General features: G+C 39.8%; 3 protein-coding genes across 7 annotated transcripts; 2 read left to right on the top strand and 1 right to left on the bottom strand.

The window, feature by feature from the left end:
- Positions 1 to 7,236: 7,236 nt before the first annotated feature.
- Positions 7,237 to 41,128, top strand: LOC133556345 (uncharacterized). 2 transcript variants are annotated; one of them, XM_061906173.1, is made up of 3 exons: positions 7,237 to 7,454; positions 7,686 to 11,330; positions 40,224 to 41,128. In XM_061906173.1, exon 2 carries the CDS (start codon positions 9,674 to 9,676, stop codon positions 10,991 to 10,993), a length of 1,320 nt encoding a protein of 439 aa, XP_061762157.1. In that variant the 5' UTR covers positions 7,237 to 7,454; positions 7,686 to 9,673; the 3' UTR covers positions 10,994 to 11,330; positions 40,224 to 41,128. The 2 variants fall into 2 exon arrangements, with proteins under 2 accessions (XP_061762157.1, XP_061762158.1); XM_061906174.1 differs by lacking the exon at positions 40,224 to 41,128 and adding an exon at positions 11,568 to 11,623.
- Positions 28,096 to 52,100, bottom strand: LOC133556346 (leukocyte surface antigen CD53-like). Of its 3 annotated transcripts, none has more exons than XM_061906176.1 (8): positions 51,947 to 52,099; positions 51,279 to 51,346; positions 45,862 to 46,050; positions 44,487 to 44,561; positions 42,457 to 42,567; positions 37,286 to 37,393; positions 36,840 to 36,923; positions 28,096 to 28,290 (listed from the first exon to the last, which is right to left on the bottom strand). In XM_061906176.1, the coding sequence occupies exons 2-8, from the start codon at positions 51,339 to 51,341 to the stop codon at positions 28,222 to 28,224; spliced, it is 699 nt and encodes a 232-aa protein (XP_061762160.1). In that variant the 5' UTR covers positions 51,342 to 51,346; positions 51,947 to 52,099; the 3' UTR covers positions 28,096 to 28,221. The 3 variants fall into 3 exon arrangements, with proteins under 3 accessions (XP_061762160.1, XP_061762159.1, XP_061762162.1); XM_061906175.1 differs by lacking the exon at positions 28,096 to 28,290 and adding an exon at positions 29,306 to 29,451 and having other exon boundaries at positions 51,947 to 52,100; XM_061906178.1 differs by lacking the exons at positions 28,096 to 28,290; positions 44,487 to 44,561 and adding an exon at positions 29,306 to 29,451 and having other exon boundaries at positions 51,947 to 52,100.
- A 13,936-nt stretch (positions 52,101 to 66,036) lies between these two features.
- On the top strand, positions 66,037 to 72,038 carry tm2d2 (TM2 domain containing 2). Of its 2 annotated transcripts, none has more exons than XM_061906180.1 (4): positions 66,037 to 66,445; positions 67,379 to 67,466; positions 67,538 to 67,653; positions 67,883 to 70,106. In XM_061906180.1, exons 1-4 carry the CDS (start codon positions 66,186 to 66,188, stop codon positions 67,902 to 67,904), a joined length of 486 nt encoding a protein of 161 aa, XP_061762164.1. In that variant the 5' UTR covers positions 66,037 to 66,185; the 3' UTR covers positions 67,905 to 70,106. The 2 variants fall into 2 exon arrangements, with proteins under 2 accessions (XP_061762164.1, XP_061762163.1); XM_061906179.1 differs by lacking the exon at positions 67,883 to 70,106 and adding an exon at positions 71,519 to 72,038 and having other exon boundaries at positions 66,040 to 66,445.
- The last annotated feature ends 51 nt before the right edge of the window (positions 72,039 to 72,089 follow it).

A 72,089-nucleotide genomic window follows, 5' to 3' on the forward strand; every position in this document is an offset into this window, starting at 1 on the left:
ACGGCGTTGGCAGAAAGTTAAAGAGGCCGATGAAACAGGAGTTACAGGGGTTGTTAATTTGGTACCCACTAGGGTGAGTGGGGTCACCAGTCTAACCATAGCACAAAGCCCAACGGCTGACGTCGGGATTCAAATGTACAATCGGCAGAGGTGGGACCAAGTCATTGTTTTGCAAGTCACAAGTAAGTCTCAAGTCTTTGCCCTCAAGTCTCGAGTCAAGTCCAAGTCAAAACTGAAAAGTCTCAAGTCAAGTCCCAAGTCCTGCATTTTGAGTTTCGAGTCATTTCAAGTCCTTTTAACCACAGACTAATATATTTACACAGATTGTGTATGCTTTTAAAACGCTGTATGTATTTATTATAAAAGAAAATAGTGCTGACATTCTACTTCATAATAGCATTATTAACCAGTTATTTTAAACATGTAACTCTTTCCTTTGAAGAATAAAAACATTTGAAAAAACAAGTGCAACTGTAATTATTTGCACTAAAGTGTTAACATTGTATTTCCATGGCATATTGCATTGGAACTAGTTCCACAGCAGTTTCCATCTTGTTTGTACCTTATCTCATTGATCTCATCTCATACTGTATGTGTTTTAAAGTGTGCGTACACATGAAAACCATAAATACATGAACATAACAATGAACAGAGTTGTACTTTTTAGATGTCAGGGCCCTATGGAATTTGTACACATATTCTTAATATAGTATACATTTTAACTGACCTTTATTTGACTATGTTTGTCTTTTTGTAGATGGCTAAAATACACGGTGCTGCTGACCGCCGTCTAACGTTACGTTACTGTGTGTGATATATTCACGAACGTAACATTATGTGTAGGTACCTCAGGCAGCCCTGCTTAAAAAAATCACTTGACAAAAAGTATGAATAAGGTAGCGAGCTGCAGTGGACGCAACAGATTGTAGTGTTTGCAATGACGTTATAACCATAGACATATTATAAGTAGACCCAGCGTTGGCTCCTGTGACGCGAGCAATTTGGCCATTATCTTGAAGATTTCCAAGATGGCGGCGCTTCAACGGGCTGCAACATCGCGGAGCTCTTGCTAAAGATGGAACATTTGGCAGAAATACCGGACAATTCTGCAAACTTCATGGCTGGCTCACATCGTGGTCACTCCGTGATCACGTACGACCGCCAGACACTTCTGGATGTGGACATATCGGATAGACGCGTGCTTGCTAGATGTGCTAACTAGCATGAGAATACTTCGGCGGCTACATCCAGCGGCCTGTGAAGCAGCGGAGTATAGTAACAGCGGGGGCCGTCTACGGCGCAGACGCCAGCGGTGTGATCGGAAACGCGGATGTCGAGCGGGGCTAAAAACAAAGCAGAAGGCTAATCCCCACAGAACACCACTTCCCTCCATCCTGAAGCCGGATTTAAATGGAAGATGCGAGACTACTGGTCTGGGTAAGGAGTCAGTTAAATTAGAACAAGTTTTTTCTGCTTTGATTGTTTCAGACTTGGACATGTGTTCTACCGAGGTGGCAAACTATGATGCGTGCAGTTTATCAAAGCAACAAACAAACAATCGGAACATGCGTTCTACTGAGTTGGCTAACCATGATGCGTGCAATTTATCAAAGCAACAATCAAACGATCGGAAAATTCCCGTCGTATCAATTCCTAGATATGGTCGTAATTATACTAAATGCACTGGGCATAATAAACACAACATTATTAATATTGCTACTATGGATAATTTGATAAAAAATTCCCTAAAACAGCCCACTACCTATAATATAGGTTTTTTAAACATAAGATCATTGTCTCCCAAAACGTTGTTAGTTAATGATATCATCAGAGACAACAATCTTAACGTCATCGGTCTCAGCGAAACCTGGCTTAAACCAAACAAATTTTTTGCGCTAAATGAGGCATGTCCTCCTAACTTTACACATGCGCATATAGCCCGTCCTCTTAAAAGGGGTGGGGGGGTCGCACTAATATACAACGAAAACTTTAACCTTAGTCCTAACATAAATAATAAATATAAATCGTTTGAGGTGCTTACTATGAGGTCTGTCACACCGCTCCCTCTACACCTGGCTGTTATCTACCGCCCCCAGGGCCCTATTCGGACTTTATCAATGAATTGTCAGAGTTCGTTGCTGATCTAGTGACACACGCCGATAATATAATCATAGTGGGGGACTTTAATATCCATATGAATACCCCATCGGACCCACCGTGCGTAGCGCTCCAGACTACAATTGATAGCTGTGGTCTCACACAAATAATAAATGAACCCACGCATCGCAACGGTAATACGATAGACCTAGTGCTTGTCAGGGGTATCGCCGTTTCCAAAGTTATGATACTCCCGTATACTAAAGTATTGTCCGATCATTACCTTATAAAATTCGAGGTTCAGACGCATGTTTGTCAAACTAATAATAATAATAACTGCTATAGCAGCCGCAACATTAATACGGCCACAACGACAACTCTTGCTGACCTACTGCCCTCGGTAATGGCACCATTCCCAAAATATGTGGGCTCTATTGATAACCTCACTAACAACTTTAACGACGCCCTGCGCGAAACCATTGATAACATAGCACCGCTAAAGTTAAAAAAGGCTCCAAAAAAGCGTACCCTGTGGTTTACAGAAGAAACTATATCTCAGAAATTATTATGTAGAAAGCTGGAACGCAAATGGCGCACGACTAAACTTGAGGTGCACCATCAAGCATGGAGTGATGGTTTAATAACTTATAAACGCATGCTTACCTTAGCTAAAGCTAAATATTACTCAAATCTCATCCACCGTAATAAAAATGATCCTAAATTTTTGTTTAGTACGGTAGCATCGCTAACCCAACAAGGGACCCCTTCCAGTAGCTCCACCCACTCAGCTGATGACTTTATGCAATTCTTTAGTAAGAAAATTGAAGTCATTAGAAAGGAGATTAAAGACAATGCGTCCCAGCTACGACGGGGTTCTATTAACACTGATACGATTGTATATACGGCAGATACTGCCCTCCAAAATAGTTTCTCTCGTTTTGAGGAAATAACATTAGAGGAATTGTTACAACGTGTAAATGGAATAAAACAAACAACATGTTTACTTGACCCTCTTCCTGGGAAACTGATCAAGGAGCTCTTTGTATTATTAGGTCCATCAGTGCTAAATATTATAAACTTATCACTTTCCTCGGGCACTGTTCCCCCAGCATTCAAAAAAGCGGTTATTCATCCTCTTCTTAAAAGACCTAACCTCGATCCTGACCTCATGGTGAACTACCTTCCCTTTATTTCAAAAATCCTCGAAAAAAATTGTTGCGGAGCAGTTAAATGAACACTTAGCGTCTAACAATCTATGTGAAACCTTTCAATCCGGTTTCAGGGCAAATCACTCCACGGAGACAGCCCTCGCAAAAATGACTAATGATCTATTGCTAACGATGGATTCTGATGCGTCATCTATGTTGCTGCTCTTCGATCTTAGCGCTGCTTTCGATACTGTCGATCATAATATTTTATTAGAACGTATCAAAACACGAATTGATATGTCAGACTTAGTCCTGTCTTGGTTTAACTCTTATCTTACTGATAGGATGCAGTGTGTCTCCCATAACAATCTGACCTCGGACTACGTTAAGGTAACGTGTGGAGTTCCCCAGGGTTCGGTCCTTGGCCCTGCACTCTTCAGCATCTACATGCTGCCGCTAAGTGACATCATACGCAAATACGGTGTTAGCTTTCACTGTTATGCTGATGACACCCAACTCTACATGCCCCTAAAGCTGACCAACACGCCGGATTGTAGTCAGCTGGAGGCGTGTCTTAATGAAATTAAACAATGGATGTCCGCTAACTTTTTGCAACTCAACGCCAAAAAAACGGAAATGCTGATTATCAGTCCTGCTAGACACCGACCTCTATTTAATAATACAACTCTAACATTTGACAACCAACCAATTAAACAAGGCGACACGGTAAAGAATCTGGGTATTATCTTCGACCCAATTCTCTCCTTTGAGGCACACATTAAAAGCGTTACTAAAACGGCCTTCTTTCATCTCCGTAATATTGCTAAAAATCGCTCCATTCTGTCCACTAAAGACGCTGAGATCATTATCCATGCGTTTGTTACGTCTCACCTCGACTACTGTAACGTATTATTTTCGGGTCTCCCCATGTCTAGCATTAAAAGATTACAGTTGGTACAAAATGCGGCTGCTAGACTTTTGACAAGAACAAGAAAGTTTGATCACATTACGCCTGCACTGGCTTCCTGTGCACTTAAGATGTGACTTTAAGGTTTTACTACTTACGTATAAAATACTACACGGTCTAGCTCCATCCTATCTTGCCGATTGTATTGTACCATATGTCCCGGCAAGAAATCTGCGTTCAAAGGACTCCGGCTTATTAGTGATTCCCAAAGCCCAAAAAAAGTCTGCGGGCTATAGAGCTTTTTCATTTTGGGCTCCAGTACTCTGTAATGCGCTCCCGGTAACAGTTCGAGATGCCACCACAGTAGAAGCATTTAAGTCTCACCTTAAAACTCATTTGTATACTCTAGCCTTTAAATAGAGTCCCTTTTTAGACCAGTTGATCTGCCGTTTCTTTTCTTTTTCTCCAATGTCCCACTCTCCCTTGTGGAGGGGGTCCGGTCCGATCCGGTGGCCATGTACTGCTTGCCTGTGTATCGGCTGGGGACATCCCTGCGCTGCTGATCCGCCTCTGCTTGGGATGGTTTCCTGCTGGCTCCGCTGTGAACAGGACTCTCGCTGCTGTGTTGGATCCGCTTTGGACTGGACTCTCGCGACTGTGTTGGATCCATTATGGATTGAACTTTCACAGTATCATGTTAGACCCGCTCGACAACCATTGCTTTCCTCCTCTCCAAGGTTCTCATAGTCATCATTGTCACCGACGTCCCACTGGGTCGTTATTGTCACCTATGTCCCACTGGGTGTGAGTTTTCCTTGCCCTTATGTGGGCCTACCGAGGATGTCGTAGTGGTTTGTGCAGCCCTTTGAGACACTAGTGGTTTAGGGCTATATAAGTAAACATTGATTGATTGATTGAAGTGGTGATGAAGAGCTGGCGAGCAGCCTAAACTGACAGTTGAGAGGTAGAAAACAAAGATGCCGGGCTGGTGTTCAGCGTTTTCCTGCTTAATTGAGCGGACTGTTGAAAATAGGAATCGGGGGATTACTTTTCACAAGTAAGATTAAACATTAACATACTATTGCTAGTATTTTGTGAAAAGAATATTATCACAGAGATGTGAAAGAGCAAAGATCTTCAATATTTGTATGTGAAAATCACAAAGAAATCTTCTGGAGAAGGATGACCCCCCTACTGGTATTTGGTGTACAAACTTTCAGCCACACCTAAAACAAAATTCACCAGCCTGATTATGATGCATTCATAATTTTAGGCAAAACATAAGACAATACTCTCTTAACAGTATAATTGTAACCAGGAATAAGTCTTCAAGTAACAATATTCAAATACTAACATTGTTGGGTAAAACAGACTTTGGTTTTATTCTGAATCCAGTGAAACAGATTGGTGGCTTTAGCTGACATAATGACTTTCAGGCTTTTATATATGTTTAAGTATTTGGCAGACAGTTTTATCCAAAGCAACATACATGAAAAATACATATAAAACAATCACTTTAAACATGATTGCTTAGGGGAAGAATGTTATACAAAATATCAATACAAAGTGTCAAGACAAAATAAACTCTCAGCTGTTGCAGCAACAGAGATAAAGTCTATTGGTCCGTAAGATACATAGATATCTAATATATTCATACATTGTTAATGTAGGATATACACATGTATATATAACCTAATCATATTGTTTCTTCAATTTAAAAATAGCTGACCTTTTTTTTCCCCCTTCTCTGAGATTATTATTCCCAGTTTTGATCTTGGACGTCTGGTCACTTATAGCATATAAGAATATTATATTACTGTTAAGCAAACTATGAACACGCCAAAACATGTGTCCTTTATCGTAGTTACACGTATGACAAAAAAAAGCGCGTGAAAATCCGTGGTATTCAGTGAGATAAAATGCGCTGACAGTTCATTGCTCCTGCCAAATGAATTGCACTGAGTGGAGTTGATCACCACTCCAAGATGGCGGCCAAGCGTCTCGTCTCGTCAGCGCCAGTAGTGGTCGATGCTGCGTCTACTTATAAGATGTCTATGGTTCTAACGTTAGCAGTGAGTTCACAGCCTCACAGATTTAACTACACAGCAAATAAAAGTTACGTTACTCAGCCAATAAACGTTAGCTTACATTCAAAACTTACCCTTCATTGTGCATCTTCAAATGTCGAACGAAGTTGGAAGTTGTTGCATCTCCGTCTGTAATCTTCCAACCACATTATTTGCATACGGCAATTCGTTATTTGTTGACCAAGTTGTTGTTTTAATACCCGAACAAAAATATTTTTGTATCATTTTTCCTCACTAGCGCTTTTGTTTAAGAGCTCTTCTTCTTTGGTTTTTCTGCAATTTGATTGGATGAATGCTGTGTGACGAAGATAACATGGATGCAATTTGATTGGCTATTGTTCTGACAGGTAGCGCGCACACTGTCACACACACTTGTACACAATGGAAGATACAGAGCGCTCCTGAATAACTTTTTAATCTTTGGGTTTTGGGGAAAGTAGCAAGTCATGTCAAGTCAAAAGGTTCAAGTCCAAGTCAAGTCACAAGTCATTGATGATAAAGTCTAAGTCGAGTCGCAAGTCTTTTTACATTTTGTCAAGTCGAGTCTAAAGTCATCAAATTCATGACTCGAGTCTTACTCGAGTCCAAGTCATGTGACTCGAGTCCACACCTCTGACAATCGGTGTTCCCCACAATACCAGAATATGTCAGCCGTGCCCAAGGGCCTATTTTGGAGCCATCTATCAGTGTGGTGCACCAGGAAGGGTCAATGTCACCCAATTTGTTGGGAGACGAAGAGGGTCCTGTGAATTGAAAACACATGTAATTCATTTTTTGGGCCACAAAGGGAAGAAGTCAGATGAAATTGTCAACAGGTGGGTACACACTAGCCAACAAATTGCACCCCGGCGGCGTGGTTTCAGAAAACAAGGAGATAAGCCAGTTTGGGCCATTTGTGTCAGTCAACTTAAAAGGGGCGAGGTTGTGTTGTCCTGAAGTCAACTGTTAATATTATTTACGTAATTACATGATAATATTTTTGTATTATTTGATAATATTTTGTATTAGTAACTGCAATGCTTTAATTTGGAGTTAAAGTTGTTTATATTTATTGTACTTTATAATCGGTAAACAGCAGTTAGATGATGTCACTTCCGCTAAATTACTTCCTGTTGGTTGACTTCCGGTATTTGTTCGAAAGCTAGAGATACATTTTGTGGTCTTCCGTAGTACTTTCTGTTGCCATGCTACACAAAGCGGCGAAGAAGCAATGCCGTAAGTCGTCTTTAATAAGTTAACAACATGTCAGACACGTTAAAAAAGTGTAATAGTGCCGATATGTTAAATATAATTGTCGAACTAGATAAAATGTGTTCAAGTCATTTAGGCAGACGGGAGTCTCCCTCCGCTGGACATTTTCCGACAATTACCGTTACATTTTTATATGTCATTGTAAACGGATATGTACAGAGGCAATAAGTGTGTTGTGTCTCTTGTTCTTTTCAGTTTTTCACCATCTTGTCTATGAAGGAATTGTCAAAAGTAAATGGTCAAGCTTACAATGACGTTCTCTTCATTGACTCCGGTTTGGCTTGGTGTTGAGTTGGCGTTTTTACACGTCTCACGAGAACACTAAAGTGAAAAAGGCACGTTCCGGCTGCCCTAAGGTATCAACATGGCAACTAGTCACAGTGGAAGCAGCAAAACGTCAGTATCCACAGCAAGCGCAGCTCTTGTTAGAGCCAAAGCAGAAGCCGCGAAAGTACGAGCGTCGTACGCAAGCCAAGAAGCTAAGCTTAAACTGGAAGAAGCTAAGCTAAAACTGGAAAAGGCTCATAATCAATTAGAAACAACGAGAATAACCACAGAATTAGAAGTGCTGACATTACAACGAGAAGCAGACGCAGCTGAGGCGGAAGCTCAAGTATTGGAAGAAGCTTCGGGAGCACAATCCACTGGCGATGACAGGAAAACTGAATCAGAAAAGGCAAAAATTGAACGCACCAGTGAATATGTTCAATCACAGATCGACCTTCAACAGCAGTTGTCATCTCCAGCTGCCTTGTGTCCAGCAATAGATAAGCAACCGTATCCATTAACACAAGCTATCATCAACACCTGGCATCTGGATGAAAATACTCCATATATGCAACCCAGTCCTAATAGAACAATCTTTAAGAGCGATAAAGAATCTCACTTATCCACACCAAACTTAAATAAACCAGTTAAAGCCACGACAAACTTCGAACAAAAAAGACAATCTGGCTCAAACATACATGCTCCGCCCTATGTTCCCCGACAGGTTCCACAAGCCAGCATACCGTCTTAAGTGGAACCATTGGCCCACTATTTGGCAACATGAGATCTCATCACCTCAGGACTGTACTACTTAGCTGATAAACCAGAAGATTATCGCGCATGGGAGTCGTCATTCACTACAGCGGTCAGCGGTGCTCACCTCACAACAACCCAAGAACTAGACCTCATGACAAAGTGGCTTGGTAAGGAGTCTGGAGAACATGTGAAACGCATCCGCTCAATGTATGTAAACCATCCAGAACTGGCTCTACACAAAGCATGGGAGAGACTGTGTGACTGTTATGCTGCCCCTGAAATCATTTAAAAATCACTATTTGATCGGCTGGACAATTTCCCCAAAATTTCTAATAAAGACAACGCTAGGCTACGCGAACTGGGAGATTTGCTCATGGAAATTCAAGGTTTCAAGGAGGACGGGTATGTCACCGGCTTGTCCTATCTGGATACGTCACGTGGAATTGGGCCGATTGTGGACAAGCTTCCTTATAGCCTTCAGGAAAAATGGACATCTTCTGGGTTTTTGTACAAAGAACATAATAACGGTTGCTTCCCTCCCTTCCACTACTTCTGTGTTTTTGTGTGCTCCGAGGCAAAGAAACGAAATAACCCCAGTTTCACCTACCAGTACAATACAGCTGCTAACCTTGACAAACACATTGCAAAAGGTTTTAACTCCAACATACCCGTCACAGTGCACAAAACAGACATTTTAACAACCAATAGTGACCCCAATGAATGTTGTCCTCTACACAACAAACCACACCCCCTTAAGAGATGCAGGACATTCCGAAACAAATCCCTGGATGATAGAAAGGCCTTTTTGAAGGAAAAAGGGATATGTTTTAAATGTTGTTCCTCAGTTTCACATCTCGCCAAACAATGCCAGTCCTCTGTGAAGTGTTATGAATGTGGAAGCACTCATCATGAAGCAGCAATGCATCCTGGCCAAGGCTCCTCCATCTCTTAAAGAGGATGGCGGGGAGGGAGAAGAACAGTATAACATGCCTGATGTTAGCACGAGCTGTACAGATGTTTGCGGTCAAGGTCAGTGCTCATGCTCAAAAATATGCCTTACTAAAATGTACCATAAAGATTTCAAGGACAAGGCCATCAAAGCATACGTAATTTTGGATGACCAAAGTAATTGATCATTGGCAAGACCAGAATTGTTTAAAATGTTCAATGTGGACAGCAAACCAATCACTTATCATCTCAGAACTTGTTCTGGCCTTGTAGAGGCACACGGCAGGGAGGCTGAGGGTTTCCAGATTGAGTCCCTGGATGGTAAAGTTCTCATCTCACTTCCAACACTCCTCGAGATTCCAAATAATCGGAATGAGATCCCAACACCAACTGCAGTTTTGCATCAACCCCATCTCCATCACATTGCCAAACACATCCCCGAATTGGACCACAGAGCACAAATACTCCTTCTCCTTGGAAGAGATGTAATCAGGGCACACAAGGTCAGACAGCAAGTAAATGGGCCACACAACGCTCCTTTTGCACAACGTCTGGATTTAGGCTGGGTGGTGATGGGAGAAGTGTGTTTAGGCAATACACACAAACCAACAATTCATTCAATGAAAACAAACGTATGGGAAAATGGACGTCATTCCATCTTTCTACCCTGCACCATACGTACCAGAGGAGGACAAGCAGAGAGCAAGCCGTGGGCCATGATGTTCACTTGTCTTAGTTCGAGAGCTGTTCATATCGAGTTAATCGAGTCTATGGACACTTCAAGTTGTATCAACGCCCTCAGGCGTTTTTTCGCACTTCGAGGTCCAGCAAATCAACTTCATTCTGATTGTGGCACTAATTTTACGGGAGCATGCAAAGAGCTTGGAATGAACAAGGCAGTGCAGAACTTCCTCAGTGAAAAGCAGTGCATTTGGAAATTCAACCCACCACACGCTTCCCACATGGGAGGCTCTTGGGAGCGAATGATCGGGATTGCAAGAAGAATCCTGGATTCAATGTTACTGAAGCATGGGACTCGTATAACCCATGAAGTTCTTTGCACTCTGATGGCGGAAGTCACTGCAATTATAAATGCACGACCACTTCTGCCTGTATCCATAGATCCACAACAACCCTTCATTCTTTCACCATCAATGCTCCTAACACAGAAGGCAGGAGCTCCACCTCCACCTGGAGAATTCACAGAGAGGGACCTTTACACTAAACAATGGAAGCAAGTGCAAGCATTTGCAAACCAGTTTTGGAGCCGATGGAGAATGGAGTACCTTCCTTCTTTGCAACAGAGACAGAAATGGAATATGTCAAGGCGAAACCTTCAAGTAGGAGATCTAGTTCTCCTCAAGGACAAGCAAGCTGCACGTAACTACTGGCCTATGGCCATGGTCACCGCCACGTTCCCCGGGATCGACAATTTGGTCAGGAAGGTCGAAGTGAAGACTACAGACCAAGGAACCCCAAAAACATTTTTGAGACCAGTAACAGAAGTTGTTTTATTCCTGCCCAAAGACTAGAGTTATTTGGTGACCTTAGTGGCCTCACACAGGCCAGGCGGGGAGTGTGTTGTCCTGAAGTCAACTGTTAATATTATTTACGTAATTACATGATAATATTTTTGTATTACTTGATAATATTTTGTATTAGTAACTGCAATGTTTTAATTTGGAGTTAAAGTTGTTTATATTTATTGTACTTTATAATCGGTAAACAGCAGTTAGATGATGTCACTTCCGCTAAATTACTTCCTGTTGGTTGACTTCCGGTATTTGTTCGAAAGCTAGAGATACATTTTGTGGTCTTCTGTAGTACTTTCTGTTGCCATCCTACACAAAGTGGCGAAGAAGCAATGCCGTAAGTCGTCTTTAATAAGTTAACAACATGTCAGACACGTTAAGAAAGTGTAATAGTGCCGATATGTTAAATATAATTGTCGAACTAGATACAATGTGTTCAAGTCATTTAGGCAGACGGGAGTCTCCCTCTGCTGGACATTTTCTGACATTACCGTTACATTTTTATATGTCATTGTAAACGAATATGTACAGAGGCAATAAGTGTGTTGTGTGTTGTGTCTCTTGTTCTTTTCAGTTTTACACCATCTTGTCTATGAAGGAATTGTCAAAAGTAAATGGTCAAGCTTACAACGACGTTCTCTTCATTGACTCCGGTTTGGCTTGGTGTTGAGTTGGCGTTTTTACACGTCTCACGAGAACACTAAAGGGGTAATTGTGGGGAAAGGGACTTCCAGCGGAACAAGCAACACAATCACCCATACTTTGGCGCCATCTCGAGGAAATTAATTTTGATAATCCCTTTAGATTCTTTACCAGTCTGGTCAACTCCTAAAACAACATAAAACGGACTGGGCCAATTGGGCATGACACCCACGTTGGCATTTGTAAGGGCGAGGGGGTTCTGGGAACGATCAAAGTTCCTCTGGGAGGTCATCCCTTCCCGAATAGTTGTGATGTAATAATAGGGGCCAGTGGGATTCCAATGCCCTGTGTAGTGGGTTACCTGCTTTCACCAGGGTCACCACACCCTAGAGTATGTATTCTGCTTCCGACACCAATTGCTCAGAGTTGCGTCGTATCAAAAATAGAGGTTAGTACCACGGTAATAGCTACTATGTCCCTCGCAATCGATCACACTGCACAGATCAAAATAAATAAGTATTGCTGTCCCCCTTGATCCAGTCTATTTCAAGTCCGCCCTATGTTTTAAGACACTTGTCAGTCACTGTCGTCAGGAAGGAAGGACTGAGGCACAAGGACATTAGAACAAACCCAAGTACCAATCTGTCAGGGAATACTGCTGGGCGTAACATCCTGCCTTTCGTCTATCAAAATCAGAGTAATTCAGGTAACTAAACGGGGATAACCATCAAACTTTTCACTTATTGTAGCAACACCAATAGTTATGCTAAAAAAACAAGTAAGAGAGATTATATAACATCAAGTATATAGGTTGATCTCAAGTAATGATAGCTTTGGATATATGAAACAGCAGTTGAGCTGGTCTGGTAGTTCTACACGACGGTAGACGGCAGCTCAACGTGGGGAGATCTCTCTCGGCATCGTCTTCTGGGTTGTGAGGCTATGTGTGTAAGTTCTGCAAGGGGACCGAGTGGGGCCGGTGATGTGGCGATGGCGGCAGTGACATCTGCCAGCCGAAGGGAGTGAGGCGTCAGTTCCACGACCTCAAAGGGACCGGTCCACCTGGGCTCCGTCCGCTTGCGGTTAATGACCTTCACCCTCTCGACCGGCGGAAGGGAATTTGGTGTGGTGGGCTGTCATCCTCAAATCTGCACAGAGGAACTGGCACATAATTCTGAATTTGCTCAACTTACAAGTTTGGTTTTACGCTGATTCCTCCTTCCACGGGGCAGCTGGACCTGGGAAGGGCTGATCTGTGTGCAGTTCATAGGGTGAAAGACCAGTTTTGTCCGTGGACATTCAAGTGGTCATTAAAGCCAATGGTAACGCGTCAACCCACTTCAATTTGGTCTGTGCACAGATTTTAGCCAATTTGTTTTAATTATTGTTCATTCTCTCGACCTTACCTAAAAAGAGGATGGTACACCGAACAAAACTTGTGTTTTAGTCCGAGATCCTTTTCGACCAAGGCTAAGTGAGCATTTTTAAAATGGGTGCCGTTATCTGACCTAATCTTTTTGGGGTAACAATGTCGGGCTATTAGGTCATTAACAACCCTTTTTATTACTGATTTTGCATCCTCTTTTTAGGTTGTGGTTGTTTCCGGCCAACCGCTGTAATTGTCAACGCAAAAAAGTACCTTTTCCCTTGTACCTGATTGATCATATCAATGAAATTACAACCTTTACACAGATGTTACCTCACCTCCTCCATATTCCAGATTAATCTACTAAACCACTATCGATGTGCAACATCGTTATTTTCAAATTAAATTTCGTTACATCTTTTTACCCACTGAAAAAATGTTACAACTACTCCACTTATCCCTTACCTTGCCCTGACAGCAGTCTTGCCTACATCCAATCATGGCACCTTCTACATTCCTGTTGTGACCACCAAGAGAGTAACCATTGGGAAATTTAGCCACCCTGCTAACCTAAACAATCTCAATCCTATCTTCTCCTAATCAAAGCCAACATTGAAGCTTATCAATACTATCATCAGTATGGGTCTATTGAGTGTCAGGTCTTTGAATAACAAATCATTTTTAGTCAATGATTTTATTACCTCATTCTCAATTTGACTTCGTTTTTAACTGAAAAATGTTAAAACTATGGAAATTGTCAGAGTCGGCTGATTGTCGATTTTGTTGTAAGGAGTCTGATTCCACCCTCAACTCCCCCCCTTTCTGTTTCTGAAGAAGGGACATCAAAGGTGTTTGTAATACTTTTACTTTCAGAACCATGTAAGAAAAAATTCAGCTGATAGTCAAGTAAATTATTCAACCTGGTGAAGGCGACAAAATATGCTTATATTTATATTGACACAAATGCTAGAAAAACACCAACCTTATGGCGGATGCTTTTGCAATAGTAATTTGACATTCTACCACACCTGATGGCCGCATTAATTCGTTAAGTCAAGCTCATGTTGTAGAAAGTTGAATGATGCGGACACAATTGTTACCGAATACCTCCTATTATTTTTATTTTTTTTCATTTTATTTTTATTGACATCCAGCATCAGACATTTCCATCTACTAAATCATATTCACATACATCACATAACCGTTGTCTGTCCTAAATGTCAAAAGTATTTTTGTTTGCCACCCACGCCCCCAAAAAAAGAAAAAGAAACAGAGATAAACAAAAACAAGGTAGTATCTACACATACATCAATTAAATCAGCAAAGAATAAATAATACATTGATAATAATAATGAACAGAAATAAAATATATACAGATACTTATATGTATATATACACATATAGGGAGTAACCTTTTTTTTTTTTTTTTTTTTTAAACAGTACACTAATTCCCAAGATTTAAGTCAGGCTTATGGGGCGTGACATAATTGACCCAGTTTTCCCAGTATAAGTCAAATTTCTCCGATTTATAATTAATAAAGGCAGTTATCTTCTCCATTTTATATATGTCCATTGTGGTTTCCATCCATTGCTTCAAAGTTGGGCTCTCCTGGGATATCCATTTCCTAGTGATGGTCTTTTTACAAGCCACCAGTAGGATATTCATTAAGTATTTATCTTTCTTCAGCCAATCTTGAGGAGCAAGTCCAAAAAACAAAGTTTTACTTTCAAGGGGTATTTCTCGTTTAAAAATATCCTGTAAAGCTTGGTGTATCTCTTTCCAATAGTCCTTTATGGTAGAGCAGTCCCAGAAAACATGGTAGTGGTTTGCGTTTGAATTCCCACAATTTCTCCAGCAGGCAGGGGAGTTATCATAGTGAGACTTCTGAGAGGGTGTAATAAAAAATCTGATCAAACTTTTCCAGCCAAACTCCCTCCACTTGGGTGAGCTGGTACAAGTCCATTGATATTTCCATATTATTGTCCATTCTTCCTCCGATATAGTTATCCCTCCTTCCTTCTCCCATTTTGTTTTAATATATGAGGTTGAGTATAATTTCATATTCAACAAACACTTATACAGGCATGAAACAGTTTTATCAATAATTTCTGAATTGTAATCTTTTGTAAACAATTCAATCCAACATATATTCGTCTTTGTGACGCTTTTCATCTTCATATTAACAAAATGACGCAACTGCAGATATCGATGAAAATCTTGGTTTTCTAATATATATGTCCTTTTCATAGTTTCAAAACTAAGCATTTTTTTATTTTCCATTACACTACATAAAGCTGTTATACCCTTAGATATCCAGTCCTTAAATCTTGAGTCTAATTTATTAGGTGCAAACTCTGTTTCATAGGCACACCACTTAAGAACTGCAATATCGCTCTTGAGTTTGTGTTCCTTTATGATATTTTTCCACACTTTAAGGGTCCATTTCACCCATGGATTATCAATGTTATTTATGTGGGCTTGTAAATTCCTATCTGCCAGAATTGCTTGTATGGGGATGGAGGCCATTTCTTCTTCAATAATTTTCCATTGAGCAACATGTGACGGGTTGCACCAACATATCACTGCTCTCATCTGGGCTGCAAAATAATAATATCGGAGGCAAGGTAAACCCCATCCTCCTTTTTGTTTGATCAGTTGTAAAGTTTTGAGACGAACTCTTGGCCTTTTACTTTGCCATATAAACCTTGATAGCATTTTGTCCCATTCATTGAATTGGTTTTGGTTAATCTCTATTGGAAGGGTTTGGAACAGGTATAGCAGTCTTGGCAGTACATTCATTTTAATGGAATCAATTCTAGAACTAAGGTTAAAAAAAGGAATTAAGTTCCATCTTGCTATATCATCTTTTATTTTTTTATATATGGGTAGATAATTGTATTCTGATAATTTTGTTAGATCTTTTGACAAATTAATGCCCAGATATTTAAAAGAGTCTGTTTGCCATTTCAGAGGGTAACTACTTCTAATTTCCCCTGGTGGGTTATAATTATATGAGAGTAGATGGGTTTTACCTATATTAATTTTATATCCTGATAATTGACCATACATTTCAAATGATTGCATTAAAATAGGGAGCGAGTATGTTGGGTGTCCAAGATAGACCAAAATGTCGTCCGCATAGCAGGCCAATTTATACTCTCTTCCTTTAATCCTAATTCCCTTAATATCTTCGTTTTGTCTGATAGACTGAGCTAATGGTTCCAGATATAATGCAAAGAGTAATGGTGACCATGCACATCCCTGTCTAGAACCCCTTTCTAGTGTTTAATCCTAGCAGTAGGATTATTATATAATGCCTGTATAGTTTTAATAATTGTATCCTGAAAGCCAAATTTGTATAAAACTCTGTAAAGAAAATTCCAATTGACCGAATCGAAGGCTTTTTCAGCATCCACACTTATAACAACTGCTTCGATGTTTTTTCTTTGTATATGATCCATAATATGTAGTGTCTTTCTTATATTGTCTTGTGTTTGGCGTTGATGTATGAAACCCGTTTGATCATTATGTATTAACATAGGTAAGAAATCTTCTAATCGTTTGGCCATAATGGAAGTAAATAGTTTATAATCTACATTGAGAACCGATATTGGCCTGTAAGATCCACATTCGATTCTATCCTTGCCTTCTTTTGGTATAGCTGAAATAATAGCCTCCCTCCAACTAGGTGGCGTTTGTGCCTTTTTTAAGACCCAATTCAATGTGGGGAGTAAGACAGGTATTAATTCATTTTTAAATTCCTTATACCACTCTGCCGTGTAACCGTCTGATCCTGGCGATTTACTTAATTTAAGCCTACTAATGGCAACTTTTAATTCATTTTCGGTTATATCTGCAAACATTGTTTTTCATCTAAAATAGGTAAATTCAGGGAATTCAGGAAGCTGTCGATTTGAGTTATGCTCCTACTAGAGACCTCGGAGTATAAAATTCAATAAAAATGTTGGAAGGCTTCCTGAATTTCATTTGGTTTAGTTTTTATCCCTCTTGTTCTTGGATCCCTGATTTTATAAATTGTGTTTTCTGCTATCTTTTTTTTTAGTTTCCAGGCCAATATTTTCATAGACTTAGAGCCACTTTCATAGTGTCTCTGTTTCAGAAACATTAGATGTTTTTTTATTTCTTGTGTGGCCAAACTGTTAATTTCATTCCTAATATTTCCTATTTCCCTTAATGTATCTTGTGCCAAATCTAGTTTGTGTCTTCTTTCTAATTCTTTTAGTCTTTTTTTTTAAGTCATCTGATTTTGTATTCTCGTTTTTTTTCTTAAATGAAGATATTGCTATAATTTTCCCTCTTAAAACAGCCTTCAAGGTGTCCCATAAAATGGGAGGCGAAACCTCTCCTGTGTCATTGAACTCTAAGAAAAGACTAATTTCAGATTTAATTTGTGTTTTAAAGGGTAGGTCATTCAGCAGACTTGAGTTTAATTTCCATGTATTATTTTTTGCCCTCAAAGTCAATAGATAGGTATATAGGTGCATGGTCAATTAGATCTATCGTCCCAATTTCACAAGTACATATTTTATCTTTATCCTTCACAAATGTTAGAAAATAGTCTATTCTTGTATAAAGACTGTGCGGAGCGGAGAAATAAGTATAGTCCCTTCTTTCTGGGAAAAGGTCTCGCCATATGTTAATTAAACCTACTTCATCAAAAATTGTGTTTGTTTCTTATAAAGGGGTTTAACGTTATGTATTTTTATGCTAGATGAGTCCAATTTTGGCTTTAAATAGATATTTAAATCCCCACCACAAATCAAAAAACCTTCGGTTTCCGTTACCATAATATTGGTGATTTTTTGGAAGCAGTTAATATCACTCCCAGGTGGTGCATAAACATTCAATAAGGTAATTGGGTTCCCATCTATCTTTCCCTTTACTAAAATAAATCTACCCTCTTTATCACGAATTTCCAGTACTTTTTCAAAAATTTACCTTTTTTGAGATGAGGATAGCAACTCCTCTCCTAAGTTGTATGACGAAAAAAACAGGTGAGTGAAGCCCATTCTCTTTAATTTTACATGTTCCTTGTCAGTCAAATGGGTCTCCTGTAAATATACTATGTGGGCTTGTTCTGTCCTCACCTTCGATAAGATTTTACTGCGTTTAATTGGTTTCAATAGCCCATTAACATTGAACGACACACATTTTACTCTGTCACTAGCCATATGTGTTTAGTTGTAAGTGTACCAAAAAATATTCAAAATATAACCTAGCAAGTCTACTCCCATAACGAAAACAATTGAAATAACATAAATAAAACAAAGCAAAATAACCAAGGCAGAATAAACAAAAAAAAAACGGAGAAAAAGGAAAAATGTAGTTCCAAGGCAGGGGTCTCTAATAAATGACCCTTGGTTAGGCTAGATAAAGCATCTAGCTGTGGGGGAAATCCTCTCCCACCTATGGGCAGAGGGCCCCCATCATGGCGCTCAATAGAGAGGGGAAAAAAATCTATATTCATTACATATATGCATCCCTCATTTGTATATATCTCTCATCTAGTTGGGGTTATTATATATAGCACAAATGTCTTGGGGTGAATTTAAAGTCACCTGTTTGAGTTCTGTTCATCTTACCAGTCCTTTAAAAAGTCAGTCAAGATTAACAGGTCCTCCGGAGAAGACGATGTTTATCTTCTGAAAACTTGATGTCTCTCCTTGATGCTTTTCTCTGGCTCCTCCGAATACTTTCTATTAGACTTCTGTCTTGACTACTTTGTGCATGTAATAAGTAACTATAATTATTTTATATGCTTAAATGTCATGTGTAGTTTTAGCTCAGCTGTTGTGTAGCTGCTAGCTCCTTGTAGCCTACAGCCGCGGTGTCCAAAGTGCAGCCCATAGCTATGTGTTTAACAGACAACTGAAACAATTAATAATGTGGTATTTGTGTGGTTTCATCATTGGACCTAAGTCTTTAGTTTCCGTAGGGGGGACAGAGAGCAAGGGAACAATGTGGGACAGCATTGGTGTCCATCTTATACCATGTTAGTTTTTGCAAAGATATGTCAACGTGAGTAGCCACACCTTGAGTTCCAACATATACTATATATATATATGATTGATTGATATATAAAAAGGAGTCAAAGGCCTCCTGATATGTCGTCTACTTGTGATCATAACATATGGCGGGTCAGGTGGTGGTACACACGGAAACAGCTCAGTCAGCCAGGGTTTTCACTGATAGAACAGTTGCAGCAGGAGTTGAGGTACTCAGCAGGCGCCAGCCATGTTTGGTGCTCCATGCTGTGGTATGAGCGCTTGCTCATGGAGGTGCCTTGATAGTGGTGCCACAGCTTGGTGGCCGTACCGTCAGGTAACACCAGGAAGGTCCCTTCTGTGCGATATTGAATGTCAGGGCACAGTTTGTAAAGCAGGTCATTAACAAGCAGGCACGGTGTGTTCAGGTCGACCACGAAGGGGTGCTTCAGTGTGTGTCCAGCAATTTGAACCGGAAGCGGTTTGGTGACAGGTAACATTCTTGTGACCTCAGTGAAGCCTTCGACCTTCAAAAGAGAAGCACACAGTTTCTTTGGTACCTCTGCATTCAGAGATGAGTGGGTGGCACCAGTGTCAATCACGAACTGATAACATTGTCCATTGACACTTATGTCCAGAAGGCGTCTGTTTGTATCCCCTTCTGGGCGTCCAGCTGTGGGCACAGGCGAAACAGCACCGCATTGTCCACCATCCGAGTCCATCTGTCTGGTCTCTTATCTGTTGCGGATTCTTTTCTCCGCCTGCTGGAACTCAAAAGGAAGGTCACCCACTGCTGAATATACTTTAGCTGATTTTTGTCCTTTCGGTTCTTTTGACATTTTTTTCTACAGTGATTTGAAAATTAAGGAGTCGTTTCCTTGTTACTCTGTCATCCGTCTTATTATCGTCATCCTGCTTCGCCCAATTATGCATATCACGTTTTCAAACCACAACATTAATTGTCCCAATAAACGTTAATCAATACCCCTATGTCAACTATTTATACGCATTACTTTATGTATATTTAAGTAGCTTTTCTAAATCAACTAAAGATTATCCAAGAATCCTTTGAACTGCACAAGCTTTGGCTTATCTATAAGTTAATGAGACTATTGTTTGTGTCTATCAGTTAGTTAGTTGTGCATTCTGACTTCCTGTCGTGTGTGATATTATACAAAATAAGGGCATGTGTTTATTCTCATTCGTCTAAAACTATCAATGTGACACACAGACACACCTATGTGTGTGAGCGAACGCACATTCCAAGAGATAAGGCGGAACACGCTCAAAGATGCCCTTGTTTCTAAGACAATTCTTATCTCACGGCTCACCCAGAAGCGCAGCTGTATCATATCAACCCTTAGTAACTGCAAACAACATTTATCATTCACTCTGACCTTCACAAACTGGCCCTGTGTAAGTGAAGTCACTGGGCCTCCCTGCTTCGGTTGCTGCCCCTGCAACCCGACCTCCGATAAGCGGAGGAAGATAATTAAATAGATGGATCACTCACTCATACGATTTCTGAACTAAGTATTATAAGAACAACTATAAAACACAAATGTATTTAAGTTTTAGTAGTTAACAACCAGCCAACCGGGGAATATTTTATTGTACTTTCACAAATGGCTTCCAACCCATCCTTAATTTCCGTGCACACGTTAATGTCACTTGGATCTCACAACCGGGGAGTATTTACTATCCACACAACGGTTATCCGTCCCATTACTCTTTTAGGGGAGACCAATTCCCCAGGGCGAGCCACACCCGACTATTTGCCTACTCGTCAGTGAAGCAGCCCATCACAGTAATCTAGACACAATAACTTGAGTTGACCACTTATTTACAACTTTTATGCAATGGCGGACAAGGCAATAATGCTACCAACCTATCAAAATCAGCACCTGTCTCTGTGGTATATAACAGTGTTTGACTTACAAGACTTTTGGACAGACTCCTAATGCAGATTTTAGAAAAAGGCACTGCTTACTTTGATGTTGGCCAAGTGAGTCTGTCCGTAAGTTTGCAAGAGCAGTCCAATTTTCAGCGTGTCATCCCGGACGAGCCCCCAAATTGTTGCGTTCTGACCCGTTCTTCCTTAGGTCAACGCCCCCAGGTTCTTTTATGACACATAAGCTGGTTTTAAATCAATCAGAGACAGAGGTTGCTCATTTTGATATTTTATAACCAAAGCGCCTTGGGAGATCAATCTAGATACAACATTTCAAAGGCACGGTCCAAATTGATCTAATCCTAAAATGGCAGTTTCTCCCTCCTCACTCACTCTCACCCGCCCCTATTCTTCTCCTCCCAACTTCAGACAGTTGAAATAGGGATTGTTATGTCTTCTTCCAACATTCCGAATTCAAGGTCTATGTAAAAGGCTCACACTTTAGCTGTTCTAAAATCTGACGAGGAAATAAAAAGACAACCAAATCCAACAACACCATGCTGGCTGAAAGACATACTTGATCAACAGCCATACAGATCACACTGACGGTGGCAGTACAAACAAATTTAACACTGTTACAAATATACGCCATATTGTGAACCCACATCAAAAAATAATGACAAACACATTTCAAGAGAACATCTTCACCGTAACACAAAATAAACACAAAAGAACAAATACCCAGAATGCCAAGCAGCGCTACTCTTCCGGGCTACATCCATGCCACCAACCCACATCACCGCCCCCCTCTGTGCGTCGGTTGAGGTGGGCGGGGTTTCTTTTGTGTTTATTTTGTGTTACGGTGAAGATGTTCTTCCGAAATGTGTTTGTCATTCTTTTTTTGATGTGGGTTCACACTATGGCACATATTTGTAACAGTGTTAAATTTGTCTGTACGGCCACCGTCAGTGTGACTTGTATCGCTGTTGGCTGTGATCAACTATGTCTTGCACTCTCTGCAGTGTGTCTTGTTGCAGAGAAAAATGTCAAATTGCGAGTATGAGCATAAATCTTTGTATAACAGACTTCAAATATTTTTCAACTTGAATATAAAAATACACATAAATATTAAAAAAATAAGATTTTCCTTAAAATTACATATAAAACTGTTAGATTGTTAGTATGGACAGATACTGTTTTATAACAAGCTACATATTAAATGAAAGTTAATTACTGTAAATGTACATGAATTTGAAAGTAATTTGAGAAAACAGAAAATGATATGTATTATTAATATGGTATTTTTCTGTAAACAAAATTGAAATATACATAGTTTGTCATTACTGGCATATTACTTAAAATAACAGGCGGTTTGTTTATTTATAGATAATGTCTTCAATTCTACAGTTTTATAACCTATTTTAAAAAAATAGAAACATTACAGTAGAAATTTAGTGTAAATTAACCATAAAAATAGGATATTTTTTTTACAGTGCACGTTTATTACTTTTATGTTTATCCGTACCCGCATGCCGTTCAATTGCAGCTTTCCCCTGACTACTTACGTCGACATCACATCGACAAAGTGTGCAGAAGCCAAGGAATGAGTCTCGACTGCTTTTCGTTATAAATTTGTGCTCTTTTATCCATTCAGAATTAAACGAGGTCTTGCGTTTTGGCATGATGCTAGCTTTCTGTCAATGTCATGCCGCACCAGCACATGGACCCTTGTTTACTTTTTTAACCAATGATAAGCAGATTTGTATCCGACACAGCTCTTGGGGTGTATAACATAGTCAGGCATTGTCATGGATGCAAAGGATTCTGGGTATTTGTTGTGTTGCGTTTATGTTGTGTTACTGTGAGGATTTTCTCCCGAAATGTGTTTGTCATTCTTGTTTTGTGTGGGTTCACAATGTGGCGCATATTAGTAGTGTTCTTTGGCAGAGTTTTTTATTAACAAACAGCAGAGCACCAAGTGCACATACAAAGTGGAATGAAAATATAAACAGTACAACAGTGCCATCTATTGGGAAAAACTACTGCATTACAACACTCCCACTTAGTTTTTCAATAACATAAGGTTCTTTTAAATAATATTACAGAGCCGTGCTCTCCTTCACAATAATATGTCAAACAACAAATATAATTTTGTTTTTTACATTGTTTTCACAGGAACTCTTCTAGTTTGTTTACAATAATTTCACTGAAACTCTTTTTCACATTTCATACACTTTTTTTAACTCACTTTGATCAGGCAGCGAGCCTGCACTTGTATCTCTCCACTCTTCCATCACTATGATGCTTGACTCTAAACACCGATCTCGATCCTACTGCCTTTCTTTCTCTTGGTAAATTTACCAAGTCCCACGTCTCATTTTCCAGCAGTGACTCGTATTACAAGTCAGCCGCCTCCTGCCATTCTTTTGCATTAGGACTCACCAATGCTTCTTTCAGTGTGATTGGCTCTGTCACACGACACATATTGGCATGATGATCAACAGTCACTATATCGACAAACTCATCATATCCAAATCTCTTTGGAGCCTTTCTGATTCTGCCACTCGTTCTGACAGTGCTGTCAACCGTCTCTTCATCATGTTGTGTTTCATTCTCATCTGTTTGTATGGTTATCTCATCCTCCGAACAGGGTACTTTCATTTCCTGCTTCCAGCTGAAGTTTGATTCATCGAAGATGAATTCGCGGCGGATTAGAATCCTCCTCTTCTCTTCATCATACAGGCGATATCCCTTGGCATTGTTTGCATATCCCACAAAACGAAGCATCACAGCCTTTTTGTCCAGTTTCCTTCTTTCTTCATCTGGGACATGTGCATAAGCAATACAGCCAAACACCTTCATGAGACTCATGTCAGGTTTCTTTCCACACCATTTTTCATAGGGTGTCTCTTCCTTCAGAACAGCCTCTGCCCAGAACATTTTTGACAACTTTGCATGTGACAGCATGCTTTTAGCTGCTTCAACTAATGTCCTGTTTTTTCTTTCTGCAACACCATTTTGCTGTGGTGAGTGAGGTACAATCATTTCATGGTGGATGCCTTGAAACTTCAAATATTCTTGAAACTCCTTTGATGTGTACTCACCACCATTATCTGTCCTCAGCCTGGTGACGCTTAGACCAGACTCATTTGAGAATGTTCTCTCAAATTCCTTGAATTTGCTTAGCACCTCATTTTTCTGTTTCAAGAAGTATACCTTACAGCATCTTGTGTAATCATCAATGAAAGTCACAAAATATTTTGCTCCACCTATAGATTCAGTCTGCATGGGACCACAGTCATCACTGTGAATCAGCTGCATCTTGCGTTTGGAACGGATTCCTCCAATCGACTTGAATGGCTTCTTAGCCAACTTGCCTTCCACACATCCTTCACAGAAGGAAATATCTTTTCCTGCAGAAAAGTTCACTCCGTTCACCAGATCTTTGAGTTCTTTAAGCTTGGTGGTGTGACCAAGGCGCTGGTGCCACAGGCTTGCCGCTACAGAAGCACTGTGACATACAGTTTCACTTCCTTCAATATCCAGCTGATATAGTCCATCTGCTTTTTGTGTTCCCATTCCTTGAAGTGTTCCACTTTTTCCACATATGTAGCAACGAGACTTTCTGAACTGCACTGTATTCCCTTTCTTGGTAGCAGCTCCCACTGAGAATAAATTCCCAGACAGCTTTGTAACATACAGCACATCATACATTGTGACATTTTTTACATCACTTAATTTGAAAGTAATTTTTAGGTTGATATTTCCAATTCTTAGGGCGTCAACTACCCTGCCGTCACCCAGTTTCACAGACTGTGATTTTGTGAACTGCTGGTATTCTTGAATAATGTCTTTATCACACGTCATGTGTTTTGATGCTCCAGAATCAATTAACCACTCAGCCTGTTGTGGTCCGTCACTGTTTGCATCCCTGATCACAAAGGCACTTTCAGAAGAATCTTCTTCATCCTCACACATCATGTGCTTAGCCTTGTGGATTTTCTTTCGTGGTTTATTTTTCAAAGTTGGACATTCGCGCTTGATATGGCCTTCTCTACCACAGTTGTAACATCTCCACATACTTTTGTCTGCTGCTCCCACTGTCTTGGAGCTACTCTGCACATTTCCCGGAAATTTAGATGACATGGCGGATGCACCACCTGATGCAGCACCACTGGAATCATTGCATTCACTTGCTTTTGCTCTTCATTTATTAATGCTTGCTGAACAAACTTCAGTGTCAGGTTGTCAATCTTTGTTTCTAGTGCAGTGACAATTGTAGCATAACTTGGTGGCAAGCTACCCAACAGTGTTACAATTTGGTCTTCATCTTCAATTACGGATCCAATTGCTGATAGCTGATCAGTTAGCTCCTTCATTTGTTTTAAATGCTCAGTTAAAACCTCTCCTTCCTTCATTTCACATCTGAAATATCTTTTCTTCAGGAACAGTTTATTAGCCAAAGTATCCCTCTCAAAATGGGCTTTCAGCGTGGTCCACGCCTCTTTGGGAGTTTGACAGTTTGTTATCAGGTACAACTGGGGTGTACTTACATTTAGCACTAACATAGAGAACGCTTTCTCTCTCCGTCTTGTGAATTCCACCTGTGCTGCTGCGTTAGCATCTGCGGCTAGCGTCTCCGTCTCCATTAGCATGCCCCATAGTCCTTTAGTCTTTAGCAAGTGTTCCATCTGAAACTTCCATGTTGCCCACTTCTCTGGTCCGCTCAGTCTGTCAATAAACATCTTATCCTCCATTGTGAGTTCCCACAATACAGTTTATCTTCACACAAAGTCCGTGCACAACAGCTTTTTAGCGACGATTTGGGCCCATAACCTGTTCTTTGGCAGTGTTTTTTATTAACTAACAGCAGAGCAACAAGTGCACATACAAAGTGGAATGAAAATATAAACAGTACAACAGTGCTATGTATTGTAAAAACTTCTGCATTACAACAAGTAGGAGTGTTAAAGTTGTTTATATCACAACCGTCAGTGTCACCTAGTATGCCTTGCAGTCGTGTGCGTACATCTGTGGAAGCCACATACAACATGTTACTGGATTGGCAACCAGTTTGTACATGTTGTAGAAGGTGTCTAAGGCAATGGCTTCATAACATGCCCTTATTCTTGTCATCTGGGTGACCACCATCAGATGTTGGTGAGAATGACTGTGGCTCCCATTGTCTTCCCCATTTTGTGAACCGGGTTAAAATGGCTCTTTGAGTGGTAAAGGTTGCTGCCCTTTACTATAGTGTCTCAAAAAGGTTTGATGCTACTCCGGACGCTGGAAGGGGCATTAAAAATCTGGACTGTCCAGCCCAAATCCAGACACATGGTCACCCTAGCTTTGTACCATGTCTCATGTTTAGTACACGCATTATTTGGTAACAGAGCCAACAAAGTTATGTGCACTTCATGATATAAATCCATAAACCTGCTAAATTTCTCCTTTAGTTCATGTGAGATTGTTTCGTCATTTGACACGGCAATGACGCCCTCTTTCAGCATTGAGAGTCTTAGCAACTTTGATTTTTTTTCCCCCTGCAATCTTTCAATTTTGTGACCTAGAGTCTTGGATGTCATTTTTACTACATCTTTTTTTCCCTCTACCACTTTCCCACCATTGTCACGCTCAGCCACATTGTCCTCCTGTGGCTGTTTATGTACGTCAGCGCATGTTTGTGCTACCTTCTCCTCAATTTGGAAAAGTCAAAGTTTGTCAACCCGTCAAATACTCACCAATGCATTGGATTTGTCAATATTTGTGTGCACAATTTTTTAAAATGGCCATTTTTTATGTCGGTGCGCCGATAAATCATACCACACAGTTGGAAGACTTGCTCATCGCTGCCCTGCGTCATCCTACACGCGGTCTGGTCCGGTCCGGTTTGGCTTCTGTCCCCTATGAGCGACCCTATAGCTCTTTAGGGGGACTCGTAGCTGTCGATGAAGAGCTTGATTGCAGAAATGTCTCCGCAACTTTGCCGATCCGTTTCCTCCGACGCCGGCCGTCAAACAAACGCTGACAGCGGCCCGTGCGTTTCTCTTCTAAACGAGCTTCGAAGCTCGTTGCTTCCCAATAAAACAACTCGCGTTCCGGTGAGGCAGTTTTTGACTTAATGTAGCGGTAAAGTCCTAAACTATTACTACTACTGGTTGCCAAATATGAATGAAACTAGTGTAGACGTGTGCAGCCAGTTAATAATCGATGTCCAGAATTGTGTCCATGTTTAACAAAAATGCTTATTATCATAAAGTCACGTAAATAAAACTCACTTTGTAAAAAAACGGAAAATAAACAGGGGCAAACAAATACTAGCCTGGCACAGTAGAAAACTGTTGCGCCTGCACTCAGCAACACCTGAGCAAGATACCAGCCCCTCCCCAAGTAGACTGGCCTTGAGCCAACCCCTTAGTGACGTCATGAACTTGACAGACAGAAATAGTATATGGCTTTAACAATATGAATGGGTAAAACACCTACAATATGAAATATTCTCACTTTTATGCAGAAATTTGCTTCCGCATCCGTTTCTGATACACACGTTTCGGGCTGGCTGCTCCGAAAACAAACCCTGCCCACTCTGCTTTGTTCCTTGTCTCAGCTGCTGTGACGTGGATTACGGTAACAACTCATATAACACCCAAAAGCTAAGATTTCCACCATTGAAATACTTTCTATAGTTCAAGACGTACGGTCATTTAAACAACAGCGCTGCACATCATAATGGGGGCTACAGTTTTGATGTTAAAGGTCTAAAAAATGATATAGCACATCCGGCGGGCCGGATGGAAAAGCTTATTTTGCCGTATTTTGCACAGGTCTGGTATAAATGATGACACATCTCAAGGCACAAATGCCAGGGGAATGAAGGAAAATCTTGCCCAAGTCTTGCACGTTATGAACCACCTAGTTTGAGTTGTTATGAAAATATTGACACCGAAGCATATTTGATACTATACATCCTCAATAAGGTCACTTATGGGTGAATTTGAGCCTATCCAAGCTTACTTCGGGTGTGAGGCAGGGCACACCATCAACTGGTCGCCAGTCAATCGAAGGGCCAGAAAAACAATCATTGGCACATATGGACTATTTAGAGTCGCCATTTAGTCTAACTTGGTGTTTGGGAGGAAGTTCAAATACCTGAAGAAAATCAATGCAAGATGCAAACTCCATACAGTGATGCTCCAATTGAGATTTGAACCCAGATCTATTTATTGTGCAGCAGACACAATGTCTACTATTATGGACATGCTTGGACAATTTCAACAAACTGCGAAGTTATCTAGACGGTCATTCTTTATATTGGGTCTTCTTTTACAAGTATCCCAGTTCATTTCGACAGAAGTGGCTAAACAAAGGGACGGTGAAGCACAGACAAGTGAACTGCAAACAAAAGAAACACAAAAAATACATAATCAGATTATATTAAAACAATCCATTGAGGATATTACCACAGCTGAACACTTCTGCGTAGACTGAAATTGTTTCTTAGTAAATAAATTGAATCAATTATGAATAAATTACTGTTAATCTAATATCTCTTATTACCTACTTCAGGAGGTTATGCATTCATTGAGGTGTGTCTTCCGGTTAGTTAGTTAGTTAGTTAGTTAGTTAGTTAGTTAGTTAGTTAGTTAGTTAGCAATATAAAAAAAAAAGTTATGATAAAATGTTCAGCAAATGTCTCAAATGGGAAAAGGAACATGCAATTTACAAGACCCAAAACAAGTGAATTTGGCACGTTGTGTAATTCGTAAATAAAAACAGAATACAATGATTTGCAAATCCTTTTCAACTTATATTCAAAGTGGATCCGGCGACGATTCTGGGTGTTGTTGATTAATGGCTTTTACTTTGCATAGTAGAGTTTTAACTTACACTTACAGATGTAGTGATGAACTGTAGTTACTGACAGGTTTTTTTTTAAGTGTTCCTGAGCCCATGTGGTGATATCCTTTACATGCTGATGTCGGTTTTGGGTGCACTTTCGTCTGAGGCATTCAATGTTACGTGCAGAGATTTCTCCAGATTCTCTGAACCTTTTGATGATAATATGGACTGTAGATGGTGAAATTCTTAAATTCTTTGCAATAGCTCGTTGAGAAATATTGTTCTGAAACTGTTCGACAATTTGCTCATGCATTTGTTCACAAAGTGGTGACCCTCACCCCATCCTTGTTTGCGAATGACTGAGCGTTCCATAGAAGCTGCTTTTATACCCAATCATGGCACCCACCTGTTCGCAAATAGCCTGTTCACCTGTGAGATGTTTTAAATAAGTGTTTGATGGGCATTCCTCAACTTTCTCTGTCTTTTTTGCCACTTGTGCAGGCTTTTTTAAAACATGTTACAGGCATGATATTCCAAATGAGCTAATATTAGATTAGATTAGATTAGATTAGATTAGATAGTACTTTATTTATTCCGTCAGGAGAGTTCCTTCAGAAAAATTACAATTTTCAGCACAATCCCATTCAAGATCAGACAAACATTAAAGGGAGACAGAACAGGATCGCTGACGGGTCTGCCGGCTTCCAGCGCCCCCTTACAAAAAAGATGACATACAGGTAAACAAGAGGGGGGGGGGGGAAGAATAGAAGATTAAAATAAAATTTAAAAAATCGGTCTTAGCCCGGGCCCTGGAGTGGGGGTGCAGACTGAGGCCAAGGGAAAAAAACAACAACTCATAGCCATAGTACACATCCCTCTTACATGTGTGTAAGAGGGAAACATCAAATATTTGCACACAAAATTTTTTTTCCAGTTTGAACGTTAAGTATCTTGTCTTTGCAGTCTATTCAATTTAATATAGGTTGAAAAGGATATGCAAATCATTATGTTCTGTTTTCATTTATGATTTACACAACTTGCCAACTTCACTGGTTTTGGGGTTTGTATAAATCCTATAGACTTTTGAGAAAATGTTTTTTATGTAATCTTCCCGAGAGGGACAAGTGGTAGAAAATGAATGGATGGAAGGATGATGTTTACTTTGCTAAACTGCAGTTCTCTCTGTGTGTATGCTAGCGGCCCGCCCCCACCCACAGAGACAAGGAGAGTGGATAACTGACGAGAGGGTTCACTTTGTTTATTTGTTTCCGCTATAGAACGACAAACCCTGTTTCCATATAAGTTGGGAAATTGTGTTAGATGTAAATATCAACGGAATACAATGATTTACAAATCCTTTTCAATCCATATTCAATTGAATGTACTATAAAGAAAACATATTTGATGTTCAAACTAATAAACTTTATTTATTTTTTTTCAAATAATAATTAACTTTAGAATTTCATGGCTGCAACACGTGCCAAAGTAGTTGGGAAAGGGCATGTTCACCACTGTGTTTCATCACCCTTTCTTTTAACAACACTCAATAGACGTTTGGGAAGTGAGGAAACTAATTGTTGAAGCTTTGAAAGTGGAATTCTTTCCCATTCTTGTTTTATGTAGAGCTTCAGTCATTCAACAGTCCGGGGTCTCCGCTGTTGTAGTTTACCCTTCATAATGCGCCACACATTTTCGATGGGAGACAGGTCTGGACTGCAGGCGGGCCAGGAAAGTACCCGCACTCTTTTTTTATGAAGCCACGCTGTTGTAACAGGTGTTGAATGTGGCTTGGCATTGTCTTGCTGAAATAAGCAGGGGCGTCCATGAAAAAGACGGCGCTTAGATGGCAGCATATGTTGTTCCAAAACTTGTATGTACCTTTCAGCATTAATGGTGCCTTCACAGATGTGTAAGTTACCCATGCCTTTGGCACTAATGCACCCCCATACCATCACAGATACTGGCTTTTGAACTTTGCGCCGATAACAGTCTGGATGGTTCGCTTCCCCTTTGGTCCGGATGACATGATGTCAAATATTTCCAAAAACAATTTGAAATGTGGACTCGTCAGACCACAGCACACTTTTCCACTTTGCATCAGTCCATCTTAGATGATCTCGGGCCCAGAGAAGCCGGCGGCGTTTGTGGATGTTGTTGATAAATGGCTTTCGCTTTGCATAGTAGAGCTTTAACTTGCCCTTACAGATGTAGCGACGAACTGTATTTAGTGACAGTGTTCCTGAGCCCATGTGGTGAAATCCTCTGGAGATTGATGTTGGTTTTTGATACAGTGCCGTCTGAGGGATCGAAGGTCACGGTCATTCAATGTTGGTTTCCGGCCATACCGCTTACGTGGAGTGATTTCTGCAAATTTTCTGAACGTTTTGATGATATTATGGACCGTAGATGTTGAAATCCCTGAATCTCTTGCCATTGCACTTTGAGAAACGTTGTTCTTAAACTGTTTGACTATTTGCTCACGCAGTTGTGGACAAAGGGGTTGTTAAGTGTTGTACTGTTGTACGCCCTTACTCATTGTGTCCGTTAGAGGGCAGTGTTTACCTCTGTGTTACCTGACACCTATGTTTCCTGTTCCGGGGTCATGAGTTCAATCTGTGTGTCTTGCGTCAGCACATTTACGATGCTGCCGATACAATAAATATATCTACAAGACCAAAGACAAAGTGTGTCTCATGAGAGTTTGACTACATCTCCACCGCAACGCACGATGCTCATCAGGTTATGGGCCCAGTAACGCAAGTCTAGAGCAACAACAAGGTAACAGAAGTAAGAAGAACTGTTAGCCAGGAGAAGCTACTAGGCGAGCTCGGATAAAGATGGCGCCGAGAAACCCCGCGAAAATTGAGGACTCTACAAGCCACAGCCTGAGCAACATTTTGGAGATAGCAAACTATAAAAAGAATACAAGTGAAAATGGCCGGAGCAGGAATGCTACAACTGCAGATTGTCTTCGATGGAACAGAAAATAAGTATGATTTATGGGAAACAAGATTCCTCAGCCGTTTACACATCATGAAGCTAAAAGACACCATTTTGAGAGAGCCCACTGGCGAGGCTGCCATAGCGGCAGATCCAGCGAAGAATGCCAATTGTTATGCTCAACTAGTGAACGCACTAGATGATAAGAGCCTATCATTGATAAGACATGACGCCGCCGATGATGGAAGGAAAGCCTTGAAATTATTAAGAGTACATTATTCTGGAAAGAGCAAGCCCAGGATTCTAAACCTGTACACTTCATTGACCACCATAAAAATGGAAGGTAATGAGACTGTGACTGATGATAAGGGCTGAGAATATAATTTCAGCTCTTCATGATGCAGGAGAGAACATGAGTGACGGGCTGCTTGTGGCCACCATTTTGAATGGACTGCCAGACTCATTCAGACCACTTGCTGTCCACGTTACACAAAATGAGGACAACGTGATATTCAAAGACTTCAAGAGAAGACTGAGGGTTTATGAAGAGTCTGAGAAGATGAGGACAACCGGACCTGCAGACAGTGTGATGAAGACTAACACAAAGCAAAGCAAACAAGGCACACACTGGAAGGAAGGGGAAGCCACTCTGACATGTTACAAATGTGGAGAAAAAGGACATATCAGAAACAGGTGTACCAAGAAAGTGTGGTGCAGTCATTGCAAGAGTAACACACACGCAGAGTCTCTATGCAGGAAAAAGGGAAAAGACGGAGCCAGAAAAGTTGCAGAAGAAAAGGAGGACATCAACCAAGAGGATCAATGTTTCATGGCCAAGCATGCAACAGACGAGAGGCCATCTGTCAATGTCAAGAAGAAAGGGATAATGATGGACGCCGGCGCGACATCCCATATTGTGAACGACATCGCCAAGTTCAAGAGCTTTGACAACACATTTCAGCCCGACACCCATTCTATCGAGCTGGCGGATGGGACCAAGTGCAGTGGGATGGCGCAACGCAGAGGGACGGCGCTGATCTATCTACTAGACAATGAAGGACGCCAACAAAGAGCGCAGCTGCAAGATGCATTGTATATACCAACCTACCCACACGACATCTTCTCAGTGGCAAGGGCAACAAACGGTGGGGCGACAGTGACATTCAAGAAGGGAGATAGCCACATGATCACCAAGAAAGGGGACAGGTTTGACATCTATGAGAGTGGTAATCTATTTTATTTACCAACTGTTCAGAAAAATGTGGATAAATGCAATATGTGCCACGACATGCAAACCTGGCATGAGATATTGGGTCACTGCAATTATGAGGATGTACAAAAATTAATGGGGGTGGTAAGAGGTATGAAAATCAGAGGGAGTGCGGGCAGGCCAACACAGCTGTGTGAAATATGTGCAAAGGGTAAATTCACACAGACAAGAAATAAAGAACCAGACAGAAAGGCTACAGAGCACCTACAACTGGTACATACAGATTTAGCCGGTCCTATGAGAACCCAAAGCTTAGAAGGTCACAAATATGCACAATCCTTTACGGATGACTATTCAGGTGCTATGACTTTATATTTTCTCAAATGCAAAAGTGATGCAGTACACGCTACAGAAAGGTTCTTAGCAGACTTTGTCCCTTTTGGGGAAGTTAAATGTCTACGTTCGGATAATGGTACTGAATTTACGAGCAAGGAATTCAGAGCATTGCTAACCAAAAATAAGATTAAGCACGAGACATCTGCACCCTATTCGCCGCACCAAAATGGCACGGCAGAGAGAAGTTGGAGAACCCTCTATGAGATGGGCAGGTGTATGCTTTTTGACAGTGAACTACCAGACAAAATGTGGAATTATGCTGTACAGACAGTTGCCTATGTGCGAAATAGATGTTACAGTAAACGCACAAAGAAAACACCTTATGAGATGCTCACAGGCAAGAGGCCAGACATGTCCAAACTTCAAAAATTTGGAACGGTGTGTTTTGCATACACGCAGGAGAAAGGGAAGTTAGATCCTAGATGTGAGCAGGGTCGTTTTATCGGGTACGACAAGAACAGCCCAGCTTATCTTGTGTATTATCCAGACATAGAAACGGTCCAAAAACACAGGCTAGTGAAATTTACAAACAAGACAGTCAACGAAAAAGAAACACAAACACATGGGCCACACACTGAGTATCAGGACAGAGAGGTAAACCCCAGGTTCCTTGACAGTGAGGAAAATAATGATGAAAAAATGGGAAACGCATCGGGTCAAAGTGTTAAAGAGGATGTTTCTATTACAGAGATTGAAGGTGAACAGTCTAGCGCTGGGGGTCGGGAAAGAAAGAACCCACCTAGAGTTAGGAGAAGGCCTGTGCGCCTACAGGAATATGACATGGAAGACACAGCAGACATGCTGGTAACTAGTGTAGACTCGTGTTATAGAGCAGTTTGCGACATACCACAAAATTACCAGGATGCCATACGATCAACCAGGTCACAGCAATGGATAAATGCAATGAATGACGAAATGCAGTCACTAAAAGAGAATGATACATTCAAAATCACTCAGTTACCACCAGGCAAAAAGGCAGGGGGGGTAGATGGGTGTATACACTCAAGAGTAATACAGATGGGTCAGATAAGTGTAAAGCAAGATTTGTTGCAAAAGGTTATAGCCAGAAACAAGGCATCGATTATGAGGAAACATTCTCGCCTACTGCTGACATGACAACAGTCAGAGTAATCATGCAAAAAGCAGTGCAGGAAGATCTAGTTTTACATCAAATGGATGTGAAAACCGCATACCTACACGCACCAATTGACTGTGAGATTTATCTCGAACAAACTGAAGGTTATGAGAAAAAGTCAAAAACAGGAGAGAAGCTAGTATGCAAATTAGAGAAGTCCTTATATGGTCTCAAGCAGTCAGGTCGAAACTGGAATTCTCTGTTGCATGCATATCTCACTGAAAACGGTTTTGATCAAAATCTTGCTGATAACTGCCAATACACAAGGGAAACAGAAAATGAAAAAGTGATTTTGATTGTGTGGGTTGATGATCTGATAATTGCTGCTAACAATGAGGAGGTTGTGAAAAATGTCAAAGTGATTCTCACTGAGAGATTTAAAATGAAAGACCTGGGGAAGTTAAACAATTTTCTAGGGATTGATTTTAAACAGTCAGAGGACCAAGTCACAACACAAGTATGTAAACAAAATCCTCTCCAGATTTGGGATGCAAGATTGTAAGGCCAGAGAGACCCCATGCGAGTCAAAACTCGAGTACACAGAAAATGCTGTAAAAATGGAAGAACCAAAGATCTATCGAGAGGCAGTGGGAAGTTTGATCTATTTGGCTACTTGCACTAGACCAGATTTAAGTTATGTGGTCAGTAAACTTTCCCAGCATTTTGCTGAGCCAAGTGAGGAACATTGGAACACTGTAAAGCATGTTTTCAGGTATCTTAAAGGTACAACAGACCGTGGGTTATGTTTTAAAAGGGATGACACAGGTGAACTTGGTCTAATAGTCCACAGCGATGCTGACTGGGCATCTGAGGTCACAGACAGACGTAGCACCACAGGGTACTGTGCCAGTTTAAGTGAGAAAAGTGCACTAATTTCATGGAAAAGTCAAAAGCAACCAACTGTTGCACTGTCTACCTGCGAGGCAGAATACATGGCCTTAGCGTCAGCCATACAGGAGTGTATGTATTTACAACAGTTACTCAAGGGTATTTATAAGTGTCAGTATGCACAAACCAAGGTTTACGATGACAACCAGGGAGCTATAGCACTAGCTAGAAATCCAGTAAACCGACAAAGGTGCAAACATATTGATATAAAATATAATTTCATTCGTGAAACTGTGAACAGTGGGAGAATATGTTTGGATTATTGTTCTACTGACAACATGATGCTGACTTGATGACAAAACCAGCCACTAAGCTAAAACTGAAGAAGTTTGCTAAGTATTTTTTTGGCACTTAGAGTGCAAGAAAAGCATATTGCGTGCCAAAATGTGTTGTTGTTGTTTTATTTTCTATGAAAATTAATGTACCACAATAAGCTAAGAGCGAGTGGGGGTGTTAAGTGTTGTACTGTCGTACGCCCTTACTCATTGTGTCCGTTAGAGGACAGTGTTTACCTCTGTGTTACCTGACACCTATGTTTCCTGTTCCGGGGTCATGAGTTCAATCTGTGTGTCTAGCGGCAGCACATTTACGATGCTGCCGATACAATAAATATATCTATAAGACCAAAGGCAAAGTGTGTCTCATGAGAGTTTGACTACATCTCCACCGCAACGCACGATGCTCATCAGGGGTGTACCTCGCCCCATCCTTTCTTGTGAAAGACTGAGCATTTTTTGGGAAACTGTTTTTACACCCAATCATGGCACCCATCTGTTCCCAATTAGCCTGCACACCTGTGGGATGTTCCAAATAAGTGTTTGATGAGCATTCCTCAACTTCATCAGTATTTATTGCCACCTTTCCCAACTTCTTTGTCACGTGTTGCTGGCATCAAATTCTAAAGTTAATGATTGTTTGCAAAAAAAAATGTTTATCATTTTGAACATCAAATATGTTGTCTTGTAGCATATTCAACTGAATATGGGTTGAAAATGATTTGCAAATCATAATTTTCCGTTTATATTTACATCTAACACAATTTTTCCAACTCATATGGAAACATGGTTTGTAGGTCCTGACAACGATGCAGCCGATCAAAAATGTATGGACAGATCTGGATTACATTCAAAAGAAGTGTCAGGAATAGGATGAGGAACAAGTAATTAGATTTTGGGGTGATCCAGATTACTCTCTGGATTAAGGGATTTTTAAAAAGCATTCTTCACTATTGGGAGGTCTGCCCTCTACAAGTGCTTTGCTAGTTAATAATGAAATAATTTTATCTTTGGAACATGCTCAGGGCCAATGAAAATGTTGCTGAGAGCAGAAAATAGCCCTAGACCCTCACTATGTACGTCCATTTTCTCACATTCACTTTACCTAAATTTAAACCTACATTTGCTCTTCTGTTTACAACCTTGCTGTCTTTAATTGGTTTTAAAAATGCACACACACTAAAAATAAAGTTGACTTTCACTTTTACCTTTATATTGTAACTCTTAGTTGTGAAAAACAACCTGAAATTTGCTTTACCTGTATGATAAACACCGTTACAACGCCTGCCCCCGTGCTACGGTAGTTTCCTGCAAACCAGTCCCTGAGTTTATAGAGACAACCCTAAAAAAAGACAAAAACATGAATTCCTTGACACCAAGAGATTAATGTATTACTAAGGCCTGTTCTTGTTTACACAGTAAAGTGTGGATTGAGTCAAAGATCTGGAGCACACAAAACAACAACAACATTCTTTAACACACTAATACCTGAGTGAGAGTATTAAAAAAAACAACTTTGAGTGCAGTCAGTGTTGGCTTACAGGCGTGAAGTGTCAGTGCTTTTTTTTCTATAGGCTATGTGTCATTCGACTGACTGGCAACAAGTCCAATGGGGACGTCTGCATTTTATTCAAAGTTAGCAGGATAGTTTTACTGTGAACAAGAACGCATAAGCGGTACAAAATGAATGGAGGGATGGTTAACCTCTTGCCAGTTGCCATGAAGGGTTGAGGTGCAAGGATCCCGACTACAACAGGAAATGGGTGCGTTACCCAGCCAATCTGCCTCCCCATGAACTCCACAACACCTAAACTGAACAGAGAAAAAAAACAAAGATTTTAGGAAAGGGAACTGCTATGTTTTAACATTTTTAAGGGGAACTACTCTATTTTTTTGGAATTTTGCCTATCATTCACAATTTTTATGAGAGACAAGAACGCACATAATTTTTTTTATTACGAGTTTAAAGATTCAAAAAAAACGCTTGGAAGATGGGAGTCACCGTTGTAGCCTTCAAAGATTTCAAAGACAACTTCAAAACCCACCATCGATGTTATGTAGTAAACACACTGCGAGTCTATGTCGTAACAGACACGTTCATAACAATATATAACATGTTCAATATTTACCTTATTTTGATCCTTTTAATCTGACTTCTTCCTCGCATTGATTTCTGTTTCCAGAGCAACACACGTCCGACTTCTAGCAACAACTGTGTGTTTCTACTGCCGGATACAAAACGCTTGTGTGTGTTCTAATCTTGGCAGACTTGGTTAAAAACAAGACAACCTTTTTGGGAAAAATGAGCATTCACAACATTATTTTTTTCAAGCTGAATTAACAAAGGATTAACTACCGCTTCTAGAAGTGATCGTGAAGATGAGTGGGACGTTGGAGCAGACTGTGTCATGATCTGTTGCTGGGATCATGTTTTGTTTAGTTAAAGACTCCCTTAGTTCTGTTTCAGCACCCCTGGGTGTGTGTTTTCTTGTTTGCCATGGGTGCTGATTATATTCACCTGCCTCTGGTTAGTGTTCAGAATGCTCACCTGCTCCCAGGCACTAATCATATTTCTTTATCTATTTATTCCTGCTTTTTGCCACACTCAGTCTGGCTATCTTGTTTGCTCCATGCAACAAGTTACATGTGTTTACTGTTTGATTCCTGAATTAAGCTTTGCCATTTGTTTGCTCGTTTCCAATGCTAAGCTTTCCCCTTCGCTTTTCCATAGCTACCTGTGCTATCGGCACGGTGTCCTGTGTTTTGGATTTTGCCTGATTTATGAACAATAAATCATTGTCTTACCTGCGCACTGCCTCCAGAGTTCCATCTGCATCTTGGGGAAACGATCCGTGCTATAATATGGGACCCCGCCATAACAGGAGACAGCAAGGCTGAGTGTTGCGAAAAGCAGGAATAAATAGCTCTCTGGTGAGCGTCCCGAACACTAGTCAGAGGCAGGTGAAAATAATCAGCACCAATGGCAACCAAGAAAAAACAAACCAGGGGTGCTAACACAGAACTAAGGGGGTCTTTAACCAGTGACGTGCTGTCAGGGGAGGCAAGTGAGGCAGTGCCTCACCTGCCTCCAGGTGGCTTAACCAGGAGATGTTCCAAAACGAAGTAATAAAAAAAAAATAATAATACTATTTCTCTTTTGGTTTATGCTTTCTATGTGATTTTGGTGTGGTTCCTGTATATTTTGATCATTTTCATGGTCAAAATTGCGGAAAATCCAAGTTTCCTGATCAAAACCATGCAGCAGATGAGAAGTGAGGCAGACACAGGCGGTGCCTCCACGGCTACACACAATGGGTATTGGGCGTGCGTGCGAGGGGGTGCATGCTTGTTGCCACGTGGAAAAGGCAGGTCTTGAGGCACCAAGTACCTCTGCCTCAAGGTAGGGGGCGATATATGGTCAACTTCCAGTTCAATGCCTCAGCAGTACGCTGACTCACCACACTGGGAGAAGTGGGGGCGCTCAAGCTAGCAGACACAGGTCTCTCCAGCGGAAGCCAGTATTTTTTTATTTTCTTTTTTTTTTAACTGTATAGCAAACGTGGCATTTTTATTAGTGTAAGCCAGCGTTTATGGGCGTTTTTTGTGACATGCAAAAATATTGTTTAATTTCTTGGAATGAATTTGAATTAAATGAATGTTTCTGCCAATATGGAGGATTATATACTGTATCCAAGATTAAATACTTCTCTAAACTGGACTTTAAGACAAAATTAATGCGATCATACAAAGTACGTTTTCATGGAGGATAGCAATTGCTGCTTCAGATAAAAATACAGAAAGGTAATATACACTCACAATACTTGATTCATTTTGTTAAAAGCAAATGGGACCAAAAAGTATTTAATAACAACTTTATCAAATAGTTTTTGGACCCATTTATCATATCATAATATCATTAAGATAATGTTTTTATGAAAGCGAATTACTCCCTTTTTTTTTTCCTGTAACTCTAATGTGCAACCTAAATCAACAATGACTAGAGCTGCACATATGAATTTATGTAGAACAAAAAGTATGTATGCCTCACCTAGTGTTTAGTTCACCGCACGTCACTGTCCTTAACTAAACAAAATATGATCCGGGCAACATCCACGGCCAGCTGGAACAAACACACAACTGTCCATCGAGTGAATCACACTTAATATTGGTCATGATACACACAGCACATCATGCATGTATCTAGCTGTGTACAAACAAACATTAAATGTGTCAGGCTTGTCACTGACAGTTTGGTTAATTTTTGTTTTTTTCTCTGTGTTTTTTTTATTTCCTATCAGCACTCTTATTATAGTTCCTTTTCCTGCAATTCTCCCTGAGTGCTTGTTTCCCTCACCTGTACCTGATTGCCAGTTTGGCACACCTGTTTTCAATTGCCAATCAGGATCCAATTTATACCTGCCTCTCCCTTCAGTCAGTGCTGGAGTATTACTAGCTGTATGCTGCGGACTGTGAGCTGTTCCTGTATGCTGAGTGCTTTAGACTGTTTGCTGTCTCCTGTTCTCCTTGGTTCCTGGTTTCCTGTTTTCTTGTTCCTGTTTGCTGGTTTCTGGTTCGCGTTTTCCCTGCATTTTTTAGACATTAAAATGTTTCCTGCACCGAGCCTGCCATTTCTGCATCTTAGGGTTCATCACCACCACTTCTTGACAGAATACTCCAGCCAAATACGAACCCCGCAGACATTTTTATGGCGGAGAGGCTTAACAGGATACTGGCGCTGATGGCCGAATGGAGGAGAACTTTTGCCTACTTTAAAGCTCCCTCCCACCCATCCCTGTCGTCTGTGGGCTTCTTTGGGGACGTCTTGGATCCGTCCTTTGAGGGAGGGCTATGAGTAGCTGTGTAGCTGGGGAGGCACAGCTACTTCTAACTCCAGTGGATCTGCCGCAGTTGCCGCCATCCACCCCGGTGGGCCTACAGATGGCATCATCAACCCCAGTGAGCCCTCCCACGCCCGCTGACGTGCTGCCTGCTCCTCAGGCTCCGCCCACGCCGGCAGACATCCTGCCTGCTCCTCAGGCTCCGCCCATGCGGGCAGACGTGTTGCCTGATCCTCAGGCTCCGCCCACGCCGGCAGACGTGCTGCCTGCTCCTTAGGCTCCGCCCATGCCGTCAGACGAGTCGCCTGATCCTCTGGCTCCGCCCATGACCCAGACGACATCGTCTTCCTCGTCGCTGGCTCCACCCACGCAGAGGACATTGTCTTCCTCGTCGTTGGTTCCGCCCACGCCAACGACATCAGCTTCCTCGTCTCTGGCGAACTGTCCTACGGCGTCGCCAGCTTCCTCGTCTCTGGCTTCGACCACGCCAACGACATCAGCTTCCTCATTTCTGGCGGACCGTCCGACCGCATCGCCAGCTTCCTCGTCTCTGGCGGGCCGCCCCACGGCACTGCCAGCTTCTTCGTCTCTGACGGGCCGTCCCACGGCTTTGCCAGCGTCTCCAGCTGGCCTGACGCACAGGCGGCCATCAGTCTTCCTGTTTCCTGGTTCCTGGGTGCTGTCTGAAGTTTGCCTGTTTCCTGGTTTCTGGTTTGTATTTTCCCTGAATTTTTTGGACATTAAAATCATGGTTTCCTGCCATTTCTGCATCGTGGCAAAATGTGGGCTAATACTCTACAAATACTGCAACATGATTGTTTATGTTTTTCAGTTAGTACAGATTAGTGTCTTATCGCATTGTGTTGTGCATTACAAACTCCAACTTGTTTCGTGCTGATGTAGAGGCTAGATTATGTCCTACCTTAATTAGGTTTTACGGCTAATACCGAAGCACGTCAATGTGTTAGTACACTAGAATAAGAGTTCCTCAGTGTTTGCTCTTACAATAACAATGTGGCTGCAGTTTGGTTATCATACAGGTTATTGTAGTTAATGTAGCATTGGGGATGTTTTTTTTCATTAATTTTAAAAGTGATTTAGAGGTAGAATTGATTGCTCCCATTATCTGCATTCTCTTCTTGTCTCTCATGATTGCAAACAATAGTGAAGTGAATTAATTAATTAATATTATGTTTTGCATATGGTGAATGTTTATATTCATTTTGGAGAAATCAAACCACCAGTAGGTAGGCAATGGTAGACATTTCAGTTAGGGCACATGATAACATAGGGTCCTTTAGTGTTGACATTAGTGTGCGGATTTGATTAGTTCTCGCGGAAAAAAAGGCAATAAGATTGGACCTCGGTATGCAAAGGTGATGGCCAAATCCGTCAAAAGAGACTACGTGTTTAGCTTAATGTCAACATCTAAGTTACGACCAGCATCTGTTGTTTTTCCGTCACTTACACACAAACATCCACTTTATGATCAGGATGCGCTATCCTGACCCAGCACCCACACACAGACAGGAGGTAGAAATATAAAAGCTTTTGGTTTGGATTCTCCAAGTTAGGAGTGCCTCATTTTTGACCTGACCTCTTCCAGGAACTGCAGTCCTGTATAATGACGCTCACTTGTAATAAAGCAACTTTTGGTTCAGTAAAGCATCTCTGACGTCTCTTTTGATCCAGCCACACTGCCATGTCACCCTTCTGTCTGGACAAGGGTGACAAGCCCAGAAATACACATCAGTAGCAAAAATTCTAAATAAGTGCAGTTCCCCTTGAACATCAGAATGGTCGCATGGGATATTTGTTTTGTACATGGCTAACAAGTTACATTAAGGAGCATCAGAAGATTGCATTTGCACAGTATGACAATTCACAATATGAGTAATAATAAAGTTTAAACAATAGGAGTTATGATAAGAGTATATGAAATACGGATAAAGACAATAATGACGAACGTGTACAGAATACAGGACAAACACTGCAGTAATAAATTTGTATCTAAGTGAGAGGATGAACAGTATTTACCAGGTGCTGGACAGAATCAAAATCATCTTTAATGATCTGGTTTTCCTCTGGACCGGATTGTTTGTAGACCTGCAAACTTTGCATTAGGTCGCTCTCAAAGTATGTGTCAATCTGCAATGTAGACAGGAAACTATTGTCAACAATAACACAGTATAGACACATTGCTACTTAATACTTTTCAAATGTTTTTGTAGTGAGACAACATTTTCGGTATATTAGATGGCATTTTCATCCCGGCATGTTTTGACTGTCATCTGCAGTCTTCAGAAGGGTCACCTGACCACTGTGAGATGTTGCCTGTTTCTATATGTGTGGCCAACCAAGCAACCTTTGCCTATAAGAACAGCTGATAGGCAACACGTCACAATGATCAGGTGACCCTTCTGAAGAAGACTGCTGATGACAGTCGAAACATGTCAGGTAAAAATTCCATCTAATTTACCGAAAATATTGTCTGACTACAAGAAGATTTCAAATGTACCATATTTTACGGACCATAGGACGCACCGGATTATAAGGCGTAATGCAGATGAGCGGATTGAGTCAGGTCTATTTTCGTACAAAAACCGCACCAGATTATGGGGCGCATTAAAGGGGTCATATACTGCATATATATATATATATATATATATATATATATATGTATATATATATATATATATATATATATATATATATATATATATGTATATATATATATATATATATCTATATATACATGTATATATATATATATATATATATATATATATATATATACATGTCTATATATGTATATATATATATATATATACATGTCTATATATGTATATATATATATATATATATATATATAGACATGTATATATATATATATATATATATATATATATATGTATATATATATATATATATATATATCCATCCAGTATATATATATATACAGTATATATATATATACAGTATATATATATGTATATATATATATATATATATATATATACATACATACATACATACATACATACATACATTTACTACCACTTAATCCCTTTGCGGTCATGGGGGGCGCTGGTGCCTATCTCAGCTACAATCGGGCGGAAAGCGTTGTACACCCTGGACAAGTCGCCACCTCAGCGCAGGGCCATATATATATTATATATATATATATATCTTCTACATTCAAAACACTTTCTTGTGGTCTCCATAACATGTAACAGTGGTTATTTGGTCAAAATGTTGCACAGATTATATTTTACAGATCATTTTCAAGCCGCTTTTTGAAAAATTGTTCGACTGGAACTCTCTAATTACTAAAATTCCTTGGGTGAATAATGTAAACTCACTACATCAGTATGTTTTAGCGCTTTCATGGCAGATATAAGTAAGAACTTTACACTACTTTATATTAGAAATGACAACAGCAGAGGATGAATGTCCCATATCAAGAAAATACGGCACAGTCTACAAAGGCGGACGCGACCAATTTTTCAGGATTTATGCAGATCCCAAATACAGAGCAGCAGGAACCAGAAGGTAAGAAAAGTGGCTTTTGCATAGTATTGCGAAACAAAAACGACAGATAGTATGTCTTACCTTATACAATTATCATTTGTTAAAGCACAGTACAATCCATCAAGCGGTGCAGCTTCATAACTTACCAAAGTTGTACTGAAACATTTTGATAGATTTTGAGCGCCGTGTGTAATGTTCTATATTTTCAATGGAACATATAACATTTTGTTTTTGTTTACTTGAGTCATATTGCGGTCTACACGAATCTCTTATGTGTGACTGCCATCTACTGGTCACACTGAACAGTAAGCACAACCAAAAGAATTCCGTTCAATAGGCGAAAAGGGTTTTAAATGAAAATGAAAATGAAAGGATTTTAAGTGCGTCTTATGATCTGAAAAATACGGTATATGAATGATGACATAATGATCTATTGCCACAAAAGAAAAATAGTAAATGCGCTGTGATCTGTAAACGGGTATACTGTGCCGACAATCAGGCTGTTTGCACAGGCATAATTTCAAAAACTATAGTACCACTCTGCTGTAGACCAGGAACACACAGGCCATGGCCAGCTCCACCAACATCAGAATGAAGAGCAGGATAAAAAACTGCAATTGGGGAACAATCACATTTAAATGTTTTAAAATGTTTATGAATTATTTCCTAAAGGGGCCCTATCCTTCTCATTTCAAGAGCTTTTCAAATGGTAATGGATCCAGTGAGACACTTACATAGGTTTATTTTAATAAGTTGTATACTGAGCAAATACAGAGAAACGCTGCGTTCTTCTCTTCTTGGACTAAACACTTAAATTCAGCAGCCTTTTGTACTCTGCTAGAATTGGTCAGGGGTTTAAGGTTTGCCCCAACTCCCAAACTCTGCCACCACTGCATAGAAACGCGCCCTCTCAATATTTTTGATGAATAATTTCAGAATCTCTCATCGGACTGTACTTTCTTTCTTTCTTTTCCCACTCCACATGTGGAGTGGGAAGAGCAAATAGCAACGACCTACTGTGGTTCTTTCTTGCTTCTTCAAAAAACATTGCTGCTTTAAGGGTGCGACAGCACAGTCGATAAAAACAATGAAATGTATGATTTATTGATTCTTGTTTTGTTTTTTTTGTTTTTTGCTGGAATATCCGAGAGCGCTCCCAGCATGCCTTGCAGTACTTGCTTTACGACATTTTGACATGAAGCTATACCTAATAAATCATACTTTGGATATAGCATTATTTAGTGTAATTTGTGTACTCAGTTGAAAGAGTCCTTCGATGCCCATTTACATGTTGGCACTGCTTGGACTCATACGCATGCGGAGGTGCCGATCGGGCATGACTTCCAGCGCTGTACGCTATAGCATAATGAAGCTTTTACATAGTTTTCCTTCGGAAGCCCATGACATGTAATACAATTCTTACATCCGAAAAAAAAAATTCTGACTATAAGAAAAAGTGATAAACGGTAACCTACTGAGTACCGGTTACTGCTTCCTACAGTTGTGACATCAGAAATTCACAGGATGTCATGGAAATTTTGTGAAGTGTTTGTACCCGATTGACGCCATTTAGAAATGGTATGTGTAAGAATTTACCCTGGGATAACTTATTATGAAAATACATTAACTTCATGATATGAAAGCTTCATGTTATGCACTGTACATTGAACACGTTAAACAGTCTGAAAAGTTAGAAATGTTGTATAGGGCCCCACTAAAGTAATTTTAGCATGTCTACAAAGACATTGGGAGACAATTAATTATTTTTTTTACTGGCATAACTGTTTTTACAAACATCTTCAGCTGAATGCTGATTGTTCATCCCCACAAAGCACGGACATGGACATTTTAGTTACAAATATTTAGCACTTCAAGTGATTTCAAAAATGTATTACTGTAATTTATACTCACGCTGATAAGCATGCAGCGGTTCTCTTTAATGGCTCCCAGCACACCCAAATAACACACACAGGTGACAATGGTACCAGTGACCACCAGGGTGTTAGCCGGGTAGATAGACCAGAAGGTTGTGATGAGAGAGGCGAACCTGGAATGCATTCCTTGGAAAATGCCAAAGGCGACCACAAACGCGCCACAGAGCTCCAGTACAGACACAAAACGGCATGTTATTTGGTCACAGCATGGCTTTGAATTTAACTCATGGATTGGACAAAATTGTGGATATAAATTAGTGCTGTCAAAGGATTAATCACACTTTTACGTTTTGATTAATCGTTCGCAGTAAAAGTACTTGAGTGCAAAATTTTAAATTAACATTAAGAAAAGCCCCGGTATTTTGACACAGACACAATATTTTTGGAAGAATGACATGTAGAATTTTTTGTTTTATGTTTTAATTGAATGCATGCCATTTTGTTGTTCAAAACTTGCTAACAGTTTTAAATGACATCTTATGTACTTTACAGTAAATTTGTGTGTATTTTGGAGTGTAATTTGTCACCAGTCGGAGTCTGGTCACTCATCTTTGCACTGACGTATGCATTGACCAGAGGCCTCATGTATTAAGCCTGCCTACGCATATAAACCTGGCGTACACACTTTTTCACGGCAGAGTTTGAGCGGTATCAAGAGTGAAATGAGCGTGGAAATGTGCGGTGCCTGCGAGGCCACCTTGATGCATGGGTTTTCCTGAGCTGAAGCCCAGAAGCCCCACCCAGTTTAGGAGAGTCCCATATTGATGTCGGAACACAATGATTGGGGTTCATAGCTGTCAACCACATCTGCATACACCAGTTGACAGGAGATATTTTCATGAAAAACATAATTTTAAAAATTGATGATATTGTTGCCATTTTGCTGTCAAAGTGTTAAATAAAAGCAGGATTTTTATTTTTATTTTTTTTTTTATTAAATCAATCCAACAAAATTATACACAATAATACCTTGACAATACAACCGCAATTCCAATACTAAACAGCAACATTCAGAATAGCAGTCACAGAACAAATGGGTCACATTTTTGTGTTAATTTATTTATTTTATTTTGTGGTTTGAATTAGTTTTTGGAGCTGTCATTCCACATTTTTCAATATTCACCTTAGTCAGTAAGGGGCAGTAGAGCGTTTCTTCCTAATTGAATGTTATCACCTGCAGACCGGAAGTGTCTTGTCAATGTCCCACTGGGTGTGAGTTTTCCTACCGAGGATGTCGTGGTGGTTTGTGCAGCCCTTTGAGACACTAGTGATTTAGGGCTATATAAGTAAACATTGATTGATTGATTGATTGATTCTAATGAGAGCGGCCAGTCTGTGAACACCTGAAACGCTCTATGTGCTTTTTTCTCCTGTTTAACAGGTTAGTTCTGGTGAATCAACTCACTGAATGATATCTATATGGTCATTATAATTTTAAGTACACGTTCTGATGGTGGAGCCTAATTCTAAAGTGTTTGCAAGGTGTAGTTAGTGTTTGTGAATGAATCCAGTGCTGTGCACAGTAATCCATACAAAATGGCGACATGATTGCGCAATGTTTGTATAGGAACTTCTGATACTAATTCAGACTCCTAAATTAGAGCTCCAGTTTTCTTATTGATTTTGTAATATATTTTGTATAATTTGTGTGTTCTGAAAAAGGTTTTACATGCTACTTTATTGTGTTTGGACATGGTTACATTAGTTAAGCTCTCAGGAATGGTCAATGAACATTTCAAGTACAGTAACTTAAAGCTGCTATTATAAGAAGAATAAAATGAAGAAAAGTAAAGTGCTTAAATGAATGTTGCTAAAAAGTGCATTAAGTTAAAGGTGAATATTCCTGAGAAAGACAAGACAGTGAAATAAGGTCTGATTGGGCACTATATTATATGTTTTGGAGTGATGATGTGGATATGTGAAAATATATGGGAAAAAGACATACAGTATTGTTATGGTAATTATAACTCCAGTGATACAGTAACAGTTTAATGATAGTTTGAGTGTTCTGATGAAATTAGAGGTGAAGATAAAGTAAAATACATTGACATGATAATACAAAGTGACAAAAGATATGGGAAATGAAGCGATTTGTGGATCTGTAATTTCTGTTAATAATTTCTGATGAGAGCGGCCAGTCTGTGAACAACTGAAACGTTCTATGTGCTTTGTCCTCCTGTTTAACAGGACGTTATTATCTGACTGCTTGTCCTGGCTACCTGGGACCTGCAACATATATATATATATATATATATATATATATATATATATATATATATATATATATATATATATATATATATATATATATATATATATATATATATATATATATATATATATTCATCCATCCATTTTCCACCGATTTTCCCGTTCGGGGTCGCGGGGGTGCTGGAGCCTATCTCAGCTGCATTCGGGCGAAAGGCGGGGTAAACCCCGGCCAAGTCGCAGACACAATTCCCTTTTTCATTAATGCATTTAATGCTTCATATTCATAACATTGATTATTCATCTTGGCGATCATTTTGCCACCTATAGCTATCACAATGTGTTCCTGTGACTCCAGCACAGCTTCGTGGCCAGTCAGGGTTTGCGGCACATGGTGGAGAAATAGTCTGACTTCGTTACAAGGTGCTTTTTGTAGTGGAGGTTGTGACCCCAAAAATCAGGAGGCGGCAGGCCGCATGCAAGTAAAAAAATAGTTCAATGGCCAAATGTTCAAAGCAGAGTGCGGAAAAGTCAGGCACATAAAAAAAAAAGACACAAGGAAAACTTTGCATCACAAAAGGGGCAAGCTGGATTGGCAAGCAAAAAAAAACAAAGCACAATCCAAATTGAAAAAAAGTATAAAAGCCAATACACCATGTGCAGTCCTCCAACATACCATAAAACACCAAATTTATGTAATGATCCCACAATCAACTACTGAGGGAGATTGGGTTAAATAGCATACTGTTCATTGACTTTGGGTGAGAAAAATTAACACCAACAACCCACAGGTGAGGAGTGAAGTGCTCAGAAGCAGAGTAAAGCTACTGTAAAATAATATAGCCAACATTAGGAAGTGGAACAAAAATAAGACCGCAAAACAGGAAGTTAACGCAAAAAACACTAGAAAGACACCCATAAATTAAAAGAACTTGATAAAACAGATCGTAATAGATTTTGTGTCATGTGGCTGCTACCTAAAGTAGCCCTCTTGTGTCGCAATAATAAATTCAGTAATCAAACAAGAGTCAATTTTTTTTATTTATTTAAATGGTAACACCCGAATAACTATCCTTTGACATCTGAGCATGTTTGAATTTTAAAGATTGCAAAAAATATTACATAATTTTTACATTGAACTGTACTCTGTCTGTGAGCAGGCTAATATGAACACATTTTATAGTGAGTTATAAATAAATGATTAATGGGTTGTACTTGTATAGCGCTTTTTTACCTTCAAGGTACTCAAAGCGCTTTGACACTACTTCCACATTTACCCATTCAAACACACATTCACACACTGATGGAGGGAGCTGCCATGCAAGGCGCTAACCAGCACCCATCAGGAGCAAGGGTGAATTAGAGTCTTGCTCAGGACACAACGAATGTGACGAGGTTGGTACTAGGTGGGGCTTGAACCAGGGACCCTCGGGTTGCGCACGGCCACTCTTCCACTGCTCCACGCCGTCAGTTAAACAAATTATTTTTATATTTTAGATAGTCAGAAACACCCACCGCTTCTAAAGTTTTACAAATCATTGCAGCGACTATCTTTTTACACTGGGTGCAGGACTACTTTACCTCCGGTCCCATTGCCTGCATAGGCCATGCACATAGATTTTTTCTTGCGTATGCCATTTCCTGAATTTGAAAGTACACCCATTTTTAGTGTGAAATCCACACAAAACTTGATTGATTGAAACTTTTATTAGTAGATTGCACAGTTCAGTACATATTCCGTACAATTGACCGCTAAATGGCGCAGTGGAAGAGTGGCCGTGCGCAACCCAAGGGTCCCTGGTTCAATCCCCACCTAGTACCAACCTCGTCACGTTCGTTGTGTCCTGACCAAGACACTTCACCCTTGCTCCTGATGGGTGCGGGTTAGCGCCTTGCATGGCAGCTCCCTCCATCAGTGTGTGAATGGGTAAATGTGGAAGTAGTGTCAAAGCGCTTTGAGTACCTTGAAGGTAGAAAAGCGCTATACAAGTACAACCCATTTATTAATTTATTTAAATGGTAACACCCGAATAAGTTTTTCAACTTGTTTGTCTGTCCACGTTAATCAATTCATGGTACAAATATGTACTATCAGCATAATACAGTCATCACACAAGTTAATCATCATAATATATACAGTGATTTATTTACATCATTTACAATCCGGGGGGTGGGATGAGGAGCTTTGGTTGACACCAGTACTTCAGTCATCAACAATTGCATCAAGTAGGTCTTACTTAGTAGGATATGTACAGCAAGCAGAGAACATAGTGAGTTCAGATAGCATAAGAACAAGTATATACATTAGAAATACATTTGATTGTTTACATTAGGTTATTTACAATCCGGGGAGATGGGATGTGAATGGAGGAGGGTATTAGTAAAGGGTTGAAGTAGCCTGCATGAGGCCTCTGATCACAAACCGTAAAGCAACATGCTCTGCTTTTCATGAGAACATTGTGGTTAAGGGAACTTGCACAGACAAAATAAATTAAATCATGAATCTACGTTTATACATGATTAATTGGATAATGTTTTATGATTAATCGCATAAGTTAATGCAGAGGTGTCAAAGTTGTTTTCACTGAGGGCCACATCGCAGTTATGTTTGGCCCCAGAGGGCCGCTTCTAACAGTGAATACTATTATTACACATTTTTTAAATACATTTTAATAGTAGATTTTCAAAAAACTAAAATGTGAAAAAATATCGTAATTTGCAATCATTTCACCTCAAAATTTAGTGTATATTACTGTAAATGGAAAAACAGTGCTGTAAAAACCACAGTAAATTTCACAATTTTACCCATGAAATCTATTGCTACTTTTACATTACACAAGTTGATGGATAATTTGCTTTCAAATCATTACTATTTAAAAAAAAATGTGAATGTTTGATAATATATTTTTACATAGACAATATTTAAGTTAACATAATTTGTGATTACATGGAGTACATATATTTTTTTTTCTCCCAAAATAAAAATAAATAATACATTTAGTGCGAAAAGTTACAGTCCTTTATTGATACATTTTATTAACAGGCTTTCGTGGGCCAAATAAAATGAAGTGGCTGGCCACACCTGGCCCGTGGGCCTTGAGTTTGACATCAGTGAGTTAAAGCGTTACCTTTGACAGCCCTAATAAAAAATATTACCAGGATCAATTTATAAACTTAAGCACTTACCCAACACAGTAAGTTGAGAACTATCATCAGAGTTTTTAGGCAGTTTACACAGGAGCGATCCATGCTTCCTGAAGAACAAAGGCGTTGCTTTTTGGCGCTTTAATGTTTACATTACAATAGTGTTTGATATGGTGACACTGAGGTGTTTTCACTATGGGCACTTGTGACCTATCAAGGCTCCAAGTAAACATTTCAAACCAAGTTTTTTGAACATGTTTTTTTCAGCTTACTAGATGAGGTTTGATCATTTATTTTTGTAAATTAGCTTGTTTTTAGCCACTATTTATTATTGTTAAATATTGATTTACCTATTTATGTATTTATTTTAATGCCCCAAGTCCCACCCTCATTTTTGCATCGCCAATCTATCTTTTGTTACGAACTCTCTATTCTTTTCTCTCCCTGTGAGAAAATGGTAATTTCTAAACAAAGTGATCAAACTATCTGCATGCATGCCAAAGCCATTGGAATAAGTGTACTTACAAATTGACGTATTAAACCGCTTCACATTCAAATATTAATTACAACTTTGAATTTCAAGAAAGCTTCAAAAGTTGAATGCTGTTACCTTAACCTGTATTTTATTTATGTGTTCTACGGTATGCTCTTACCTAAACAGATTCATAAAATACAGTCAAATCTGGGTAATAACTCTCCATCAAACTTACCTTAACCTTCCTGCTTCCAGCAGTGTCAAATATCAGATATAGGATAGTGAGCAGTATTTTCATGTCCTGAACATTCCCTGGTGCTGACTAAGACTGATAGGGAAAAGGGGAAATACGGTAGGGAGGAGGGGGTGGGGTCTCTGTCAACACAGGCAGTGTACACCAATAGTCTGAATTTAAGGAGACTATCCCCATTTTTTTCCATTAAGGGTGATTTTAAACATTTGATCATTAAAATTGTACTGGAATGCGGGTGGAATATTACAGTGACACTGTTCTTACGAAATATATTAAATTAATAAATGTACAACAATCTACAGAAATATCATTGTGACATATACAGTGGAGAAAATAAATATTTAATCTCCTGTGGATTTTTTACATTTAATATTTTGGTGTTATTGTTCTGTCATCCTGTAATGTGATGGTAACAGAATATTCTATACATCTAATTTTGAAACATAAATGACACTTTGATATGTTTTAGGTGTTTGATTTTTTTATTAATGTTTAGACAGAGATGACCAGAACAGAAAAACAGCAATACACTTTTTTTTTCAAAAAGAGAAAAATTAAATCAAATCAAATAAAGCTAAAATAGAAATAACAATACTTATACATAGAAGAGAAAGAACAAACATCCACCCCAAAAAGGAACACAAAAAAAACAAAAAACAAAAAAACTAAACCTTGCTTAGACTGTCACTTACACAGTAATGACATAAAACATAAATATACTGTACGTAGACCTTCAGTATGTAAACCAACCAGAATACTGTTAAAAAAATAAAAATCACTGTTGTACCTTTGTTGATGGTTGGTCAAAAAAGGTCAGAAAACACCTCCACACCCGATAAAACTTCCTTTCAGAACCCCTCATCATAAGTCTAATTTTCTCTAGTTTGAGATGATATAAAACGTCTTTTACCCAGTGTGAAACTGTGGGTGGGGCAGCTTCCTTCCATTTCAAGAGGATCAAGCGGCGCGCTAATAAGGTTGAAAAGGCAATGAGCCTTCGACCACCGACAGGTAATCCTGACCCATCCCCAGTGACCCCAAAAAGCAGCAAAAGAGGATTCCATGTAATGTTAACCCCGAGTACACAAGAGAGTGCTTCACATATACCTTCCCAATATTTCTTTATTTTGGGACAGGTCCACAGCACATGTATTAAAGTGGCTTCATTGGCTTTACATTTGTCACATGTTGGATCAATATCAGGGTACATTTTGGAGAGCTTAGATTTAGAAATGTGAGCTCTGTGTACCACTTTAAACTGAATTAGAGCGTGCCTCGCACACATGGAGGATAAATTCATTTGTTTTAGAACTTTAGTCCATTCTGCTTCAGCAATACGAACTTTGAGATCGTGTTCCCAAGCCTCTTTGATAGCCGACATGAAGGGAGAGCCCAAACCAGATATCAAGCGTAACATTACAGAAATGGCTTTTTTTTTGGTTGTGTTAAAAGATATTACCTCGTCTATGACATTATCAGGAGATTTGGCAGGGAACCCCGGGATGGAGGCAGACACAAAGTGCCTTACTTGTAAGTATCTGAAAAAATGAGAGGGTGGTAATTTATATTTAACAGATAATTGTTTAAAGGAAGCAAAAACATTTCCAATATAAAGATCTTGGAACGTTTTCAGCCACTGCCTTTCCCACACTCTAAATGTAGCATCCAGCAATGATGGAGGAAAGAATGTGTTTGATGCTATTGGGCTGGAGAGACTCATAACTTGGAGTCCAAAATGTTTTCTAAATTGTGTGTATATTTTAATGGAGTTATGAACGATAGGATTATTGAGTTTTGTGTTTGGAGGAAGTGGAACTGCCGCACCAATTAAAGCAGACAGGGACGAGGGGCTACATGAAAGTTTCTCCATTTCCACCCACGCTGGTACGCTAGAATCCGAGTGATGATGTGACCAAAAGGATAGAACACAAAGATTAGTCGCCCAGTAATATTTCCGAAATTGTAGTATTGCAAGGCCACCATCCTGCTTTAGCTTCTGCAAGTGTTCTTTACGCAAACGGGGTTTCTTGTTGTTCCAGATAAAAGATGATATCATTGAGTCTAGCTTTTTAAAATAAGCATTGGAAATGAATACAGGGAGGTTCTGAAAGAGATATAAATACTTGGGTAACACCGCCATTTTGACTACATTCACTCTCCCTGCCAACGAGAGTGGAAGAAATGACCAGCTGTCTAAGTCCCGTTGAACTTTGTGTTTTAGTGTATTAAAGTTATTTTTAAAGAGGTCACAAACATTCCTTGTTACAGTGATCCCAAGGTAGACAATGCTGTTAAGGGCCAATTTAAAGGGTACTGTGGTATTTTGTAGTGTTGTGGTGGTCATATTCAGTGTCAGTATTTCACTCTTCTGTGGGTTCAGTTTATACCCTGAGATTTCTCCAAATGTTGCGAGGAGGTCCAGAATAAGGGGAATAGTAGTCTCAGTTTTGGACACAAGTAATAACAGATCATCAGCGTATAATGACAACTTATGCTCTGTGCCGAACCTTGTAATGCCATGTATAGAGTGGTTATTTCTTATTGCTATGGCTAGCGGCTCAATAGCTATGGCGAAAAGAAGAGGGCTAAGTGGACATCCCTGACGGGTGCCACGATGCAGTCTGAAGGTTTTTGAATAATGGTTATTCGTCAGTACCATTGCCGAAGGGCAAGCATACAATAATCTGACCCATGAAATGAATATATCACCGAACCCAAACCTACGCAGAGTCTCAAACAGGTGACCCCATTCCACTCGTTCGAATGCCTTCTCTGCGTCCATGGAGAGAAGGCATTCAGAGTCAGTTTGACATGGATTGTATATAATATTAAACAACCGACGGACATTAAAGAAAGATCGCCTGTCTTTAACAAAACCGGTCTGGTCTGGGGATATAATATATGGCAAAACGCTTTCCAGCTAATATCTCGGACAAAATTTTGTAATCACAGTTCAAGAGTGAATTTGGCCTGTAAGAAGCACAATCTAGGGGATCTTTGTCTTTTTTCGGGAGCAGCGTTATACAAGCTTGATTTAGTGTGTCTGGGAGAGTACCTTTGTTTAGCGAGTCTACGCATACCGCTGCATATAATTAATTGTTTAGAGAATGCTGCGTAAAACTCACTCGGCAGGCCATCAGGGCCCGGCGATTTTCTGGGTTGTAGTGATTTGATGGCCTCCACAATCTCCTGCATCTGCATTGGTGCGTCCAAGGTCGTGACCTGATCTGGAGACAAAGTTGGAATAGGCAGATCTGTAAAGAAGTTAGATGCAAAGGAGGGGTCACAAGAATTATTCGAGCTATAAAGATTGTAATAATAACTTTGAAATGCCTTATTTATTCCTAACGGGTCAGAGACAATCTCGCCATCCTGCGATTTCACCCCCTTAATTACTTGCTTGGCCCTGGCCCCCTTAAGCTGTTTTGCCAGAACCTCCCCTGCTTTGTCACCGTGCTCATAAATGTTACTCCGATTTTTTAACAGCAGATTTTCAATAGTGTACGAAGTAAGTATGTCATATTCTGTTTTTAGTTTTAAACATTCTTTGTACAAATCTGGAGAAGGAGTTTGTGAATGTTCCTTATCTATATCAGCTATTTGTTTTTCCAATTCCATTTGTTTTGACTTTGAATCCTTAATTTTTTGGGCTGTAAATATTATCTGGCCCCTGAGATATGCTTTAAGGGCCTCCCAGACAGTCGCCATGGAGACATCTGGCGTCATGTTAATACCTAAAAACAGAGAGATTTGGTCAGACATGAATTCCAGAAAGTTTTCATCCGATAGCAGAAGAGGATTAAATTTCCACAATCGTCTTGGCATATTAACGTCAGGAAAATTAAATTTAATTAAAAGAGGAGCATGGTCGGATACTACTATAGGGTAATATTCACATGTCTGAACCTCTGTAATTAATTTATTATCAATAAAAAAATTATCAATTCTACTATATGTTTGATGAGCGCAGGAAAAGAAAGAGTATTGTTTGTCTTTCGGGTGTAAGAAACGCCAGATATCTGAGATGCCGTATGTGTTAAGAAATGACTGCATGCAAGAAACTGATTTAAGTGTTGCATATCCTGGCCTAAGAGATGACCGATCCATCCCAGGGTCCAAACAAAAATTAAAATCCCCTCCCATGATCAGCAAATTGGAGTTTAAACAAGGGAGCTGATTAATGACACGAGAAAAAAATTGTGGGTCATCACAGTTAAGAGCATATATGTTGGCCAAAATAACATTACGATTATAAAGTTTACCAGTTACTAAAACATATCGTCCACTAGAGTCAGCTACAATTGCGGATGGTGTGAATGAGACACTCTTATTTATCAGTATTGCAACACCTCTTGCTTCACCTTGAAAGGTTGAATGAAAGAGCTAACCCAACCATCCACATCTCAACCGAGCATTGTCTGAATTTTTTAGATGAGTTTCTTGAATAAATGCTATTCCTGCACTTAGATTCCTCAGGTGTGTAAGGGCCTTCTTCCTCTTGACTGGATGGTTTAAGCCTTTAACATTCCATGTTACTACATTAACTGAGCTATTCATTAGTGGAATTAATAATTGATAGGTTGAAATAAATACTCATTAACAATATAATTATAATGTATTAAAGGCACAGATGTATTGGTTGTGTAACAAAAGGTAAAAAGGAAGACTGAGAAAAAGATCAACGCAACATACAGAGACAATGAAACAAGGTACCCACCCCCCCAACCCCCAGGTGATGCTAGCTGCTGGAACATGCAGCACACCTACCCTAACTAACTGTTTTACTTCCATAACTAGTTTACCCATCTAAATCCTCCCATCCCAATTACTCAGAAGTAAAATAAAACCCTCCAATAATAACAATAAAATACTTTGTATACTCTCAACACGAACATAAAGTACAATTTTAAAGCAAAACAGTAAACATATGGCGGAGGTAAAGAGAACAGTCTGTGTATAACACGTAACAATATTTACCTCTTGAAACTGAGGCATTATCACATTAAGGTATGAAAACTAACCAGTCATGAGTTTTTAGAGTCCTCAGCAAACTTCTCCGCTTCTGCCACAGAACTGAACGCGGTGCGGGTGCCGTCCGCCTTGGTAATACGGAGCCGCGCCGGGAACAGCAGCGCTGGTTTGAGTCCCATTTTATAAAGCTCCGACATCACCGCCGCGTATTTCTTCCTTTGGTTAACCACGTCGGGGCTATAGTCCTCGTAGATCCTAAATGGGTTGTTCCTGAAGCTCAAATCGCCCCTCTTCCTTGCCTCTCGAATCACCACTTCCTTATTATGATACCGGTGAAAGCACACTATGACTGGCCGGGGCTTGCCTACGGGTCCCGGGTTGGAGGCTGAGCTGCGGTGTGCGCGGTCCAACTCCGGAGGTGACAAGAAAGTATCCGGCCCAAAAACGTCCTGGAAAAGTTGAGCAAAGAATGCACTGGGATGCGGACCTTCAATCCCTTGAGGTAGCCCGATAGGACGAACGTTGCTCCTCCTGCTTCTTCCTTCCATCTCGGTTAGCCTCGACTTTAGCTTGGTGTTATCGGCTTGCAGGCTCTTACAGCAGGCCTCCACTTCAGCTAAGCGCTGATGAAACGTCTCCGCATTGTCCTCCAGGGAGTTCAGGCGTTCGCCATGAGTGTTCACAGCCTCCTGGAGCCCGTCGAGTTTCCCATTTACTTCGTCAAATGATTTTTTAATCTCCGTTAGCATGGACGTCTTGAGTTCAGCTAGCGAGGCTGTTAAATCTTCTTTGCTAATGTTGCTAGCAGCCGCAGCAGCTACAGTCACATGTTCAGATTTTTCTCCCGTCTTAGAGCCTTTAGGAGGCCTGGCAAAGCAAAAAAAATACTAATAAGCAAAGAACAAAGCAAAACGCTTTCGTGTGAGAGGGTTAAACTATTACATAGGTGGGTTTTAAGAGTTGTGGTATCGGGAGCACGAGGAAAACACATCCTACTCCATGCGCATCAAACCCTTTGATATGTTTTAATATTAGCAATATACAATCTAATGTTTGTGTATATTACACAATATTCAATTATTCTCATTTTGAAGTTACACCAAATATCATTAAATTACAATCTAATGCAGTGGTTTCCCAACCTTTTTTCAGTGATGTGCCCCCCCTGTGAACATTTTTTTAATTCAAGTACCCCCTAATCAGAGCAAAGCATTTTTGGTTGAAAAAAAGAGATAAAGAAGTAAAATACAGAGCTATGTCATCAGTTTCTGATTTATTAAAATGTATAACAGTGCAAAATATTGCTCAATTGTAGTGGTCTTTCTTGTAAAATTTGGAAGAAAAGATATAAAAATAACAAAAAATGTGTTGAAAAATAAAGAAGTGATTTTATTATAAATAAAGATTTCTACACATAGAAGTAATCAACAACTTAAAGTGCCCTCTTTGGGGGTTGTAGTAGGGATCCATCTGGATTCATGAAATTAATTCTAAACATTTCTTCACAAAAAAAGAAAACTTTAACATCAATATTTATGGAACATGTCCACAAAAAATCTAGCTGTCAACACTGAATATTGCATTGTTGCATTTCTTTTCACAGTTTATGAACTTACATTCATATTTTGTTGAAGTATTATTTAATAAATATATTTATAAAGGATTTTCTAATTGTTGTTATTTTTAGATTTAAAAAAAAATCACACGTACCACTTGGCATACCTTCAAGTACCCCCAGGGGTCCGCGTACCCCCATTTGAGAAACACTGATCTAATGCATATGTACATCATTTTAACAATAAAGCGAACCAAATAAATAGTTTATTCTAATTATTTATGCTTAGTGCATACTTAAATAATGAACTAACAGTCCTACCCTCAGTGGAGTCGAGAGACCTTAGCCCTCCACCAGTGTCTCTCCCCTCCTCAGCAGGTGGAAGGTCATCCAGCCTTCAACGTCAGCAAGCAAGGCAGGCGGGGTGCAGTTTCTCATCGACTGGGAGGGTTACCTTCAGGTGATCGGTCCTGGATATCTCATTCCCTTATAATTGATAAAACACAAATTGCTGATTGTTATTGTAGATTTCCTGAAAGACCAGGTAATCCGCCAGGTGGCGTCTGTTGATTGGGGCGGAATACTGTCACCGCCTGCTGTCGCCTTGTGAGTTCCTGTGTTGCCCTTGTGGGCGCAGTTGAGATGTGCACAGCTGCATGCTTCCAATTTACCCTGGTGCTACTTAAGCAGCACCTTGGGAGCTGGATGGCACGCTGCGATTTTACTCCTCTGCTCTCCACGCCAGATGACTTCTATGCTTCCGGTATTTGGCTACTTAATATCTTTGCTATTCCTAAGGCCATCCAGCTTGGTGTTGTTTTTGTAGTTGCCATGTCTTGCAACGCCGACCCAAGTTGAGTTTATTTTGTATATAGTAGTTTTTGTTTTTTACACTGTCCACATTTTGTTTTCTCTTTTTTGCAACGTCGCCTTTTGTAACCTCCTTTTTGGAGTCCATTGTGAAATATACAAACATACAAAAAGGAAGGGATGATGGGCAAGGAAGAGGATGTGTCATATTTATTAAAGAAGACATGCATTATAAAAGATTGAATAACAAAATAACTACAAAAAATAGTAGAAATATGAAACAATAAAGAAAGGAATAAAGTGCTAAACTTCTATAATCTATGCAAAAAATTACAAATAAATCGACTAGAAACAATAGTTGAGCACTTGAGTGACAATATAATTTTCAAGTGGCGACTAATGCACATTGCACAGTGGGGTGAAAGGGATGACTGGAATGGGGAAATATTGGAAGCATTTTTGAAAGAAAAATAATTGGTGTGTGTGTGAATGATGGGTCGGGAACACGGTTAGATATAGAAAATGTAGTTACGGGGATAGAAACAGCAACAGATATAACAATAGTGTCACAAGAGTTAGCAGGAAAGGTGGGGTGGGAAGTAAATAAAGACAGCACTATAGTAAGTGATCACTATCCAATTTACATTATCAATGAACATAAACCAAAGGTCAAAGAGTATACTATTCGACCTTTGGTTTATAATGATGGCATGAAAATATTTAAGGCTGTCATAGGCAGGTGTTGGCTGGGCACAAAATAGTGAAATTAAAGACTTGAAATTAAAGGAGGTTGATATAAATCAAGATATTGAGCAACTTAATACAGATATTAGAAAGTGCATAATGGAAGCAGCCAAACAGAGTACACCAAGGAGTAGAATTGGGGGAAAAAATGGAAGATAGTGTCGTGGTGGACAGAAGCGTGCACGGATGCAATAAATTAACGGAATAAACCATTCAAAATATTAAGAAGAACAAATTATTTTCATGATATGAATCAGTATAAGAAGCAACAAGGTAAAGTAAGGTATGGTATTAAAAAGATGAAAAAAGAGTATTGGAAAACATTTTGTGAATCAATTAATAGAACTACTCCATTAAGCCAGGTGTGGAATGATCAAGAACATGTCAGCGATCAGAAGAGAACATACACATCATGTGATGAAAGATGGGACGGAGGGTGTGGTAGGAAATAAAGAAAAGGCAGAACTTTTAGGAAAAACATTTGTTAAACTGCAAAGCAATGATAATTTAAGGAATTAATTGAAAGAAAAGAGAGAAAAAAGAACTAATTTAAATATTATGGCAATGACTGATGATAATGATCATGGCTTTAGAAACACGATAGATAAAAGAAAATACCAGGCGAGTTAGCAGATGATCAAAAATATATAGATAACACAGACAAAGAAGTGGTTTTGAAATTATATAATAGGATACATGAAGAAGGAAATTGCAGAGTGGAAAGAAACTGTAGTAATTCCAATATGCAAACTAGAAAATTTGGATATAGTTATGGAAAAATATATTAATGAAAGAGTTGTATATTATTTAGAGTCAAAAGAAATAATAAAAACCTACCAAAGTGGATTTCGGAAAGGAAATAACACAAACAACCGAGTAGTGCAGTTAGAAGAGGAAATTATAAAAGGACAAATGAATAAAGAAATATAATTGCAGTATTTTTTAACAAAGAGAAAGTTTATGATACATTGTGGAAACAGGGGTTTTCTGATTAAATTCAATTAAATTGGAATTAAAGGAAGAAAGTACAGATTGATAAAATACTTCTTAACAAATAGGAAGTTTTAGTAAAAACAGAAAATGAATATAATGGAACATATGAAGTGGAAAATGGAATCCCACAAGGGAGTATAATAAGTCCAGTGCTGTTTTTAAAGGATAAATGAAGTGTTTAGTGAAGTGGAAGGGTTAGTGGAGGTGGCACTGTTTGCTGATGGTGGAGTGATGTGGAAGAGAGGTAGAAATACAAATGATATAGAAAAGAAGATTCAAAAAGTGGTACATAAAGTTCAAGAATGGGAAACAGCTTGGAGTTTAAGATTCTCAGTTAGGAAAACTAAAGTCAATAATTTTACAAAAAGAAAGGTTCAAAACAAGCTCCAAATATAGAAGAAGTACATGTATTTAAATATTTAGGTATATGTTCTGATAAATATATTAACTGGTCAATCCATATCAGTAAAATTGTGGAGAGAAGTGAAAAGGTGTTAAATATTATGAGGGCTTTGAGGGGTAAAGATTGGGGGGCTGATAGATAGATAGATAGATAGATAGATAGATAGATAGATAGATAGATAGATAGATAGTACTTTATTGATTCCTTCAGGAGAGTTCCTTCAGGAAAATTAAAATTCCAGCAGCAGTGTACAGAGTTGAGATCAATTTAAAGAAAAAAGTTAAAAGTAAATAATGGGGGTTTAAAAGGAAACAAAATAGAGAAATATTACAAAAAGATTAAAAACAATGGGAATAACAATATAACAGTAAAATAAGAATATAACAAGACAAAGTAGGCAGTCGTGCCCATGTTATGAAAATGTATTGCACTGTTAATGTTTTGCATCCCCTGTCATCCTAATACCCCCCGCCCCCCGTCCCAGAGAGGAATTGTACAGTCTAATGGCGTGTGGGACAAAAGAGTTTTTGAGTCTATTAGTCCTGCACTTGGGATGAAGCAGTCTAGCACTGAACAGGCTCCTCTGGCTACTGATAACACTATGCAGAGGGTGACTGGCATCATCCAGGATGCTCACTAGTTTGTCCACAGTCCTCTTCTCTGCCACCGTCACCAGTGTGTCCAGTTTCATTCCGATTGTAGAACCGGCCCGCCTGATCAGTTTCTCAAATCTGGAGCTGTCCTTCTTAGATGTACTGCCCCCCCAGCACACTACCATGTAGAACAGAACACTGGCAACCACAGACTGGTAGTACATCCACAGGAGTTTTCTACAAATGTTGAAGGAGTGCAGTCTCCTGAGGAAGTACAGCCTGCTCTGTCCTTTCTTGTACTGGTGGTCCGTGTTAACAGTCCAGTACAGACAGACACTAAAAGCAATATATAGCTTTAATTTGATCTGTAATTGATAATGAATGCATAATTTATCAATCTGCTTCAAAAACATTACTTAAGAAAATAGACACGATCCAGTCACAGGCATTTAGGTTATGTTGTGGCGCTACAAATTCATCTTCAGTGGCAGCATTACACGTAGAAATTAATGACAAACCTTTAGACATGAGAAGAGCTCAATTGTCAGCAGTGTATTGGGCAAACTGAAAAGGGTCCAGGCAAGGACCTCCAACTCACCAAGTGTTACTAAACTGCCAAGAAAAAGAGAAGGAAAAGATGAATAGTTTCTGTTAGGTGAGCTATAGGAGACGTGGTTGGGGACGTCCCTGCGCTGCTGACCTGTCTCCGCCAGGGATGGTCTCCTGCTGGCCATACTATGGACTGGTCTTTCACTATTATGCTAGATCCACTATGGACTAGACTTTCACAATATTATGCTAGATCCACTCGACGTCCATTGCACCGGTCGCCCAAGGGTGGGTCCCCACATCTCCAATCCCCTCCAAGGTTTCTCATTGTTATCCCATTGGGTTGAGTTTTTCCTTGCCCTGATGTGGGATCTGGATGTCGTTGTGGCTTGTGCAGCCCTTTGAGACACTCGTGATTTATGCCTATATAAGTCAACGTTGATTGATTGATTGATTTATTTATTTATTTATTTGAAAAAGTTCAAATTGACACAATTAAAGTTATCCCTACAGTACCAATCGCTTCAGTACCACCGTGGACGTACAATTTCCCAAATGTAGATATGCAATTATTAAATTATATTAGTTTAAAAATTTACCAGATATAAAAATGGATTGAGGAATTGTATTCATAATGTAATATATACAGATGCATCAAAAACTATGAATAATAAAGTAGGCGCTGCAGCTGTTATTTCACAATGAAACATACTATTGAATAAAAGAATCACCGACAAATTAGCGTTTTTTACTGGGTAATTGATCGGAATTTAGGCTTCACAGTGGAAGAGGGGTTGTTGCGTCTGCCTCACAATACATAGGTCCTGAGTAGTCCTGGGTTCAATCCCAGGCTCGGGATCTTTCTGTGTGGAGTTTGTATGTCCTCCCCGTGACTGCGTGGGTTCCCTCCGGGTACTCCGGCTTCCTCCCACTTCCAAAGACATGCACCTGGGGATACGTTGATTGGCAACACTAAATTGGCCCTAGTGTGTGAATGTGAGTGTGAATGTTGTCTATCTGTGTTGGCCCTGCGATAAGGTGGCGACTTGTCCAGGGTGTACATGGCCTTCCACCTGATTGTAGCTGAGATAGGCACCAGCGCCCCCCGCGACCCCAAAGGGAATAAGCGGTTGAAAATGGATGGATGGATGGATCGGAATTTATATGGCAGTTAATTGGGTAGAGGAAAATGAAGCAAGAAAGGCAGTCGTGCTCGGACTCCATCAGTGCATTTATCAGCGAAATCAGAAACAAGACACAATTTAGTATATGAAATAGTTCAGGCTATCTACAGAATAAATAAAGCGTGATATGTGTTAACATTTCTCTGGTAGGTACGCAAAGCAAACAACCACTAAAACAGAAGTAAACATGGAGATTAACCACAGTAAAGCAGAAGTGTGTGTTGAGATTAGGGATGTCAAACATGCGGAGATGAGTTTGCTAAGTGTAAATTTGAGCTGTATTTTTAAATGAAAGAAACTGCTGTTCTTAATGTGTCCACTGGATGTCGCAATAGCAATTCTGCAAGGCAAGCGAATAAACAAATAATTGGTAAGCCCAGTTAAAATTCTGCATGAGAAGTGAAAATGATTGTCATTTTGTGCAAATTTAAAGTAAGTGAACAGTGGAAATGACAAATGAGGTAGTTGATATGTAAATAATAAATGGGTTGTACTTGTATAGCACTTTTCTACCTTCAAGGTACTCAAAGCGCTTTGACACTACTTCCACATTTACCCATTCACACACACATTCACACACTGATGGAGGGAGCTGCCATGCAAGGCGCCAACCAGCACCCATCAGGAGCAAGGGTGAAGTGTCTTGCTCAGGACACAACGGACGTGACGAGGTTGGTACTAGGTGGGATATGAACCAGGGACCCTCGGGTTGCGCACAGCCACTCTCCCACTGCGCCACGCCGTCCCAGAATACATTTTATTTATACTTTATTTTGTGTTTTGTTCAACACTAGATGGGCTGTGACTTAAAAAAAAATATTGCTTTGTGGATACATTGAGATGAAGTCATTGAGTTCTTCATGGTGAATTTGAAACTGCACCAATTTTTTTCCTCAGAATTTTCAACTAATCTGAAGAGTTTTGTCAAGAGGATTATTTGTAATATGTACATTTTCAGAATGTGCTTGTTTTATTTTGGGCCCAAGTAAAACAAAGACAACAATCTGAAGTTTTTGTAGTTGTACTTTTAAGTTGCTACGCAATGGTTTTACCCCAAATCTATTACACACGTGGGAAGTGATTTTCCTTCATGTGGCTAAAATTAGTATGACACCCCTGATTAGGATAGAACACAATAAGAAGTGGCAGGATAATTGGAATAAGGATACAGAAGGTAGAGGGAATTACAAGTCCAGAGGAGAGTAGGTGTAACGAGAGGAGGGAATAGAAATAGGAAGGAAGAAGACATTATCACTAGAACGAGGAATGATGTTTGGACATCCCATCCATCCATCCATTTTGTACTGCTTGTCCCGTTTGGGGTCGCGGGGGTTGCTGGAGCCTATCTCAGCTGCACATACATATCTAAATAGTTTATTGAAATGGATAGGGAAACATAATACAAGACTGTGTGGCTGTTGACATCAGATAGAACGTGTAGGACATGCTTTTATACAATAGAGAGAGGGAAATACTGGAAAATAAGATAGCAAAAGAGAAGGTTAGGTTAGTATTGATTGATTGATTGATTGAAACTTTTATTAGTAGATTGCGCAGTACTACATATTCCGTACAATTGACCACTAAATGGTAACACCCGAATAAGTTTTTAAACTTGTTTAAGTCGGGGTCCACGATAATCGTCCATCCATCCATTTCTACCGCTTGTCCCTTACGGGGTCGCGGGGGGGGCTGGCGCCTATCTCAGCTTCAATCGGGCGGAAGGCGGGGTACACCCTGGACAAGTCGCCACCTCATCGCAGGGCCGACACAGATAGACAGACAACATTCACACTCACATTCACACTCACATTCACACACTAGGGCCAATTTAGTGTTGCCATTCAACCTATCCCCAGGTGCATGTCTTTGGAAGTGGGAGGAAGCCGGAGTACCCGGAGGGAACCCACGTATTCACGAGGAGAACATGCGAACTCCACACAGAAAGATCCCGAGCTTGGATTTGAACCCAGGACTACAGGAACTTCGTATTGTGAGGCAGACGCACTAACCCCTCTGCCACCATGAAGCCCCCAGGATAATCAATTAATGGTAATAGTAGTAGTGGAATATATTTTAGGATTGCACTTAGAACACGAAGATTGGGCTTAAAATATAATATAGAGTAGGGTTCCACCTCGGTCCACATTTCATATTAAAAGCTGGCGGTAATGCACACCATGAGGTTGCTTGCCAACTGCCATTAAACCAGAAAAGAAGAAGAACTATGAGCGATTGATTCCAGAAGAGGGCAGTATAATGCCAACAAGAAAAAAGCATACACCATCACACAAAGAAGAAGACGAGGGGGAAATTACAAGGAAAAGCAGAATAAATCTAACAAACTCTCCACGAAAAACCTGACGATGACTTTCGATAGGAATTATTACCGGGTTAATGTTTTCCTTTGACGTTCACAATGATTTCCGTGAGCTACATCCTTTTGTGTGGACAATTCCTACTGTTAGTGACGGTCATTCTTTTGCAATGTTTGGAAGGGATCCACTCTCAAAACTCGTCGAGCGCTGATGCTTCCACCGGCGGTCCTGCCTCGACCGTGACTCCCTTCAGCGATCAGACTCCCGAAGTATTGAAATATGAAGTTCCAATGGGAAGTACGAATTACACAGACACCTTCGAGTACAAGGCTTTGTCAGCAGTCGTCCTCTGCGGCTATTTGTAAGTAACATCTCTATTCTGTGATGCTAACGCTAACTTGTGCCTTTACACACATGCTAAATCTGCTACGAAACATGATGGTCAAATAGTATACGTCTTAAATAGAATCAAGATTGGATTACTTAAGATCAATGTGATGGTTGAACATATGTTTGCCATTGGAGCTGTAGTCGCTAAGTCGTCGCAGGGCTTTTACCAGTGTTTCCCACATTATGTCTGTGTGTGGCGTTGGGTTGCAGCAGTGGGGCATTTCATTGTTTGCGTTGCATAATTGCCAATGAGTCATACAAAATGATCAGCAAATGTCACTACTTAACACATCGTAAAGGGGGGTGTGTATATATAGGCCTGTACGGTTTATGTATTACGTTTGGACACGCCTTCTCATTCAATGTGTTTTCTTTATTTTCATGACTATTTACATTGTAGATTGTCACTGAAGGCATCAAAACGATGTGGGGTTATGTGCTTAACAAAAAAAGATGAAATAACTGAAAACATATTTTATATTCTAGTTCTTTCAAAATAGCCACTCTTTGCTCAGATTACTGTTTTGCACACTCTTGGAATTCTCTCTTAATGAGCTTTAAGAGGTAGTCACCTGAAATAGTTTTCACTTCACAGGTGTCATAGTTTTGATGCCTTCAGTGACAATCTACAATGTAAATAGTCATAAAAATAAAGAAAAGGCATTGAAATGAGAAGACGTGTCCAAACTTTTGGCCTTTTACTATATATATATTTATATTATATATAATATAATTTAATATAATACAATATCACCGAGCAACCCACTGCCACAAATTGCGCTCCTGTTAGAAACACTTAATAAACTACTAAAATACTAAATAATTGAAATAATATAACACTATGTATCACTATTCTTACACTCCATTCATTACTTTATATGTCCACATATTTTCTGTAATTAAGACCAGAGGAGTTCATCTACTGTCAAGACCCTGTAGATCATGCTGGAAATCATAGCGCTTTTCTGGAGATGGGTCATGGCTGTGTTGGGGTAAGTGTAACCTGCCATACAAGCACGTCCTCTATATTTAAAGTATCTAAATTTCAGTTTTTTATTGACAGTGGGGAGGCCAGACTCAGAAAGAAGTGAACCACACACCAGTTGTCTGCACTGCACTTGATGATATTGAGTGTGCTGGGCCTAGAGAATTCCTCAGGGGGAACGTACCTTGCATCAAGTAAGTTGGAGTGGCAAACAAGTATATACATGCATTTCACATATGCATTAGGGGTCGTCATAATGCCAGTTTGAGGTGTGTGTGTGCGCGGGGCTTTTTAAAAAGTATATGTTGGAGCCTATCTATTTATTTATGTATTAATTGTTTTGACAATGGAATCAAATCATGCCAATGATAATGTTGATAGATTATTGGATGTTTTAGATTAATTATTATTGACTGTTTTCAGCTGCTCAAGCTCCTCCTGGTGAGCGACTCCCTCCTCCTCTAATTAAGAAGACAGAACAGCTGGGTGCTCCCTTTGTCTGTCTATCATGTTTAAGGAGTGAGGAGTGAAACAGTTTACCGCTAAATAAGTTATTTTGATTATTATGAAGTCAACCACAGAGAATATTTTTTGTTTGTGAAAATAAATTATAAACGTTTTGAATCTAGAAATATCTCCGCAAGTGCTTATTAAGGAATTTAGTAAGTCATAAACCTCCTTCTCGGGGCTACTCTGCTATCTTTATTTTAATTTTTTGAACCCTTTTTGAACGCAAGAGTAGCCGTAACAAGTAAATAAACTTCACTGAAGATCCGAAGGATCAACCACCAAGGACAGAAAGCACCCGACAGGCCGTGAGTAAAATCAGCTGATGGACTTCATGAATGAATGAACGCGCTGCTGCGCTGTATGGAATCATTGGAACGCGATGGAAAAGAGAGTTGCAGATTGAGGATGTAAAATATAATAAACAGGATGTTGGAAGGAGGTTTAAGAATGAATTAAACAATGAAATAAGTGGAAATTAAATTGAGCTGTGTGATTATCTGGAATGATGTCTGGCACACCTGAGACGGCAGCTGAGGCCGACGAGATGCTGAGAACGCGCATTGCTTCGCGCAGAGGCAGACTGGGCGCGTGCACGAGGAGGCAAAATAAATAAAGACTTTGATGACTGATGGAACAAATGCTGATAAAGTCAATGAAGAATTTGAAGTATTTAAAAGAGCTGTGGATGCTTTTAAAAATGCTCTCAACTTTGTGCAAGAATTCTTATCAGAGTAGGAAAAGGAAAATGATTATTATGACTCGGTATGAACCCAGAATAATACATTTGAATTAATTCATGAAAGTTGTTGAAAAATGGAAAAAAAATTGCACAATAAAAAGTTGGACCACTAGAAAGCATATCAAATGTATCTCACATATCAAATTCTGCCACTGGATCAAAGGCCTCCAGATGTTACTCAGTGTCCTCAGAATTAAAAAAGGCCAAAGCTGACCAGGCTGCTACAATGGCTCGAGCTGCTGCACTGAAGGAAAAACACACCTTGCAACTGGAGGAAACAAAGCTTAAAGCAAAGATGGAGCGAATGGAGTTGGAAGCAGACCTCGCATCATCAACTGCTAATATACAAATCCTTCAAAGTGATTTAATTCATAAAAGTAATGAAGTGGTTTAGGAACCCACGACTGAGTATTATGATTCTCACCATGAAAGAAAAGCTATGGAGAGCATTGTGGACTTTATAGAGTTGAGTGCAATACCCAAAACCCCACTTCACCAAACCATTTTAAGTCTCCACAGACCTCTACAAAAAAGGAATACAAACACATCAGAAGATCTAAATAAACCTCAAAACAAAAACGCAACTGAAAAACACAATACCCAGAGTGTAAATCAGACGCAAATAATAAATCACTCTGCACCTCTGGAGCCTATCTCAGCTGCATTTGTGCGAAAGGCGGGGTACACCCTGGACAAGTCATCACCTCATCGCAGGGCCGGAAAGATAGACAGACAACATTCACACACTTGGGCCAATTTTAGTGTTGCCTATCAACTTATCCCCAGGTGCTTGTTTTGGGGGGTGGGAGGAAGCCGGAGTATGTAATTTCAAAAACTGAAAGTGCAAGATTGTCAGAGACATTTTACAGAGTAAGCACTCTTCATTCTCTAGCAGGTGACTCTTCAAATTATCCTACATAGTAGCAGTAATGCTTCTTTTGGTAGCAACGCTTGTGCTCCACACTTGACCAATTAAAGTTGTCTTTTCGACATATTCCCGCTTGAAGCCGAACCACCGCCAGACGACGGACCCACTGCTGTTTTTCTTGGGAATAATTCTTCCTTCATTTGTTACCAGATTTGCACCTTCTTTCTCTCGTGTTACCACTCGCACGGTTTCGCTAGCATCACAGGTAACGTTACCCATGCTGCTACCTCTCTGCTCCGCGAGGGCGTATACGTATGTGACGTATGTAAGAAAGTGCGCTTGCTGTCTGTGGAGAAGGAGACACAAGAAAGAGTGGGAAGAGCCTGCAGTGTAAAGCCCACAGCTAAAAGCAACTGCGTGAGAACGTATACTCGAATATCACGATATAGGTATTTTCTATATCGCACAGAAACAAACCCTCGAAATAACACTTGTATATATATATATATATATATATATATGTGTGTATATATATATATGCATGTATGTATGTGTATATACATACTGTGTATATATGTGTATATATATATATTTGTGTCTATATATATATATATATATATATATATATATAGATATATATATACCAGTGAATAATAAGACTCTATGCAGTCTGCTCTTGGTGTGATGTCTACAGAACTGGATCCCATTTCCCACATTGACAGTTGAATAAAAACTGTCAATGTTTTTATTCATTCAAAAAGTCACTAAGTTGCTTTTTTTTTGTAGACCTGGTACATGATGACTTCAAAACTGATGTGATTAACATTATGTGTTCCCTCGTGCTCGTTCAGCATTTCCTCAAGCAGACAAGGACACACAATAGAATACAAGAAGCTTATCTTCTGTTGTTGGTTTTTGAACATCATTCTGCTCTTCTCTCTCTATTTTGAATCAAGTTCTGACTCAGTCTTTCTCCTCTCGAAAGCGCTCCTGATTTTCGAGATTGCATTTGGCTAATTGAATCTTTTACACTTTCTCCATTCAAATGTCAAAAAACCCTTTTTATTTGAAGTCAGAATGATTAAAATGGCCCTGCAATGATTTGTCCTGCCTTCCGCCCGAATGCAGCTGAGATAGGCTCCAGCTACCTCCCGCAACCCCGAACGAGACTTTCCGGGACACATCTTAGATAGAACCAGCCCTAACAGGGCCTCTGATCTGCTCGCGCAGCACCAACTGACCACCTGTGAGTGCTTTGGAACAGGTAAGGGGCTCACGGCAGCACCCTGCGTTGTGCTTTCAACTCAGAGTCACTAATACATTTGGTAAAATTTTCTGGTTTTGTTGCTAGTAATTGTTTCCAAAAAAAAAGTTGACGAAGTTTGGAAAGTCGTCAGATTTAGCGACAAAAGGCTCTTTTACAACGCAGGCACTTTTTCACTTACCCGGGTACATAAAGTTCCCCCTGTGTAATAGAAATTAACAAGAAATAAGAAATAAACAAGTCGTTGCATATATTCCAACGGTGGTTGTGTATTTAAAAAACCCGTTTTAGGAATGCCCTCAACTGTGTTCAACCAATTACTGTTCGAAAGCACAGCCCGCCCCTGGAAAGTTCTTGGTAGCTTGGAGAAGTCCCACCCAGCTAGGAGGAACTCCGAAAAGGTTCCTAAAGAACTAAATAAATAATTTTTGGTAGAAACACAGGGGTAATTTTATTTACCTCAGTAAGTGGGAAAGTTTCTGAAAAAGTTCCTGCGGTGGAAAAGGGCCTTTTGTTTCTGCTTTTTCTTGCTCTTAAAGCATGAAGGAAGTTCTCTGGTAATGTACTGCTGCATTATTGATGTAGTGATATGACCAAACAGAAAGGCAAGAGACAAAAACATAGTACATGGTACTATCACATGTATGCGTTATTTACATTGTACTTTTTTCCCTACAGATATACTGGGCACTATTTTATCACCACTCTGCTGTATTCATTCTTCCTTGGATGTTTCGGGGTTGATCGTTTCTGCCTTGGACATACAGGGACAGCGGTGGGAAAGTTGCTCACACTAGGAGGCCTGGGAATATGGTGGTTTGTGGACTTGATCCTGCTTATTACTGGTGGCTTGATGCCTAGTGATTACAGCAACTGGTGCAACTACTACTGACCAGAAAAGCAAAGCCAAATTGGGACACTTCGTAGTTTGATGTAACTCCAAAGACAATGTCTCTGCAATCCCTCAAGAAACTGCTGCCAAATATTGCGTTTATTCCAATGTACGTGTTGTTTCCATGTTAAAGAAAACTAAAATCTGATTGTACTGGCAGCTGTCACCTGAAAAAAAAACACAATACAATGTTAGTACTTTATAAAATGACTACATAGTTATATAGGTTTGTGTTTTGTTCAGTCAACATGCAAATGTAACTCTGGTCCTCTGTGTTTATTACAAATACAATTAGTGAACATGGTACCATTTTTTTTGTTTTGTATAATTTGTGTTCCATTTAGATATTATAAGTAA

This window comes from Nerophis ophidion, linkage group LG07, assembly GCF_033978795.1.
Source record: "Nerophis ophidion isolate RoL-2023_Sa linkage group LG07, RoL_Noph_v1.0, whole genome shotgun sequence".
NCBI classification, from domain to species: domain Eukaryota; kingdom Metazoa; phylum Chordata; class Actinopteri; order Syngnathiformes; family Syngnathidae; genus Nerophis; species Nerophis ophidion.

What these genes read in the sequence shown, in the direction of transcription:
- LOC133556345 (XM_061906173.1), top strand. Translation starts at nt 9,674, where the DNA reads ATGTTCAATGTGGACAGCAAACCAATCACTTATCATCTCAGAACTTGT.
- LOC133556346 (XM_061906175.1), bottom strand. Translation starts at nt 51,341, where the DNA reads ATGGATCGCTCCTGTGTAAACTGCCTAAAAACTCTGATGATAGTTCTC. An exon ending in ACCGCTGCATGCTTATCAGC is followed by an intron (nt 44,562 to 45,861) that starts GTGAGTATAAAT and finishes CCCCAATTGCAG; the next exon opens with TTTTTTATCCTGCTCTTCAT. An exon ending in TAACGGTGTTTATCATACAG is followed by an intron (nt 29,452 to 36,839) that starts GTAAAGCAAATT and finishes CTTTTTTGTAAG; the next exon opens with GGGGCGCTGGAAGCCGGCAG.
- tm2d2 (XM_061906179.1), top strand. Translation starts at nt 66,186, where the DNA reads ATGATTTCCGTGAGCTACATCCTTTTGTGTGGACAATTCCTACTGTTA. An exon ending in GTCGTCCTCTGCGGCTATTT is followed by an intron (nt 66,446 to 67,378) that starts GTAAGTAACATC and finishes TCTGTAATTAAG; the next exon opens with ACCAGAGGAGTTCATCTACT. An exon ending in GGGAACGTACCTTGCATCAA is followed by an intron (nt 67,654 to 71,518) that starts GTAAGTTGGAGT and finishes TTTTCCCTACAG; the next exon opens with ATATACTGGGCACTATTTTA.